Here is a 72,089-nt window from a genome sequence, read left to right as displayed (position 1 = left end):
AGCTCAACCTGGACTGCATGGAACAAGCCACAGCTGATCATATCATGGATACAAAAATCAATAACACTCTCCAATAGAGAATACAACTATATCGAGTTGGCAAAGCAGGCAAACTCCTTCACCAGGGCAAGTGGTTCACTAGGGACCATGTTCAACAGAAACCTCACCTCATGGAGGCTCTACACGCAGTGGGGACCATTGCTTCCTAAGGGGGGGGGAATGATCTAGGTGGATATTGGTGGCCACTTGCCTATTCCATCTAGACCCTCCAGTCAATTTCATATGTTTCCTTGTTTATTTCGGAATTTACTATTTTTAGCATATTTTTGGGTCTTGAACTTCCGGAGCAATTTTGACCCCCTAAAAAACACTTTTGTATATTTGCTACAGGCCCATGGTCATAAGTAGGGGCCTTTGTTGAAACCTGTAGTCTCAGAGAGACCTTTCCAACAAGGTATCGTACGTGCCAAACGGTTACGACCCTGGGAAGTTGGCTGCCCAACTAACCCCAACAGGGCCTACAAACTCTTGGTGTTACATCTCCTGGGGTTAGGGTTTTGGTTGTTTAGGGTTTTCTCATGTTTTTCAATAATAAATAGGACCTTGAGCCTCATTGTAACACAGTTCAAAGGCATGTAGCCGCCACATCTCTTCTTAGAGATAAGCTACCAACGCCTGAGCTATCTTATTTCCATTCTATTTGTAAGCATAGTTTAGTATTTTTCTATTAATGAAATGAAGTGTTTTTCTGTTGCATCTCTGTATTTATGATTATAGCTATAATTTGTTGCGTTCCTATTTAAGTTCGGATCAAAAGATTTAAAAACTTGACAACTCGCCTCTTTAGATTTGGCATCTAACAATCTGAGGAACAGTTCGAAGTTTAAGAAGTTGAATTTTCTTAATGTAATTACTTAATGATGTTTTGGGGTGTGCTAAAGTAATATCACATATCATTAGAAGAAATTATCAGTTGAAAAAAAATAATGCTTGTCTAATTAGAACTACAAAATCAATAATGCAACACGTATGAAGAGTCTACTCTCTAATTTGATCTATTGAAATTCAACATAAGAGCAAAGTATAATCTATTAAAAAAAATACAATTTAACTAATTGAACACAGTCATGGTTCTCTACATTTTCAAACCCTCATAACCATGTAAATATTTGTCATAAACTAATTACAAATTTTAATGTTATGCAATCAAGGATGTATAAATCTCTATTAAATCAGACGGCTCATGTGAATATCCCACATTATGTTGACAATCAAACTATAACCAAACCAATTTGTAAGCAAATTGTGAGCAAACCATCATGAAAGCAAATTGTAAGCAAACTATTCTGAAAGCAAATTGAAGCACTGCAAAATAAGTAAAGAACAACTAACTAATTGTACAACCAAATTAACTATAACAAAATTAAATTAAAGAAAGAGCAATGTTCTTCCCTCAGGAAAGGGATTTCTTGTCTTGGTTGCACATTGTAGTCTTATATGATGCAAATTGCTACAACTCTATCTCATTCAAGAACCATAATCATGCACCACAAAGGGAGGTTGAGCTAACAACTGGACATAATTATATTAAGTATGAAAGTATTTTCCAATACAAGACTTCTATGTCCCTTTCCATCGTTGGAGATATAGATATTTATACAACCTTAAGACAAAGTTTGTTGAGAGTTTTAATGCGCGCTTTTAGAACAACTTAGCCATATCAAACTTTGTGGGTCTTTTGATATGGAGTTTCCAAATATGTGTGAGAAATTCATGGTTGTATGCATGAATTTCTCAAATAAAATCTTACATGGATTCAATCCATGGATGGAACTAATATTTCCATTCTAATTCGCATCCTTTGTCACTGCTTGATTATTTTGCACTATTTGAACGTAGCATTGACCTTGCTCCTGTGTTGACGTGGTAGGTATTGGGTTAACTTCAACAAGTGGAAGAGCTTAAGTTTTTTTCTTTGCATGTCCTAAAACCTACACTTTTGTTGAACCATGTATACAACCATGTGAACCTATGATTTGGCTATAGAACTAAGGACCAACTACATAATGTGTTAGTATCTGTATCTACAACAATTTAAATTGTTTTACAAAGAAAAATATAAAACTATAGAAAATGGACATGTTTTCCTTGGATTTATCCAATTTGTAATATTTGTAGCTCAAACTTAATTATATACCAAAATGATAGCACTATAATATGGAAAGATGGCTACAATAGGCTTCTAGGAACAAAACAGGGTTTTTATAACATAGTGATAAAAAGAGTACATTTTTAGGCCTTGACAAGGTATCATAATATAACTCATGACCTTTGCTTATTACCTTATGCATTATGTTATAAAAACAATAATATTTGCATAATGTTACAACATGATTTTTAACTAATGTGACTCTTTGCATTATGATAAATGCAAATGAAGGTTAAGAACCTATGCCATGACTCTTGGTATGAAATCAATATATAAACATTTTTTGCCATGTGAGCATTTCCATGATTGATCACTTAATATATGTGTATCACAATGTTAGTTGCTTTTAATCATCAATTAAAGCAATGTACATTTCATAAAGGAGTTTTCATGAGCCTCTGATCCAATATCAATATGTGTCTCATGTATACATAGTCAATATGTTGTGTGACTACTTATTTCATTTTTCAAATGCACTAATCATAATGCAAATGTGAAACAAATTCATCTCATGAGTGACATCATGTGCATCAAAAAAAGTAATAAATTTCCCATGAAGCTTTGAATAGATGAAGATTGGGTTAATATTAACGCACTCTTTGCAGTTAAGGTCACCGATTTAGAACTCATGGGTAGTCCCACCCACCTAACCAAACCAAGAAAGAAAAAAAAAGAGGCAATAAATAATCAAGATGTTCATGTGTAATAATAGAATATGCCACATACAAATACTTGTCATACTTTTACTAGGAGACAACACCTACTTTAATTCAATTCAAATACAAGGATATAAGCTTTACAAGTTTTATACATAGGTACGTGATATGCAAGTCAAGAAATGGTTGTGAAGGAAACTAAAGGAGGGGTCATTTGGACTGCTTAAAAATAATTAGTCGCATGTAAATGATGATGGTAGCCATGTAGGTGTGGAAATTAGCCATGCTACAAAAATAGGTAAATAGAAGGAATCAGATAAAGAATTCCTTCAAGATGAATTATAATTTTGATGATTTGTTTTATGAATTGCACGGATACCTCATTTGAGGTATGGTTAAGGCAAGAAGATGCTAGCACTCCCAATTTAGTAAAATACTATTAATGTGTGCTTGTGATAAACTATCATGATGGACAATGGTTAAAAGAGTGAGTGATGCACTAAAAAAAATTATTTTTGATAATTCATTTGTTAATGCATTGAGCCCCAAGGGTTAGTTCAATTGGTTGAGTCCCCGACATTAAAACACCTTTGCTATTGAGAGGTCACGAGTTCAATTCTCTCGACATTCTCAGGGTTAGGCTCTGTGGTTGAGCCAATAGGAAGTGATCCCTTTGGGTGGATCTTCCTGGTACAAATATTTCGTGGACATACTGGTCACCGATCTTTGGGGTCTATGAACCACATAGAAAAAAAAACATATGGGAATGCATTGATTTGTGAATGTGAGTTTTACAATAATGCTCAATGGAGTATGATAAAGGAAATAACCTATTGGTATAAATATTAATTTTGAAAATTTAGCAATGCATATGCTTGATGTATTAGTAAATGCATGCTTGTGTGGGACAAACAATAGTATGATTGGATCTCATAAATAGAATAGTTATTAAAGCTGTAGAAAATAATGTGTAGGTTCAATACAACTCCTGAAATTTGCTAAATCGCAAGACTTGAAGCTACTCTACTGATTTGCAGAAGTTAATTCACCATCTAAAACAAGAATCATAGACATGTAAAGGAAATATCACATATGCACAAAGATTTATCTAGGGGAAAGCAACTACTCAAAACCCCTTAATATCCCCAAGGTTTTCCTTAATCTCAAAACTATCTTCTTCCACCTAGGGTTTTAGAGCTCGAAGGTATCACTTGATCCAGACTTATGTAGGAATGAAACAAAATACAAATCTAAACATAAACACGGATATGCAATAGAAATAAAGCTTCATTTCATTAATATCAAATAATTGAAATATGCTTACATACAGAATGGAAATAAACTAGCTCGGGCAATGGTAGCTTATCTCTGACAAGAGATGTGGAGGCTACATGCATATGAACTATGTTACAATGAGGCTCGAAGGCCTATTTATTATTTCAAAACAATGGAAAACCTTAAACCTCCAAAAACCTAGCCTGAGGATATGAAGTTCCAAAACCATGGGCCCTGTCAGGGTAAATTGGTACATCAACTTCCCAGGGTCGTAACTTTGGCATATGATCTTCGTTTGACACGCATGATACCTCATTAGAAATATATATTCGAGGAATATAAATTTTGACTGAAAATGTCAATTAAAGAGTCACATTTACCTATTTTCCAAAAAAAAACATCGTTTAGAGCTTCAAAATGGCTCTGAAAGTTCAAGACTCGAAAAACTGCCAAAAATAGTAAATTGTGCTACAATTAAGGAAATTGCAAGAAACAATGGTGGGGGTCCAAGTGAAATAGGCGGGTGGCCACCAATATCCACTTGGATCAGTCCTCCCCCCTTGGGAAGCAATGGTCCCCATTGTGTTGAGTGCCTCCATAAGATGGGGAAACTTATGTTGAACTTGGTCCCTAGTGAGCCACTTGCCTTGGTACAGGAGTTGCCCAGCTTTGAAAACCCGATACAGTTGGATATTCTGCTAGCAAGTATTCTTGATTTTTGTGTCCTTGATCCAATTAGTTGTGGCCTGTTCCATGCAGTCCGGGTTTAATTTTTTTGGTGTGAGTTGTTCTGCAATGTCTGATGTGTCCAATAATAGTGGAAAGTATGGTCGAAGGTGGTCCACATTGAACACTGGCTGTAGGACAAGGAATGGGGGAATGTTGAGCTCAAAATCATTGTCTTCCACAGCTTTGGTAATGGTGTAAGGCCCATATCAGAGTGGTATGAGCTTCTGATGGGCTCTAGTAAGGCATTCTTTCTACAAATGCATCCAAATTTTGTCGCCTACCTGAAACTTGTGTGGCACCTTATGTCGATCATGTCATTGTTTGTACTTGGAATTGAACTTCTCCAAGATGTCATGAATTTGCTGGTGGATGTGTGGGATGCATTCAATAAATCTAGTTTCTTTATTAGACTCAGACAATACATGTGTGGATTATGTTTGTGTAGTTGCATAAGGCATGGCAACATTAATTAGACACAATGGTTGAAATCTTAGACCCACTTGAAAGGGACTGCATCCAATTAAGCTATGGAGAGCTCTGTTATAATTGTGTTGCACATAGGGAAGTCTCTCATCCCAGGTTCGTGGATGCTTGGAGTTGTACATGCGAAGTATGTACATTATCACCCTGTTGACAACCTCTATCTGGACATCAGTCTGGTGATGCAATGCAGTCAACTTGGTGAGCTTGGTGTCCAATAGTGTCCAGGGGCTTGAGCAAATTTTGTGCTCAGGAACCTGCTATCCCGGTCTGATATAATGTTTTTCGAGATCCCAAAATGTACCCACACTCATTCAAAGAAGAGTTTGGCAGTGTCCTCTGTTGTGATATTCTTCTTGTAGGCCGCCAATATAGCCATCTCATAAAATATGTACACAACCACAAATACACAATCATTATCATGCTTGGTAGAAGGGAGGCTACACAAATAATCCATGGAAACAGATTACCAAGGCTGGTTAGGAGTAGGCAAAGGAGTGTACAAGCCTTGCTTCTTGATGGTTGGTTTGGCGATGGTGTAGACAATGAAGGATCTAATATATTTCCTAACCTCATGTTGGAGTTTTGGCTAATAAAATTACTTTTATAGTACGACCATAATTTTCTCCACACTAGAGTGTCCTACGACCCAACTGTAGTGCGCCTCCCAAATTAGATTGGCACGCTCGCTTGAAGGAACACAAAGGTGGCCCAAGTAGCATAATAATGCATCCTGGAGGTGGAACTCGCTTGCCATCTACTAGCATCTGGTATTTGGTGGCAAACTCTACATCATTTTTGCATAGTTTCGTCCATCCATAGGTCCCGTGGCCACAAGAGTTTAGAATAGTATTTAGTGTTGCAACTAGGGGCCAGCTAAGGCAATCCGCAACAAGATTTGTGCTACCCTTTTTGTATTTAATGTTCAAGTGGAATTCTTATAGATATGTAGACCATTTATGATGGATATCATTCGACAACTTCCCTTGTGTATGTATAAACTGAAGAGGTCGGTGATCGATTTGGATGACTATCTCCTTCCCCAAAATGTAATGCTTCCATTGCCAGCAAGCCTGCACGGTGGAATACATCTCTTTATCATAGGTGGCGTACTTCTAAATTGTATCAGAAAGTGTCTCATTATGATAGGCCACTAGATGCCCCTGTTGGGTGAGCACTACACCAATAACATAGTCGGAGGCATTTGTCTCAATCTCAAATGGTTGTTGTAGGTCTGGAAATGGGAGCACCGATGCAAAGTAGAAGTGACACTTCAACTCAATGAATGCCTTCTATTGGGATTCAGACCAGGAAAACTTTTCTTTCGCTTTGCCCTTGGTAATCTGACTCAAAGGCAAAGTGATATGAGAGAATCCCAACACGATCCTCCAATAAAAATTTGCAAGGCCCAAAACGCTATGAACCTCTCTAAGAGTGGTCAAGGCTGGCCAATCCAAAATTACTTGGATCTTAGTTGGATCCACATGCATGCCTCGCTCATCTATGATGTAACCCATATATTGGACTTGGCTAATGCCAAAGGTGCATTGCTCCAAGTTGGCACACAATTTGTGTTGTCGTAGGGTTTGAAGGACTCGCCAAATGTGTTGTAAAGTGTTCTTCCCAACTCTTGTTGAAGATGAGGATGTCGTCCAGATAAACAACCATGAATGAGTTGGTGAAGGGTTGCAAGATGTCATCCATTAGCCTCATAAAAGTGGCAAGGGAATTTGTCAACCCGAATGGCATAACCAATCATTTAAAAATCCGTTCCCTAGATTTGAAAGCAGCCTTCCATACATCTGTGGGCTCTATTGGAACCTGGTGATAGCTAGACTTCAAATCGATCTTGTTAAAATACATGGCCCCCTTGAGTTGGTTTAGAAGGTCATTAATCCATGGGAATGGATACTTGTTCCTAATAGTGATTTTGTTTAGTTCTTGATAATCAATGCAGAGTCTCCAGGTCCCATCTGTTTTGGGAAGTTTTAGTGTCTATGAATAAACTCTTTAACCCCTAGACTAGTAGCTAAGTCTAGAACAACAGTGCAAAGCATTCTCTACTTTTTCTATAACCAATAGATTAAATAAGACAATGAAGAAGCCTACCTGAAGCTTTCACTTACTCCTTATCTCCCTTGACCAATTTTGTCGCTCCTTTCTGTACTTAATCCACTTGAAAAGTACTTGCATACAGACAGAAGACAAAAACCAATCAAAGCATATGATAATGATCTATTGATTAAACATAGAATGGAATCAGGTATATAATACACATATGAAAACATCAATAAGTAATACAAAAATATGGAAAAAGATTTGAACACTTTATTAGTAAAAGGAAGAGTTACAACCCAATTTGCTTGATTCAGTGTCACTCCTCCAGTTCAATCCCATCCTCTCCTCATAAAAATCAAGACATTTTGACATCATTACAATACTTGAAACCAACTCAAGTCTCATACTAACAGCACCTCCCTATAATTCAATTATTTCCAGCCCCTGATCACTTAGATGAGTGGTCTTTTTATAGGTGAATGAAGTTATGCCATAAATGGTGATAATGAATGCCCTCCCAAACTTAGGATTTAGTTCCATGGAGGAAGGGATAAAGGGATTGATGTTCCTTAACTCCCTCCCTCATCCAATTTTGAGCCCAAAGGAGTGGATAGCCTTAGGAAACTTCTATAGGCATCCTATGGATAATAATATTCCAAACCCCAATGCAGATTTTGCTCAAATTCGCCCAGCACATGCCAAAGAGGGCTCAAGTGCGCTGCAATGCACCTTGGCAGTGTACTGGTCTGCACTGCTGTGCACCCTGATAAAGGCCTGCCTGCACTGATCTTCTTAGAGGCAGTTTTAGGATGATTTCAGTCATGGAATCTCTTGGGAAGGAGGCATTCTAATGGTTGACTTCATTTAGGGCATGTAACAATTGAATTAGGGTTTGATGGGCCCTAATAGTAGTGATCTGTAAGTTGGGGGTGATGTGCCCAAATGGATCTGTAACAGTTTCCCCCTAAAGCATGAAGTTGTAAATATGTATGTCGAGTGAAATGCTTTACTATGTGGAGAGGAGGTTTCGAAGTAGAAGGTGACTTGCATCAATTACAATACATATATCATGATAATTTGATTTTTTCTCATGAACTCATTGAGGGAAGGCATACCCATGCTCAGCTTATAAACTTTCATTACATGTACAAATATAGTCATCTACAGATATAGACCCATGAATGGATGACCATGAATGTAAGGCCATTGTACATTTGATTTAGTACTCCTGAAAATATCGCAACCTGGATGGATGAAACTAGATCCAGGGTCTTCATTCTCGTTCAATCTTTCGCTCAAGTACAAGTCTAACCATGTGAATAGATGATCTGAAGTCGAACATGGGAATACATCGCCTAATTACCAGCCAATGATGTAAGTCATTAACAGACACGAGAGGAATCACCGATAATGATGATGACCCTCAAGGTACTATAGTACATTTCGCATGGTGTGAATAAATGATTTGATGTCGAACACCATACAAAATATTTCGGTCGAAGGCCAGTGATGTCAACCTATCACCGGAAGCGAGAAACCTGCCATTGATGTATGCAAGCCTCAAGGTACCGAAGGGGTGTTTCTAAGTGAACTTCTTGGATAATGTGTTGATGTCAATAAGAAGTGACTCGTCACAGGAGGGCCTTGATGTATCCCACATCAACGACACGAAACTAGGTAAATGATTTTGGATATGAAAAATCGACTGATGATAAAAGGTTCAGGAATGGCAATCATGAAAATGAAGGTTTACGGTATCGCAAAGGATGAAGTTTGAACTGAATGACTTCTCTTGAACATGTCGGCGACACTAAAATGAATTGGTAGCATTGACCCAAAACAAAGTAATGGATGGTATGATAAACCAACAATGTGATAACCATCAAGTTGAATGACCCAACCCACATAGTCACGGTGATGAGGTGAAAGTGTCATGTTCAAGAGCGACTTGCTACCATAAAGTGTTCTCCCCTTTTTCCCATTTTCCCCAGTCAGTGCTGACCAGTACCTTTTTATTTTTATCAAGTTTGAGGAGGATAACATATGCTTGTTGTATAATTTCACCCTTCGGGTGAATCCATCGCTATTTGATGCTTTAACGAATCTAGCAAAGGTGAAACTCGGTCTTGTCTAGATGGACAAGTTTATCGTTATTTGATGTTTTTAATGAGTTTAACGACAAAGATAACTCGCTCCTTTTCATGTTTAGAGAGTTTGAAAAGGGACGAAAAGGAAACTCCAAAAGTTATTTTTCGTAAAGTAATCTCTCATGTCCAAAAAAGCGTAAAATAATACAAGAGAGCTATCATTTCCAATCTGTTAACGAGCTGGAAAGGACAAGCGCTCGGCAATCTTTTCATGTTTATAGAGCCTGAAAAGAGCTTAAAGAGGACTCCATTTTGAGGAATGAGTGGTGTCTAGGATAGCAACTGGTCCCAGTGATTTTGTTACTTTTCAAAACATGTTGATTTATGTGAAGAGGCTAGCTAATAAGACCACTCATTGCAACTGTTCCTCCAAAAAGGGTAAGACAACCAAGTGAAAGCATATGATCAGCCAAAGAGATGGTGGTGATGGAATGAAACAACCAAGGCTCATCTGATAGAAAAGGCTGATAGAATGGAAATCACAAGGGTTAAAAATGGAAATGGGTTCATTTTTACACAAGCTTGAACCATAGGGAGCTATGCTTGGATTCAGTTTCATGTTTACTCAAGCTTGAAACGAAAAACTATGCTTGGATTCAGTTTCATGTTTACACAAGGTTGAAACGAAAAACTATGCTTGGATTCAGTTCTCATGCCCCCAGCATGATGAAAGGGAGAGTCTCCTGTAACTAGATGGAAGTCACTGCGGTGAAGCAGGATAGTTATCCAACACCTTTTTGGCTTCATCCAGATAGGGACAAAGGTGAATGGGGTGATTCCCTTCGCATAACCTACAGGGAAACTTAACTTTACCACTAGGTGCATGTCACCCAAGCTTCATTACATTCACCTAAGTAGACTACTCGTGGCTATCAGGTGGATGGAATGAAGGTTCATATACAAGATCAAGTGAAAGACTCGACTGGGACTTTACGAGATCAAATCAAAGACTCGACTTGGAACTTGGGACCTTGTTTCATTTTTTAATGAGCTTGACACAAGACAAGGAACTCTGCTCATAATCCTTGTTTCATTTTTTAAAGAGCTTGACACAAGACAAGGAACTCTACTCTGATTCCTTGTTTCATTTTTTAATGAGGTTGACACAAGACCAGGAACTATCCTCCTACTCCTTTGTTTCATTTTTTAATGAGGTTGACACAAGACAAGGAACTATCCTCATGGGCATGTTTCATTTTTTAACGAGGTTGACACAGTAAAAGAACCATCCTCATATTCCTTGGTTTCATTTTTTAACGAGGTTGACACAAGACCAGGAACTATCCTCGTAGGTCCTTGTTTCACGACTCATAAGATGTCATGAAGGAGAGATCTGGTTCCAATGCCCCCAGTACATGTTTTACAACATCACTGAATTGATCATCAGCTGATGTAGGTATGAAATAGGTTGCCACATAATTAACCTATGGCGGGGATGATACCATTGGTACAAAAGGACCATTTAGGGAAGATGGTTGACTGGAAGCCATATTTGGACCGGGAAATGAAAGCTGGTCAACGGTGAGAATTCTGCCTTCATGCAGAAACAAATCACTCGAAAGAGTGTTGAAACAATAGCTCCCATGTCATAAACATAGTCGCGCCCAAGAATTAATTTATAATCTAAAGGGCCTGGGACTACCATCGGGTTTAGATAAACGATTTTTCCTCCCAAAGTAATAGGTAACTGAGGGAGGATCCCTAATGGTTGACTGGTTCTTCTATTAAAAGCCAACAGATTCTGGGTAACTGGCACAAGCGGCGGCGAACCGAGCGCTTGCCAAGCAGTTGAGGAAAGGATGCTCACTGATGCACCTTCATCTATAATAGTGCTAGATACAATCATATTACAAACCTGTACTATGATCTCGAAAGGCACATAAAAAGGAAGACAGAACCCTGCCAGTCGATTCCAATCAAAGGAAGTGACCAGACTACCTGGAGGGGGTCCCGTAGAAATGGGAGAATTAACCCCTTGAGTTACAAGAACTAGAGGATTTTCCTCTTGTCTTGATGGAACGGGAGGACTGCCCCCAAGCTCATTAGAATCTGAAGAAACAAAAAGACCCTGAGTGGTATTGTTAGCCTCCTATTGCAATAGGTTTCATATTTCATGATTGATTGTTTTACATGCCAAATATGTCATCTTTTCATGCTGCAAGGTTCCATATTTCCAAGAAGTTCCATTTTGAAGAATCATACCATTTTTGAAGAGTTTTACAGTTAAGGGAAAGCCAAACAGCTTAATCTTGGCTTCCCTAGGTTTAAATTGCTTGTTTTAGAAGATAGAGAATGAATATCTGTCCAAACAGCTTAAGCTTGGCAGATGAGTAGCTAGGTAGAGAAATGAAGGAGCCCAACTGCTTAATCTGGGCCCTTGGAAGATATAAGGGTACATTTAGATAGGAGGGCAGTCAAAAGAAAAGAAGATAATCAGGGTCTGCAAGTCCAAGTGCACCCATGCAAAAAGAAGAAAAAATGCTAGGTAAATAGGTTGGGTAAGTAGTTTTGTGGTTGCAGAATCAAGCTATGTGATCCATTTCATGTTTTCAAGTGTCATATCTATTCAGATCACTATTAGGAGGCAGTTTTTCATTTGGAGGAGCTCAAGCGAGGCATGTCTAACTCCCCCTTCTTCTTATTCCCCAAATCATTCACTAACCTCCCCAAAGAGGTCAAGATCTGCTTGATATCCCTTAAGTTTCATCATTTGTCATATCATTGGCCTAAGTAAAGGTTTGTTTTGCTTAGGAGTACTCTTATTAACTCTATAAGTCATTTTTCCCTTTTAATTAGCCTAAGATCTCTAAACTTAGCACTTTCTTGTCATTTTCATATTAACTTCTAATATTATTATGTAAATCCCTATCTATTTCCCCTTTCCCCTTACTAAAAAGCACTAAATAGCTCCCCTATGTACATACCCCCATCCCCTGGCACTATAGCCCTATAACATCAGTTTGGGGAAATGCTGAGTTCATTTGGGGCTTAGCATTAGCCTTCCGCATCCTAACCCTGGGATTAACTTAACATTTGGTTAAGTTAATAACCTCTTTCCTCACCCCTTTACCCATAACATTTCATCATTTTTACCCTCTCGTGCTCATCGTTTAAAGTTTAGTGTTAAAATGTTTGAATAAACATTAAACACCACCAGCGCATAACCCACAAACCCAAAGTTTTGACCCCCCCGTCGCATAAATAAATCAATATAATATAGCGGGCCCCCGTACATTAACCTACCACCAGCTCCGCGCTCCGTCAGCCCTCCGATCCGCCCTCCCAGATCCAACGGCCCAAGTGCATTTCAGAGCTGCCCCGACGTCCGATGCTTAGCCTCCGATAGGCTAGCGGTTTCCCCACCGTACAAAAGACGCGTGTCTCCATGCGATTGTATCGGAGCCCCTCTGACACATACTGCCCTCGTACAGAAGGCGGTCTGATGAAACCACAAACCGCCTTCTGTCTCTCTGCCCCTGACGTCAGCGCCAAGTCAGTCGCTCATGTCACCTCTGCGTCAACCCCCCACTGCTACGTGTCGCTTCCACTGCATCTGCCTCCGTCCCTACCCCGCCACCGTGTCCTGTGCCACGTCGTCAAACCAATCAGCTGCTACGTCACCCTGCCGTACTGCCACGTCACCCTGCCGTACCGGGACCCACCACTGACGTCATGCTGACGTCATCACCGAAAAAGGCGCGAAGGGCGAAAATCGTAACAAAGGATGCCCGGAATGAGAAACTGAGGCAGTTTTTGATGCGCGATTAGCGGCATCGCTAAGAAAAATTGATCAAAATGGAGGGCTTCTCATCGCTCGGCTACCTGCAAAACCCAAAAATTCGCGGGAGTCAACAGGATTTCTTCATGTATGTTCATATTCAATCAGCCAGCGCCGATAGCATTCTAGAGGCCACGAAAAGCATTTGCAGCAGCTATTTTTGCCTTGAAAGGGCAAAAAAGGGGCGATTTGACAGTTTCAAGCACATCAAGGGAGAGAAAGTGGCCCGATTCAACTGTAAAAGAGTATCAGAGGAAAGATAAAGCCCAGATTAAATTAAAGAGTATCAGTGAAGCAGCAAAGAGTATCAGATCGGCAATATCAAAGCAGGTGAACATTAAAGGCCTCCATCCAAGTCAAAGAAGCAGTAAAGGCCATTCAAAGCTTATCAGATCAAGATTAGTGCACATTAAAGCCACCTAAAAGCAGCAGAACCGCCTAAGAGGTACAGATAAAAGACAAGGCACAGTTATTGCAGAAACACTGCACCGAGCCACCAAGGACACCATATTAACTCATTTTGATGCAGCTGCCTCCAGCTCAGCTCAAATAAATATCTTCTTGCATTAACTTCAGGACAAGATTAGGTTAAAGAACTCATTTCCCTTAGATCTGTTTAAGATCTGTTGTAATAGATATTTTTGGATATTTTCTCTATATAAACCACCCTAATTCATTGTTTAAAGGGTTGGTTGGTTGATAATCCTCATTCTAGACTTGCACTGTATATTTTGAGAGCTCTGTAATCAAAGACTGCTGGAATGCTTTGGATGAAGAACTGACTATTGCGTTATTTAATGGACAAAGTGTGACTGTGGAATTCTTGTGCTACTACATGGCTCAATAAGTGTTTTCCTACCTCTGTTTACAGTTTATATATGTTTACACCACCATTGTATTACCATCTAAATAGCAAGAAAGAAGAATAGTTTAGGTTTTGCTTGACTGCACCCTATGCTCAGTTCTTGTTATTTCTATATGTTTTCTTCAGAAATGGTTATGAATATGCATACTTAAATGATCATGTTTACCCTGTTTCTTTCACATATGACTGTTATTTAGGAATTCTTGACTGCTCCTAGACAAACTCTCATTCACCTTCCCTCTCTGTTAGCTAATGAAAGATTCTTAGTTTCCTTTCATCTATGACCTTCATTCCATCTTTATTCCAGCCTGATATTGTTCTATGTGTAGCTATCCTGCTCCGTATTCCTCTTGTGACCAAGAAAACGCAACAGCAAGCCCTAATCCATGACTCCATGCCCAATGGTTTGAACTTCTCACTCTATGCATCCCAACTCTGCTTGAAAACATCATCCTTCCCACCAAAATCAAAACAAAACCCAAGTACACCATAACTAGCCTAAAATCAACCCAAAACAAAGTTAAAATTTAAAGAGAGAGCCCTTTCCGACTGCAGGTAGGCTAGGACCTGCAGCCCAAAGATTGGTTTGTGGTTACCTCGGCCGTATCCCTTAAGGAGCCAAGGGACAACCTGAGTGATAACAAGTATCATATTCACTCTCTTCGGGAAAGGTACGGTTTACTGAAGGTGAAATTGGGTCAACTGTTACCTCGACCTATTGATTTGGGTCGGGAATAGACTCATAGGATTCACTTTCAGAGAGAGTGGGTTTGACCGACGATTGATTTTGGTTAGTCAATTCATCAACTAGTGAAGGATTTAGGGATAGTTTCCTGTAACCAGATGGAAGTCGTTGCGGTGAAGCAGGACAGTTATCCAACACTTTTTTGGCTTCATCCAGATAGGGACAAAGGTGAATGGGGTGATTCCCTTCACATAACCTACAGGGAAACTTAACTTTACCCTTCTTTCCATGAACTTTACTACCACTAGTTGATGGTGTGTCACCAACATGATCTCCAGAAGTTGATGACACAAGATGATGTGAACGGGAAGACCATTCTTCTAAGATCTGAGGAATATCAAGATAATTTCAAAGAAGATGGTCTCCCACACAAAGTTTGCATGGATATCAAACTTTGTGAGGCTTAATGGATGGTTTCTCATCAGATGTTGCATTCAAAGCAATGGTTGCTTGGTTGCCCCTCTGCTGAATTTGCTTCTTCTTCTTCTTCTTCCCTTTCTTCTTCTTCTTAGCCACCTGGTTACTAGTACCAATACTTTCACCAAGCGAAGAGGAAGAAGGGGAGGAAGAAACAATCGAGGAAGAAGGCAAAGGGTCAACTTTAGGATCAACTGGAGGTTGATTTTGTCCATTTGGAGGTGTACTTGATTGCAGAGAAATCACGACATTTTGAACCAAGGAGGTTGAAAACAACCATACTGGAAACCCAATGGTAAATCCCGAAAGGGACAATGTAGCCATATATGAAGCACCAATATTTACAAAAGAAGGAAAAGGACTAGGATTCCCATCAAAAGGAATTCCTTGATCGGTGGACTCTGGATTTGTTGCCATATGTTTCAACCTAAGATCAACTAAGTAGTGAGAGTAGAGGATGTTATCTGTGGTCAATTAATTTTATTTTAATCAAAGTAACATAACAAAACAAAAGAGTGATAATCTAGGCAAAAGGTTTACCAAGCAATTGTGAACTGCAGAATACCTCCTAGCGAACCAAGAAGTACGGGCAGGAAATCTCCCCGAATGTTGTGTTTTGTGTATCACAGTTTACAAGGTGGCTGACTCAATTACTTAAGGATGGATAGCAACCTAGAGTTGTCCTCCCATATATACCCGAAGGTACATGGAGGCCCAGTCCGTATAAGCGTTGTCTAATGCAAAACCGCACAGTGAGAGCATTCCCATATGCTTTACGTACTGTAACACTGCCCTATATACCCAAAGGTACGTGGACGAGCTATGATATACTCACGTACGTGGAAAGAGGTATCACACTCGCGATGTATTGTAGACAAGTTAGCGACGGTTGCTTTGTTTTACGATGCTGGAACACGTCTCTAGCCTAGACCTCTAAATGTTTTCCATTAGGTGACAATGGTCCATTAGGTAAATTCAAATAAATTTTAAGTTGATCTTCTTTAGAATTTGCCCTTTAGGTTCACCACGTGATGTATATTTGCAATTCCTAAAATGCAACTAATATGATAAGCATTCGTTCCATTCAATTTAACAATGAAAATCCTTAGCTAGTAGGGATAGAGCAATCAGATTCCTTCTGATCAAAGAGCAAAACTAATGCAGTTTCCCTAGCTATTCCTTTCAAGTATTCACAAACTTTTTCAATGAAACATGCATTTATTTCTTTTCGATTTCCCTTAATGTGAATTAACAAAAAGGAAAACTAATGCACAATCGATCAATCAACTTTTTCATAAAAAATGACCATTTTGCGACAATTTCTTTTCAAGGAAAGGAAGACTTTATGACACTTTCGTTTTCAAAGAAATGAGGAATTACTACACTTTCAATGAAAAGACTAATCATATGCACACATCAATCAATTGATCTTTCATGAATGAATACTTTACGACAATTCAATTTTTGAAGGAAAAGACGATTTTACGACACTTTCTTTCAACAAAGATCAATCGACCAAAAAACTAACTTTTGACTATAGATTTAAAATGAAAAATAAATACATAAGAAACATTTATCAATCCTAGTCTAAGTAGGGTGAGCTAAGGAGATGAAAAACTATTTTCAGAGACAAGACATCATTGACATTCAGCAAACATTCAAACAGGAGAAAATTGGCAAAAACTTCAGCTCCTAGATGGGAAACTGACTCTCAAGGGATCAGCGTGGGCTGCAGTGAGAGACAGTGCACTTCAGTGCACTAGCTCTATGCGGGAAGTACATTGCAGCACACTGTGTCCTTCATTGCGCTGCGCTGGTGACAGTAAGCCATTTTCTAAGGCAATTTGACACAGTTTTGACTCAATTTTCAATGAAATAAGACTGAAATTCAATCAACTACCACAAGTACAGTATGTAGAAATGTCTTAAGAGGCTGATAAGCTACTAAGATGGATAATTGATCCCCAGTGGAGTCACCAATTTGTTTTGGGAAGTTTTAGTGTCTATGGATAAACGCTTAAACCCCTAGACTAGTAGCTAAGTCTAGAACAACAATGCAAAGCATTCTCTACTTTTGCTATAACCAATATATTAAATAAGATAGTAAAGAAGCCTACCCGAAGCTTTCGCTTACTCCTTATCTCCCTTGACCAATTCTGTCGCTCCTTTCCATACTTAATCCGCTTGAAAAGTACCTGCACACAGACAGAAGACAAAAACCAATCAAATAATATGATAATGATCTATTGATTAAACATATAATGGAATCAGGTACATAATACACATGTGAAAGCATCAATAAGCAATACAAAAATATGGAAAAAGATTTGAACACTTTATTAGTAAAAGGAAGAGTTACAACCCAATTTTCTTGATTCAGTGTCACTCCTCCTGTTCAATCCCATCCTCTCCTCATAAAAAGCAAGACATTTTGACATCATTACAATACTTGAAACCAACTCAAGTCTCATACTAATAGCATCTCCCTATAATTCAATGATTTCCAGCCCTGATCACTTAGATGAGTGTTCTTTTTATAGGTGAATGAAGGAAGTTATGCCATAAATGGTGATAATGAATGCCCTCCCAAACTTAGGATTTAGTTCCATGGAGGAAGGGATAAAGGGATTGATGTTCCTTAACTCCCTCCCTCATCCAATTTCGAGCCCAAAGGAGTGGATAGCCTTAGGAAACTTCTAGAGGCATCCTATGGATAAGAATATTCCAAACCCCAATGCAGATTTCGCTCAAATTCGCCCAGCACAGGCCAAAGAGGGCTCAAGTGCACTGCAATGCACCCTGGCAGTGTACTGGGCTACACTACAATGCACCCTGATAAAGGCCTGCCTGCGCTGATCTTCTTAGAGGTAGTTTTTGGATGATTTCAGTCATGGAATCTCTTGGGAAGGAGCATTATGATGGTTGACTTCATTTAGGGCATGTAACAACTGAATTAGTGTTTGATGGGCCCTAATAGTATTGATCTGTAAGTTGGGGTTGATGTGCCCAAATGGATCTATAACACCATCCTTGTTCTGTACAAGTACAATCGGGCTCCCACAAGACGAGGAACATGGTCGGATGTGCCCTTTTTGCAGAAACTCTTGGATTTTCCGCTTGATCTCTTCATTTTCTAGAACGGAGCGATGATATATCGGCTCATTGGTTAGATGTGCCCCAAGGGTCAAATTAATCGAATGCTTGACCTGACAATGCAAGGGTACCCCTGTGGGTGAGGAGAACATCTCCCTGTATTCTTCCACGACCTTATCCACCTGCTTCTACTACGTGGAGGAACCCTTCCCAAGGGCCATGGATGTGGCCACAATCTTCCCATTACTTTGAGAGCGAATCAGAAATAAAACAAATTTCCTAGCTTGGGAGATGTTCTTATTGCATTTCTTAGCAGAGATCAAAGGGATGGTAGTAGGCAGGGCTACCTCCAATATCATGTATAACTTATTACCCAAATAAATAATAATAGTGCGAGGCCTCGTCTCATATGCAACATGACGCTTCCACAAGTATGGTTGGCCTAATAATACATCACAAACTTCAAGAGGATAAAAATCACACAATAACTCATCCATGAAGGGCTCGATGTTGTAGGGAAGGTGGCACTACTAGCTGACGCGAAGATCTCATCCTTGGTGAAGCCACCTGATGATGTACGGTTGTTGGTTTGGTGTGGTCGGTAGGCCCAACTACTTCACAACCTTTACTGAAATGAGGTTTTTTTTGCTCCCACTATTGACAATGAATTACAGCAGAAAACCCTTCATCCACATCTGTGAGTGGAAGAGAATCTCCCCCTCCTCTGGATCTTCGAGCTCAACCTTTTGGATCTTGGTGGTGGCAACAATGGTGCTAGGATCTGCATCAATAATATGCTTCCTTTTATCATTCCCCTTTTCGGGTTTTGACTCAAAGTCAGAACATGCATCTGATTCTGAATCCTTCAACTCAACCACCAGTGACTGCTTGGCTCGACACTCACTTGTGTTGTGAGTGGGGCTCTTATGGAACTCACACCACTTTCATGTGTCCTTGTTTGTCTTTGTGGTATTATTCTTTGCTTGCACCTTCGAAAGGTTGTCTTGGGTCACCCCGCCTTGGATTTGTCCTTTGTTCTGTGGTTTAGGGGCGCCTTTCCCTTGCTTCAAATTTGCAGATCCAAAGTTTCGCTTCTTCTGTTTAAACTTTTGCTTGATCTTGACAGTGTATCGATAGGTAGCGCCAAGTGACAAGATGTCCAGGAACTCCATCTCGTCCTGGATGTATTTGTGCAAACAACCCCTGTAATTGAGTACCAACTGCCACTCAGAATACATGATACCCAAATTCTTGCGAAAGGTATGAAAAATATTTGAGAACTCTAGCACGTCTTGGTCCCTTCCCTATCATAGTGTGGTCCACTTTATGTACTTATCTTCATATCTCCCGACAGGGTAATACTGCTCCTTGATGGCATCTCAAAAAGAGTTCCAAGTGGGTTCGACTAAAAATAGTGAGGGTTCCCTCTTGTCCTTCTGATCACAGTAGGTTTCCCACTAGTCCTTGACGTGGGGGGCAACTTTGAGGAGTGAAAAAGTAATCTTTTCCCTATTGGGAAAATCATGAACTGAAAAATACCCTTCCAACAGAATTAACCATCTATCTATGATGTTTGCATCTATATGGACTTCAAATATGTGAATATCAAATTTGAATTGTACCTTGAAGGGAATGGTGCCTCAAGAGTGGTTGTCAGATGAAGATGTGTCACTTGTGGGCATCTGTCGAAGGATATGGGAAAAGTTGTCCATCATTGCGTTCCTTTGTCGCTTGAGGGATTCTTCAATCAATATTTTGAAGGGATCTCCTGCTCCCTCATCTTTCTTTTCTTTTTCCATGGGAATTCATCGAGGTTTGTGATGTTGGTCTTGCAAAGGTTCAATCAATTCCAGCCCTAACTCCTTATACACTGACCTCGTTGGGGACATGCAAAGAAAAACAAAGAAAGAGAAAACCCTCTGATACCATTGATCTATAATTATGCAAGAATGCAACATAATACAAATATAAACATAAACACAGATATGTAGCAAAAATAAAACTTCATTTCATTAATATCAAAGAACTGAAATATGCTTACATACAGAATGGAAATAAACTAGCTCGGGCGATCGTAGCTTATCTCTGAGAAGAGATGTGGTGGCTACATACCTCTGAACTGTGTTACAACGAGGCTCAAAGGCCTATTTATTATTGAGAAGCAATGGAAAACCCTAAACATCCAAAAACCTAACCCCAGGAGATGAAGCGCCAAAACTATGGGCCCCGTTGGGGTAAATTGGTACATCAAATTCCCGTGGTCGTAACTTTGGCATATTATCTTCATTTGATGTGCACGATACCTCGTTAGAAAGGTATATTCGAGGACTATAAATTTGAATTGAAAATGTTGGTCAACCAACCAAATTTTCCCATTTTCCAAAAAAAACATCGTTTAGGGCCTCAAAATGGCTTTGGAAGTTCAAGACCTAAAACACTGCCATAAATAGTAAATTGTGCTACAATTAAGGAAACTGAAAAACTAAAAGAAACAATGGTGGGGGTCCAATTGGAATAGTCAGGTGGCCACCAATATCCACCTGGATCATCACTGCAACAAACCAAAACTTATTCAAAAAATGCCACCCTATACACATGGGAATATGCTATAACAGATAATACACTGCCTTGGAATCTCCATCTCAACTGAGTAACTTGAATTCTCTACATGAAAAAATTATTTTGGGTTGATTTAACAGTTAATTGGTTGATCACTGAGTGTGGTTAAAGTTCCACTTCCACAACTTAACCTCTACTAGTACTTCTGACAGTTAGAACTAGTTAAACTGACAATAACTCAAATTAACTTAAATACATTGCTACAAATTAGTAATCAATCATATAGAACTGAACTAAAGCTTCTCCAAATATAATTTACTGAGTTAACTTAGATAAAAGATCCATGTCAACTCATTTAACTACCTCCAAGTATTCTGTTGAAATAGAAATTCGAATTTTAATCTAGTTTGACCAAGGCAAAGTCAAAACTAGATTTTCTTGTTGCATTTTCAACACTCCCTCTCAGCAAGAAAGGGATTATCAACCACCCCTATCCTGCACATATGGAACTTGAATTTGCCTCTTAACAAAGCCTTTACTAAAATATATCCATCTTGTTCCTTTTTCGAAATGTACTGCAACAACATAATCCACCTCTGCACACAATCTCATAGATTGTGATACCGAATATCAATATGCTTGGATCGATCATGAAATACAAGATTCTCAAAGAGTTTTATACAACTTTGATTATCACAGTAAATCACAATAGGATCCATCATCTAACCAAATAAACAAACAAGAATATTTCTCATCCAGATTGCCTCACATGTTGCTAGACTTGCAGCCATGTACTCTGCTTCTGCTGAGTTGAGTGCCACAAATCTCTGCTTCATGTTGTACCAAGAAACCACTGCTGACCCGACACTAAAAATTTCTCCTGATGTGCTATTCTTGTCTAATGGACTCCTTGCCTAATATGCATCTCTGATGCCTTGCAACTTCACTTCCTTGTGTCCATCTATACCAAACACCAAACTGGGTAGTGCCTCTGAGGTACCATAAAACATGTTTAGCTTCCCTCCAAAACAGTTTCATTGGCCTAACCATAGCTTGACTAAGTTTGTTAACTACATAACACATGTCTAGTCATCATGGGTGAACCCACCAATTGTCGGTAAACGGTCGCATCCACTTCCTCACTTGAAGTGGCACCCTCTTTCCTCCAGTTGGTTGCTAGAGGAGTCTCCATGGGTTTGCACCTATCCATGTGAAACATCTAAAGTATATCATTGGCATACCTTCTTTAAGATACAAACAGTTCCTCATCACCTTACCATACTTCCAATCTAAAGAAGTAGTGCATGAGTCCCGTGTCCTTCATCTCAAACTCTCTTGAAAGTTCCTCCTTGCAAGATCTTATCAGTTTCTCATCACCAACAAGGATCAAGTCATCAACATATAAAACAATAATCAATAATTGATCTTCTACCAAAATATGATAGAGGCTTGCATCTGCTTCACTTTTGGTGAATCCTAAACTAGTGACATAGTTATCGATCTTGGTGTACCAAGCACGGGGTGCTTGCTTGAGTCCATACAAAGCTCACTTGAGTCTGCACACATGCGACTCCCTGTCAAAGGTCTCAAACCCCTCCGACTACTCAATATATACCTCCTCCTCAATAACTCCATTGAGGAATGTTGTCTTCACATCCATCTGGTGGATCTTCCACCCCATCTACGCAAATAGTGCTAGAATTGACCTAATGGATGAGTACCTTGCTACTGGAGCAAAGGTCTCCTCATAGTCAATTCCCTCATCTAGCCTTGTGTTTCTCTATGCTTCTACCTGTTGCATGCTTTACCTTATAAATCCATCTCAAACCAACCATTGATTTGTCTATTGGTCTTGGGACCACTTCCCAAACACCGTTTCTAACAATGGAATCATATTCCTATACCATAGAATCAACCCATACAGATTTCTCTGCAACTTCCTCGAATGGGGATGACTCGGTCTCTACAAGCTCACTCATCAGAGTCATGTAGCTAGTGTACCGCTCTGGTGACCTCCTTTGTCTACGCTGTGATGTGGGTGCTCCCACATTCTCTCTAGCATCCTGTAATAATATGTCAGTTTCCATGTTTCACTTCCTTCCTTCTTTGGATGTCTCCACTCTCTGCTCCTCTGCTTGTGGTTGCTCCACAACTTCCTGAGGTTCTTCCTTTCGAGCCAAAATCTCCTAATCAGGCTGCACTGAAGCTCCCTCTCATGAGAACACCTCATTTCCTTCTCCTCATCAAATTTCACATCCCTTCTAACCATTTTCATCCTGAGGGATGGAAATTACACACGATATTTGTGAGGTGTTTTTGTGTACCCCACAAATATGCCCAACTTTGCTGTCAGCTCTAGATTTTTCCTTTATTCCTTGGAAACATGACAATAAACTGATGATCCAAAGATCCTGAAGTGTGACACATCTGGTTTCTTCCCTGAAAAAGCTTCCTCTGGTGTACTCATGCCAAGAATTATGTGAGAACTCTTGTTCTGCAAATAGATCGTTTTTTTGCATGCTTCAACCCACAAGTGTAGTAGTAGGCCTTGGTCATGCAACATGTCCCTTACTTCTCCCACAATACCTTTTTTTCCCTATCAGCCACCCCATATATTGTGGGTTATGGGGTGTTGTCAACTCCCGTCAAATGCATTCCTTTGCACATAAATTTTTAAACTCATTCGACATGTACTCACCTTCGTTATAACTCCTGAGAGCCCTCACTTTCTTGTTAGTTTCTTTCTCAACAAGTGCTTTAAATTCAACAAATTTAGACTATATCTAGTCTTTCTTCTACATGAAGTAGATCCAGCACTTCTGTGAGAAATCATCTACAAATATAACATAATACATGTGCTTGAAGGTGGATTTTGTGTACTTTCCCAACATACACCCTTTGCATGTATCCCGCTGCTCTAGTGCTCCTTTGGGGAGGCCTGCAGAAATATGTTGCATGATCTTCAAAGCGCCATGATGCAAATGGCCAAGTGTTTTGTGCCATAATTAGTTGACTTCTCAGTTTTGCACCTTCTTTGCTTTTGTGCTTAACGCTACACAATATTCTACATCTAATTTGTAGAGGTTATTCACTTAAACCTCGATCTGCTTCATTTGTGATATGGCGACATGTCTCAGGAAAACCTTCCCTTTTCTGAATATCACATCAAAACCATGGTATTCCAACACAACTACGGAAACTAGATTCTTCTCCAGACCCAGTATAAACATCACATCCTTGAGCCTAAGAACATAGCTAGACTCCCTCTGAAAAGTAACTGCACCAATATCGGTCATGCTTTACCTTCCATCATCTCCCATCTTGATGTGCATCAGGAGATCCTTCTCCTCCAAGTCACTGGAAATTTCTTTGTTCCCCGTCATGTGGAACAAGGCACCACTATCCTGATACCACACACTACCCATCATTGTGATTTCCATGCATGCAATGAGAGTAAAATCAAGCTTGAATTGTGAAGACAAGGCTTCACCTTCTGCTCCTCCTTTGATCTTCTTGTTTGCCTTCTTGTGTGGACACTTCGTTGCATAATGCTTGAATTCATGACAGTGAAAGAACTTGATTTTGTACAAGTATTTCTTCTTGCCCCCTTGACTCGAATCTACTTTAGATTAGTATTTCTTCCCTTTCCCTTTCTTTTCCTTTCCAACCAAGGCACAATTCTCCTTATCCTCGCCTTTGGATGAAGTCTCGTCTCTAGTATTTCGTCTTATCTCCTCCTATACCAAATCAGACCACAAGCGTTCCCAATTTGGTAGCTCTCCCTCCTGTTCATCGAATCTTGTTAGTTTTGCTAGCTCTTGGGAAGGCCTATAAGGGCTAGGCTCACCAAATCATGCTCTGCTACAGTAACACCAAATTGACCAAGTTCATCATGACTCTGTGTGAACCTGCTCAAGTACTTTGGAATGGTCTCGTTCCTCTACATCTTGATATTTCGAAGCTTGTCCTTAAGTGCCAATTTTATGTGGTCACTACTATTCTGGAATAAATTTGTTAGCACTTACCACATTGTATATGGAGTCTCTTTCCCATGGATATTAGAGACAGTATGGTCTCGTACTCCCTCCAATACGATCCTCCCCGCCTTGGAAAAACACTTCTTCCAATCTGTTAGATTCTTTGCATCAGATCTTGTTGGTTTCATAATATCATTATCAATGAATTCCTTCAACCCATTATCCTCTAGTACTACCTCCATGAAGTCCTTCCATGCAACATAATTCGAGCTTCCCTCAAGGGTATACTCGATCCTTAGTCCATTGAAAGCCATCTTCTCAGTCCTGAATAAAACTTGCAACTTGATCTGCAACCTCAAACCTCCTGCAATGACAACTTCGAAATCTATGTTCTACGGTGGTTCCATCTCTGATACCATGTAGAAAATAATGTGTAGATTCAACACTTCTCATGAAAATTTCTAAATCACAAGACTTGAAGCTACTCTACTAATCTGCAGAAGCTAATTCACCATCTAAAACAAGAATCATAGACATGCAAAAGGAAACATCACACATGCACAAATATTTATCTAGGGGAAAGCAACTGCCCAAAACCCCTTACTATCCCCATGGTTTTCCTTAATCTCAAAATTATCTTCTTCCACATAGGGTTTTAGAGCTCTAGGGTATCACTGTAGCAAACCAAAACTTATTCAAAAAATACCACCTTGTACACATGGGAATATGCTACAACTGATAGTACACTGCCTTGGAATCTCCATCTCAACTCGGTAACTCAAATTCTCTGCATGGGACAATTATTTTGGTCTGATTGATCGGTTAACTGGTTGATCACTGGGTGAGGTTGAAGTTCCACTTCTACAACTTGACCTCCACTATTTCTTTTAACAAATAGAACTAATTAAACTGACAATAACTCAAATTAAGTGAAATAGATTGCTACAAATTAGAAATCAATCATATAGAATTGAATTCAAGCTTCTCCAACTCGAATTTACTAAGTTAACTGAGTGACAAGAGCCATGTCACCTCAGTTAACTACCTCCAAGTATTCTATTGAAATAAAAATTTGAATTTTAATCTAGTTTGACCAAGGCAAAGTCAAAACTAGTTTTTCTTGTTGCATTTTCAACAAAAGATTTAAGGAATTGATGATTAATGAAGTTGAAGGTGTGAATACTTCAACCCCACAAAGGTACAATCGGAAAATTAATGGCATAGGAATTCTCAGATTGGTATCTCAATGAAGAGAGTAAACATGTAAATCTCAGCTTGAGATAATTTGTTTTGTTGACATGAAAAGTCTAATTGCGAAATGAATTCTTTGGAATGATTGTGATGACATGGTATGAGTAAGTAAAACAATGATGGTTTCCTTTAAATTGAAATGGTATACAATTGGAATGATAGAATGATTGAGTGGTTGAATATGAGATGACTTTAAAACCAAATTAGTGGTTGTTGTGATTTTATATTGAAAGGAATTTATACATGAGAAACAAACAATTATTTGGCAAAGTGGGAAATGCATATTGCATATATAATGTCATTGATATGGCATGAAAAGTAAGCCTATAATGAAGACTATGAATTACCACCTGCAAAGCACTAAACATTATGACAAGGGTCTCATATTTGATACATTTGGCTTCTATATGAAATAAGCATGAAAAATAAAATCTATATTGGGTATGTGTTATGTTCTTTGCATGACTATCCCCACACATTGTAAAAATATGTGATGCACAATAGGGGTGGAAACCCCCTTGCAAGGAGGTTTGGTCGTTGTGCCATTGAAAAAAAATTTGGGAATTTTTTTGCGTTTGTTTTTGGCAGCGTTCGACACGTGGTTTTTCTAAAACTAGTTTTGTGTCACATGGTGGTTGTACCCATGGTTTTGTAGTTTTGGTTAAGGAAATATGGTTGTATTCTAATCTAGGGTAAACGGATTGGTAGTTCATGGATGTTTTAGGATATATATGTTGTATTGCAACAATGTACTTAAGAACATATTGAAAGAAAAATTGTTAGTTTTCTTGGTTTTGGATTCCCAAGATAAAATATTTTTGTTAATGGTTGTGTTTGTCATTGCATTTTTTTATCTTAATTAAGATTTTTTTTGCAACAATTAATTGTATAGTGTTAAACCTACATTTGGTATCAAATAAATTTTAGCATCAAGGGGATGAATTTGTGGCTAAGGGACTTGGCTTGGGCTTATGGTAGACCCTATTACAATAGGAGATCTACATAAGTGATTCATGTGGTGAAAAAGAAATGGAAAGTAATTCAAAGATAGAGAACCATAATTTCAATGGAAGAGTTTTAAGCATTGGAAGCTCAAAATGGAAGACTTGTTGGTGGACAAATATTGGTGGATCATTTTGAATCTGGGTACCGTACCAACAAGGATGTCAACAAAACACTAGACAAAGTCGGATCAAAACACAAATAACACAATACAATTGTGTCTCTCAAATATTGATTTATCTATGATATTCTAAACAAATAATTACTTTCAATGATTTTTCATTCAATTTTATTTCATGCCATGTGTATCATTAAGCAATTATACATAAAAAATAATAATAATAATAATAATAATAAATAAATAAATAAAATAAAATAATAAAATAATAAATAATAAATAAATAAAAATAATAATAAATAAAAATAAAAATATCAACAGTAATGCAATAATAATAGTAGGATCATAAAGAGACAAGCAAGCAACAAGGAGACAACAAATTTACTTTAGGAAAACCCACTTTAGATAAAAAAAAACCCAGGAAAATTTTCTTCTAGGATAATTTATTCTTCAATAATAATTATAATTCCAAAAGTAGTCTTGACATATGTATCAAAAAATTAGGTCAAATATATTAGTCAAATATTTTCCATTAACTTACGGGGAATATTTGTTCATGGTGGGCACTTTTCTTCAAATGATCATCAAAACATCATATTAGCATCCTTGAAGCTGACTTGTTGGTCTTCCTGCAACCCTAAGGCACTTAGGTCTCTTCTATCCTTTTTCGAAATTAATTGTTCACCTCTTGAGGCCTCTCGACCCTTTTGTAATTCCCTTGAGGCCTTTATTCCCTCTTTGTGACAAACTGAGGCCTTTCAGCCTATTACTAGGGCTTTGGCCCTTTTCTTGAGCTAAGAAAAAACTTGATATTCTGTCAAACAATAGATAGAACATTCCACAGTCATCTCTTTTCCTTCCTTGTTTGGCATAAAGAATACTCGAAACTCCCATAGAGATCTACCAATCCTTCTTAGATAGATACATCCATCTTCTCTTGGATATCTGCAACTCTTATTGACTTGCTTGACTTCTCGAGAATGATGAATTGAATTAGTTAAATGAGAAGGTTGATTTGTGTGTGTGTGTGTGTATATATATATGTTGGTCACATGGGGATGACTTTTGACCAAAATTCACACCCCTTCATATGTCAAGTCGACTTGACACTTGGGGCCTACATAAAGCCCAAGATTAATAATTTAGATTTTTTATTTTGTATTGGTCAACTTAGGAGGCCTCTTTGGCATGCGGGAACACCTCCCAATGCTACACAACAATCAACATCAGATTCAATATTACTAAATGTTTTAGGGAAATATATAACAAAGGCTTTACGTGACAAGTTAGCGGATTTGTATTAGTCTAAGTCCTTAGTGAACAAATTGTTCCTATGGAATAGGTTGTATAACACGGGGATGAATGATGGGGATTTAGTGACAAAGCATGTGAATGCCTTAAATACTATGGTGAGTCATCTTTTATGTATTGATATTAGGATTTCAGATGAAGATAAGTGCAATAGTTTGTTACGTTCTCTAACAGACTCATGGGATAGTTTGGTTGTTGCCATAGGTTGTAAGCCAAACACTTTAAAGTTCAATGAAATAGTCTCATATTTGTTATGGGAGGAGATTAAATGGAAAAACATGGAAAGATAGGAAAAGATGCCTTGTCTGTAAGAGGACAGTCCCATAATAGATATAAAAACAAGTCCTCGAGTGGGAGATATAAATCTAGAGGAACATATAAATATCTAGGAAAGTTTGTAAAGGTATGTTGGATATGTGGAGAATAAGGGAATTATAAGAAATATTGTAGATCAAAAAATCTTTAAAAAGAGAAGGGATATAAAGATGCTCCTTCTGCAAAAGCAAAAACCTCCTGAGATGATGGAATGGATGTGTACTTGGCTTCCTCAAGTACACTTGTAGATCATGAGGCATGGACGGTTTTCTTAGGTGCATCCTTACATATGACTTCTCAAACGGAGTGGTTTTTGCAAGTATGAAAGATTTGATTGGTGATGTTTTCTTAGGAGATGACCCAATAGCTAGAATCATAGGATGAGGAAAATTCAAGTTGAAACTCATGGGTGAAGGGAATAGAACCCTCCCTGTTGTTCTAGACATCCTAGAACTAGCCAGAAATTTGATTTTTGTAAGCAAGATGGGTCATGTAGGTGTAAAAAAAAGTGTTTTAAAAGGATATTAATCCATATTTTATGAAGGAACGAAATGAAATATAGATATAAACAAAAACACATGTATACAATGAAAACAAAACTTCAATTCATTAATAACAAATGACTGAAAACTATTTATATGCAAAATGGAAATACACTAGCTCAGGCGATGGTTGGTTATCTATAAGAAGAGATGTGGTGGCTACATGCCTTCTAAACTGTGTTACAATGAGGCTCGAAGGCCTATTCATTATTGAGAATCAATGGAAAGCCATAAATATCCAAAAACAAAACCCTAGGAGATGAAATGCCAAAAGTTTGTGGGCCCTGTTGGCTTCCCGAGGTTGTAACTTTGGCATACAATCTTCATTTGACACGTACAATACTCTGTTAGAAAGATCTATCCGAGCACTAAAATTTTCGAATACAAACACTTTCCATAGCCATCAATTTTACCGATTTTTCCAACAACAACAAAAACATCGTTTACGTCCTGAAAACAGCTCTAGCAGTTCAGGACCCAAAAAACTACCAAAAATAGTAAAATGTGCTACAATTAAGGAAACTAGAATAAATAATGGTGGGGGTCCAAGTGGAATAAGAAAGTGGTCACCAATATCCACCTAGATCAATCCTCCCCACTTAGGAAGCAATGGTCCCCATTGCATTGAGTGCTTGCATGAGACGGGGAAACATTTATTGCACTTGGTCCCTAGTGAGCCACTTGCCTTGGTGTAGGAGTTGGCCAGCTTTGACAACCCGATACAGTGGGATCTTCTGTCGAACAGTGTTCTTTATCTGCATGTCAATAAACCGACCAGTTGTGGCCTATTCCATGCAGTCTGAGTTTAGCTCTGTTGGTGTTAGTTGTTCTGCAATGTCTTATGTGTCCAATAATGGTGGAAAGTATGGTCGAAGGCGGTCCACATTGAACATTGGGTGCAGACCTAGGAATGGGGGAACGTCGAGCTCAAAACCATTGTCTCCAATTCCTTGGTGATGTTGTAAGGCCCATATCGAAGAGGTATAAGCTTCCGATGGGCTTCGATAAGGCATTTTTTTTGCAAATGTAACAAAACTTTGTCGCCCACCTAAAACTTGTGTGGCACCCAATGTTGATCATGTTGTTGCTTGTACTTGGCATTGGACTTATCCAAGATATCATGCACCTATTGGCAGATGTATTGGATGTGTTCAATAAACTAGGTATCTTTATCAACCTTGGACTATACATGTATGGATTTTGTATGTGTAATCGTATGAGGCATGGCCACGTTAATCAAACACAATGGTTGAAAACCCAAGTCCAATTGAAAAGGATTGTGGCTAGTCGAGCTATGTAGAGGTCTGTTATAATTGTGTTGCACATAAGGAAGGCTCTCATCCCAGGTTTGTGGATGCTTGGATTTGTACATGTGTAGTATGTGCACTATTAACTTGTTGATGACCTATGTATGGCCATCCATCTGGGGATGGAATTTGGTCGACTTAGTGAGCTTAGTGTCCAATAATGTCCAAAGGCTCGACCAAAATGTGCTTAGGAACCTGCTATCCTGATCTGATATAATGGTCTACAGAATTCCAAAATGTACCCATTCTCATTCAAAGAAGAGTTTGGAAGTGTCCTCTATTGTGATACTCTTCTTATATGTTGCCAATATAACCATCTTAGAAAATTTGTCCACGACCACAAATACACAGTCATTACCATTCTTGGTAGAAGGGAGGCCCAATAGATAGTCCATGGATATGGATTCCTAGGATTGGATTGGAGTAGGTAGAGGAGTGTACATGCCTTACTTCTCTGATGGTCGGCTTGTGATGGCATAGGCAGTGTAGGATCTGATATATTTTCCAACGTCCTATCAGAGTTTTGGACAATAAAAATACTTCTGTAGTACGTCCATAGTTTTCTCCACAACAAAGTGTCCCGCGACCCCATTGTAGTATGCCTCCCAAATCAGTTTGGCATGCTCACTTGAAGGAACACAAAGGTGGCCCAGGTAGCATAATAATGCATCTTAGAGGTGGAAATCTAGAACTTGCTTGCCATCCAATAGCATCTAGTATGCTGTGGTGAACTCTGGATTATTTGTGTACAATTGCAATCATCCGAAGGTCTCGTGGAAACAAGAGTTGAGAACAATAGTCATTAATGCAATTGGGGGTTGACTAAGGCAATCAACAACATGATTGGTGTTTCCCTTCTTGTATTTAATGTTTAAGTGGAATTTTTGCAGATATGAAAAGCACTTCTGATGTTGATCGTTCTACAACTTCCCTTGTGTCTGGATAAACTGAAGAGGTCAGTGATCTATGCAGATGACCATCTCCTTCCCCAGAATGTAATGTTTCCATTGTCAGCATGCCTACATGATGGAATACATCTCCTTATCATAGGGGGGGTATTTTGAATTGTATCGAAAAGTGTCTCACTATGATAGGCCACTGAATGCCCCTGTTAGGTGAGAATTGCACCAATACCTTAGTTAGAGGCATCCATCTCAATTTCAAATGGTTGTTGCAGGTATGGAAATCTGATTACACGTGCAGAGCAAAGGCAGTGCTTCAACTCAACACACGCTTTCTGTTGGGACTCAGACCAGAAAAAAAATTGCTTTCGCTCCGCCCTTGCTAACATGACTCAGAGGCCAAGTGATATGAGAGAATTCCAACACGAATCTTCGATAAAAAATGGCAAGGCCAAAAAAACTACAAAGCTCTATTAGAGTGGTCAGGGATAGAAAATCCTGAATGACTTGGATCTTAGCTAGATCCGCATGCACAAATTTCTTATCAATGATGTAGCCCATATATTGGACCTGACCCATAGCAAATGTGCATTTCTCCAAGTTGGCACATAGTTTGTGCTTCCGCAGGGTTTGAAGGACCTTTCGAATGTGTTGTAGGTGTTCTTCCCAACTCATGTTGAAGATGAGGATGTTGTCCAGATATACAACCATGAGCAAGTTGGTGAAGGGCCACAAGATGTCATCCATTAGCCTCATGAAAGTTGTAGGGGCATTTATCAACCCGAAAGGCATGACCAACCACTCGAAAAGACCCTCCTTGGATTTGAAGGAAATCTTCCATACATTTGTGGTTTCTATTAGCACCTCGTGATATCCAAACTTCAAGTTGATCTTGATGAAATACTTTTCCCCCTTGAGCTAGTCAAGAAGATCATCAATTTGTGGGATTGGATACATGTTCCTAACAATGATTTTGTTTAGTGCTCGGTAATCAATGCAGAGCCTCCAAGTTCCATCTTACTTCTGTAGAAGTACAATCGGGTTCCCACAAGGTGAGGAACTTGGTCAGATGTGCCATTTTACAACAATTCTTGGATCTGCCACTTGATTTCTTCATTTTCCATAATGGAGTGGTGGTATATCAACCATTTGGGTAAAGGTGCTCTGGGATTCAGATAGATCGAATCTTGACCTAACAGTGAAAAGGTAACCCTGTGGGTGAGGAGAATATGTCCTTGTATTATTCTACGACCTTATCCACTTGCTTCTGTTGCATGGGGGAACCCTTCCTAGGGGTCATGGATGTGGCCAATATCTTCCCCTTGCTTTGAGAGCAAATAAAAAATAAAACAAATTTCTCGATCTGGGAGATGACCTTACTGCATTTCTTAGCAGAGATCAAAGAGATGTTGGTAAACAGGGCTACCTCTAGTATCCTATATAACTTATTTCCCAAAGTAATAATAACAGTGCGAGGCCTAGACTCATACACAACATGACGCTTTCACAAGTATTGTTGACCTAATAACACATAACAAACTTCAATGGGAGAAACATCACATAGTGCCTCATCCATGAAGGGAATGATGTTGTAGGGAAGGCAACATTGTTGGCTAACGCGGAGATCTCGTCCTTGGGGAAGCCACCCGTTGGTGTACGACTATAGGTGTGGTGTTGTCGGTAGACCCAACCACTTCATGCCCTCTGTTGAAATAAGGTTCTTTTGGCTCCCAATGTCAACAATGAATTGCAGCAGAGAACCCTTCACCCACATCTGTGATTGGAAGAGACGCTCCACCTCCTCTAGATATTTAAGCTCAATATTCTGGACCTTGGTGGTGGCAACAGTGGCACTAAGTTTTGCGTCAATAATCTGCTTCCCCTTGTTGTTCCCCTTGTTGGGTTTTGGCTCAGAACCAAAACATGCATCAGACTCTGAATCTTTCAGCTCAAACACCAATGACTGCTTGGCGCGACACTCATTTACGTTGTGAGTGGGGCTCTTGTGGAGTTCACACCAGTTTCTTGTGTCCTTCTTTATCTTCATGGTGTCATTATTTTCTTGCGGCTTTGATGGGTTGTCTTGGGTTGCTCCACCTTGGCTTTGTCCTTTGTTCTACGGTTTGGGGGCGCTCTTGACCAGCTTCAAATTTGTAGATCCAAAGTCGTGCTTTTTTTCTTTAAATTTTTGTTCAATCTTGGCATTATATCGGTATGATGCAACAAGTGAGGAGATGTCCAGGAACTCCATTTCTTCCTAAATGTATTTGTGCAGACAATTGTGGTACTTGAGCACCAGATGTTTCTCAGAGTCTTTGATACCCAACTTTGTGCGTAGAGTACGAAAAATATTTGTGAACCCATGCACATCTTGGTCCCTTTGTTTTCATAGTGTGTTCCATTGTATGTACTTGTCCTCATAGCTCCCCACGTGGTAATACTTTTCCTTGAGAGTGTCTATAAAAGAGTTCCAAGAGGGGGCGATTGTAAATAGAAAGGGTTCCTTGACCCTTTTCTGTCAGTGAGTTTCCCACTAGTCCTTGACATGGGGGCAACCTTAAGAAGTGAAAAATTAATCTTATCCCTATCGAAGAAACTTAGAATGAAAAATAACCTTCCAATAGATTCAACCATTTATCTACAACATTTACATCTATTTAACCTTTGAATATAGGGATATCGAAGTTCAATTGTACCTTGAAGGGTGCGACGCCTCCGAAGTGATTGTTGGATGAAGATACGTCGCTGGTGGGCATCCATCGAAGGATCTGGGAAAACTCATCCATCATCCCATTCTTTTTCCACTTGAGGGCTTATTCGAGCAACAGTTTGACAGGATCTCCTGCTCCCTCGTCTTTCTTTTCTTCTAGCATGGGAGTTCATCAGTGTCAGCATGGACAGTCTTGCAAAGGCTCAACTAGTTCAAGTCCCAACTCCTTATATCCCAACCTCATTGGGGACATGCACATAAAAACAAAGAAGGAGCATATCGCTCCAATACCACTGATCAATATTTTATGAAGGAAAAAAATGAAATACAAATATAAATAGAAACACAAAGATACAATGAAAACAAAACTTCAATTTATTAATAACAAAGTACTGAAAATTGTTTATATGTAGAATGAAAATAAATTAGCTCAGGCAATGGTAGCTTATCTCTGAGAAGAGATGTGGCAGCTACATGCATTCTGAAATGTGTTACAATGAGGCTCGAAGTCCTATTTATTATTTAGAAACAATAGAAAACCCTAAACATCCAAAAACATAACCCTAGGAGATGAAGCGCCAAAAGTATGTGGGCGTCGTTGGGGTAAATTTATACATCAACTTCTCGGGGTCATAACTTTGGCATACGATATTCGTTTGATGTGTACGATACCTTGTTAGAAATATCTATCTGAGCCCTACAACTTTTGATTGCAAACATTCTCCATATATTGTGGGTTTTCCCATTTTCCAAAAAAATGTCATCTACAACCTCAAAATGTCTGAAAGTTCAAGACCCAAAAAGCTTCCAAAAATAGTAAATTGTGCTACAATTAAGGAAATTGAAAGAAACAATGGTGGGGGTCCAAGTGGAATAGGCGGGTGCCCATCAATACCCACCTGGATCAGATATATGTAGAATGGTTCAAGGAGCAATGGTATTGTTTAGGGGAGTTCAAATTTGAACTTTGTAAAAGTTGTTAGTAAGCAACATTAGTGATGGGTGTAATAGTTATGTTGTTCCTGAGATTGGAGCAGACGAAGGAAAAAATATTGCAACTTCTGGAGAAAATTCTACATTCTAGCATCAAATATTAGGAAATATTACAGAGAAATGCCTTCGAGTACTACACATAAATGGGATTGTTGAAGTTATGTCTAATTTCTCTCTAGATTTTGATTTCAATGAACATTATTTATATGGGAAGAAAAATCGAGTAAGTTTGTCGTCTAGTTCTACAAGGTTAAAGGGAATATTACAATTAGCACACAATGATGTGTTTAAACTTGTGTTCATTCCGTCACTAGGTAAATTTGTTTACTATTTTTCATTTATAGATGACTTCTCAAGGAATACATGGGTTTATTTCCTTAGGAGCAAATTTGAAGTCTTTGACAAGTTCAAAAAGTTTAAGGCTCTTGTGGAAAATCAAACAGAAAAGAAAATTAAGGTGTTGATGACATATAATGGTGGAGAAATTCATGGGAATGATTTCAAAGACTTTTGTAAAGTGTGTGGTATATCAAGGTAGAAGACTACTCCATAAACACCTTAAGATAATGGAGTTGCAGAAAGTTGATAGAGAGAGTAAGGGGCATGTTCAGTGGTGTCGAGTTAGGATAGGAATTCTAGGTAGAGGCAATGGACACTGTGTGTTATCTAGTAAATAGATCACCCTCTTCAATGTTGGATAATAAGACTCCATAAGAGGTTTGGATTGGTAAGAAACCTTCTCTTAAACATCTCAGGGTATTTGGCTGTGATACTTATGTACATGTTCCAAAGGAGAATAAGAGTAAGCTAAATAAGAAAGTTGAAAAGTGCATCTTTATTGGATATAAAGATGGCATGAAAGGTTATAAGCTTTGGAACCCAAAAACTAAAAAGGTTGTGTATAGTCGAGATGTGGTATTTAGAGAAGTCAAAGATGTTGGTAAATAGGAAGTCCTACCTAGGGAGAAATAATTGGAAAAGAAAGAGTTTGAATTGAAGGGTGGTGAATCACTATACAGAAGAATAAGAATCAGAAAAAGAAGAACCATATAATTTGGCACTAAGGATATCAGTTCAGGAGAAAAGGCAACTAGAAAGGTATACTCTACCTAAATGATGTTGAAATTTTACTTTGTTTTTTACTTATTATGATCCTAGAACTATTATGGAGGCAGTGGATTTAGAGGATGAAAAACTTTGGAAAAAAAATATGGTTGAAGAAATGGTAACCTTGGACATGAATGAAACCTGAAATATAGTGGAGTTTCCAGCTACACAAAATCTCATTGGGAGCAAATGGGTGTTTAAGAAAAAGTTGAATGTAGAAGGCAGAGTGAATAAATACAAAGCTTGGTTAGTCGCAAAGGGTTATTCCCTGGTAGAGAAAATTGACTTTGGTGATATTTCTTCACCTTTTTCCAAGCTAACTTCAATTATATTTCTTTTATCTATTGTGTTGCTTTTGATATTGAAGTAGAACAAATGGATGTGAAGATAACATTCCTACATGGGGACCTGGAAGAATAAATTTACATGAAGTAGCCAAAAGAATTTGTTGTGAAAGGAAAGAAAGAATTGGTATGCAAACTAAAAAAGTCCTTGTATGGGTTAAAGCAATCACCAAGGATGTGGTATCAAAATTTTGATACTTACATACTCAGACTTGGCTTCCCAAGGAGAAAAGAAGGTCACTATGTATATTTCAAATTAGTTGGTGATCATGTTAATTTTCTGGTGTTTTATGTAGATGATATATTGTTGATTGGAAATGGCAAGGAAATAATCAAGGAATTGAAAACTCATATTGGGCATGGAAATTAGAAGATATCAATAAAATAAGAAACTATGGTTAAGTCAGAGGAAGTAAGTTGATACAATGTTATAGAGGTTTATTATGTAGGAATGTAAAGTGGAAAATGTGTCTATTCTCGTAGGTGTAAAGTGATCTATAGATCAGTGTCCCAAGGCATAGGAAGAGGAAGAGGGTACGTCCTGTGTTCCATATGCCAGTGCAGTTGGAAGCTTGATGCATGCAATGGTTTGTACCAGATTTGACATTGCACATGCAATGGGAGTATTAAGTAGGTACATGTCGAAACTGAAGAAGGAGCATTGGAAAACAATAAAGAGGGTTTTCAGTTATTTGTGTGATACTATTGGATATGGATTGTGCTACCAAGCAAGATCAAGATTAGACATAGTGATGGACATACATCAATTTGTTGATGCAAATTGGGCTGAAGATTTGGATCACAGGAGATCTACAAGTGGGTATGTGTTTAACCTATTTGGAGGAGAAATTAGTTGGATGAGCAAAAGCCAATCTGTAGTGGCACTCTCAACTACAAAAACAAAATACATGGTAGCGATGCATGCAAGAAAGGAAGCAACATGGTTAAAAATATTGTGTTCAAGTATTGGGTTAGTAGTACAAGTTGTAAGGATAGATTGTGATGGTTAGAGTCCAATCTTCGTGGCAAAGAACCCAACTTATCATTCAAAGACAAAGCATATTGATGTTCAATATCACTTCGTGACAGATATGATTGAAGAGAAAAATGTGCCACTAGAAAAAGTGGGCACTTCAAAGAATGTTGTAGATTCATTAACAAAATTTGTGAGCACTAAGAAGTTCTCTTGGTGTAGAGAAATAACGGGCATTATTGCACTAGATTATTGATCATGTACTCCCGCAATCCCTTGTGTCAAAAGAAAACAACAAGTGGGAGAATGTTGGGTATGTGTTATATTCTTTTTAAGACTATCCCCACATGCTACAAAAATGTGCAATGCATAGAAGGGGGCAGTGCCCTCAATTTTTTTTTTGGGTGGTTTCTTGCGTCTGTTTTTGGCAGCTTTCAACACATGATTTTTTAAAAAGTGATTTTATGGCACATGATGGTTTTTCAGTTTTGGTTAAGGAACTATGGTTGTATTCTAATCTAGGGTAAATGGATTAGTGGTTCATGGATGCCACGAGATATACATGTTGAATTATAATATTGTACATAAAAATATATATTGAAAAAATCTTGTTGGTTTTCCTGATTTTGAGTTCTTAGGACAAAATGTCTATATTAATGTGTGTGTTTTCTATTGCATCTTTTCTATTTGAATTAACAAATTGTTTGCATCAATTAATTGTACATGGTTAAAACCTACAATAACTAATTGAAATTTTTATGATAAATCTCACCAAAATTTTATGCATGTGATACAGGTGAGATGATGAATTTCTCTATCAAAGGATAGATGATGACTATTGAAGATGAAAATCATGGAGAGAATGGCAGCATAGCGACCATAAAATATTATAATATTCCTTGATCATCATTGAGACATGCTATTCTATGCTAGAGAAATCTAGATGAAAACCATGGGTATAAGACTTTATCAGTCTTTGTAGCCTTCCTATGTGAGGAAGCCTTGGCAAATGATGGATCACCTAATGTAGTATATTTTAAAGAAGGGGATGCTTGAGCTTGGAGGGTGAGTGACTGCAAGGAAGGGGAGACTTAAAATGAATTTGTTGTGGGATATTCATGATAAGTGTTAGCTGGAATCACATGTATATTGGGTGTGTTTGAGAAATAATGAGTTGAGTTCTATCCATGGCAGTCATATGGAGAAAATACACATTCATACAAATAAGTATTGATATGAATTGTAAACTTTATCTTGTGTTGTGAATATATATGTTTTAGATATAAACTTAAAATTAACATATTGGAATACATATTAGTGAAATATTTAATGATTATAAATGGCTAAACCATACATGCTTATTTGATTTTCTAATGTAGGTATATGATGGAATGCCATAAGTTTGAAGGCAATCAGACTGTGATAATGAAAGTTATTGTTCAAGTAATGGAAGAAAAGACATGAAAGAGTGTTGTTGTTGAAAGGACAATTGGGATGGTGGTTGTTGTTGAAAATGACACTTGGAATGGTGTGAATACTGAGGATGGGGTTCCCTTAAGACAGAGGGGATTATAACACCCCTATTTTAATGCCCCACTAATGATATAATTAATTATGTTAATGATGCCCATGTGGGACTGTAAATGTGAATGGGCTAAAACTTGGAACAATTTTATTGTATTTAATTAAAATGCTAAACAACTAACGAAAGGGGTGGTGCATTGGTTCATATTGTGAACCATGAAAGGAGTTGGCAAGGGGGATGTAGTGGAAAACTTGGCCTATTGAATTAACCCATTCTGATAAATTATTTCGTTGATCCAAATATTCAAAAGACTAATGTAGAAATATTGTTTCCCCAAGAAAAAAGTTAATGGGGGAGGAGTGGGTAGTCGAACTACAACTCCCATAATCATGAAGGTGGTTGGGATTTGTACCCATTTGTCTCATCCAAGGGATGGGAAAGTACCAACAAAAGTTTTGGATATGGAGAATAAGCTTCAAAATGACCATGGATTCATGTGCATGGGAAGGGAGAGATCCATGAAAGGGGAATAGAGGAGGCATTCGAGATATGGCAACACGGCGAGGGATATAATACATCTAATTATGGCTTGAGAATTTTGGGTGTAAGTGTCCCAAAACTAAATTACTATGTAGAGCTGCATTATCGGTGCTTGCTAGGAATGGAAATGAGCACTAAGAGAGGAGGGTATAGAGGGATTGATGAAGTAGTGAAGGGGTTCCTTTGTATTGTGCAAGGTATCTAAGAAACCACCCATAATATATGTTAGCTCAAAGGGTTTTGAAGGTGTTTTGACCATCAGCAACCCCCTTTTATTAGAGTTAGTAATAACATTAATAAATGGGGACCCTTCAAAAAAAATCAAATCTTAGCATTTAATGTTGCCTTTTTGTTTTTTAGAATAAAAGAAGATGTCAAAGTGGAACTCGCTAAAATATGGAAATTTACCGTTTCATACTCCAAGCGCACAAAACTTCACAGACTACAAGTTTCCTTATGAAAAGTGCTACATGACAATAAGACCTAAGGAAAAACTTTATAACGTAAAATCTTGAATATATTAGCAAACCTTAAAGAACCCGCTTTAGGAAATATTATTCTCGCATCACAAAAGGTTACAGCGGACATCCCTTATAAAAGTAACTCCTCAAAAATGCGATCCGCGAGAATGCGAGATCATGATGCTTACAACCACGTCGCATAGAAAATTCCAAATACCGTGGCGCTACTTTATGTAACATAACCAAATATCACGAAATGCGATAGCGTCTCACAAATCGCATATCACAGCGGCTCAACGTAACGATGGTTTTTAACGAAAGCAGGTTTTGCGATATAGCGATCTGCGATATTGTGAAGCAAATTGCAAAATCACTTTTATCGCAATTCAAAGGGCTCAGAGTTCTAGGACAGTACTTTCTGGCGTTCAATGCAAAGTTATGAACATTAAAGTTTAGCATAATGGTCCATTAGTGGTCATTTATTAAAAACGATTTGGATCAGTGTAAAGGACCATTTGACGCAAGTTGATATCTTTTGATATGATTTAGAATTAAAGATCTCACATCACCTTATGTTCCTCTTTCTATTGATTATTCTTGTATTCACTATCATCTTATCATATTTTTGCTCTCTGCTTGCAAATGCGCAGGAAGAACACACAGAGTGTAATACACGAAGAAATGGGGAAGAAAGGCAAGGTTCCTACGTCTGAGAAGACAGAAATGGCCCCATTATTCACAGACACTACCTATAGTCGGGACGCAAGGATATCTACGTGGGAAGCTATGTATCAGTTTCTGGAGGATGAAAAGCCAAGAATTATGGAGGTTACAGTTACAGCGGATGGACGCGGCTCCTCTAAAGCATTTCTAACTGAACTTGCATGCTTGTTTCTACATCGCATCGTTGCCAGGTCGAAGATACTCCCATACACTGACATGGTGAAATCGATTATAGATGACACAAACATATCCGACAGGGAGTTCAAGACAGCCAGCCAGCAAGTCATGGGGTAATTTACTCCAAGAAATTTGAGGTGTATGTACCACTTACCAGAACCCCAGGCCAGCTACAACAAGCAATTCGTCGAGAAGATCACCAAGGAGAATGAAGACTTGGCAGAATGCACAAAGCATTGGTCAAACAATGAGGAAAGACTTAAAAAGGATAAAAATGGTATGTATGCCACTGGCTCTCTTTGTTCTCCTTACTATTTTGCCACTGCAATGTTATGTAGACTATTTGGGAAACTAGACATCAACAAGTTTTCATTAGAATGGTTACCTTTAGTGGATGTGGCTAAAAATGCCACAATAATGAATTGGGCCCAAATCCTGTCGGACAATTTGGCCACTGCAATTTTAGCATACAGAACTAAAAGAAGCTTTACCACGAGGGCTTACCCTCCATTCTTTTTGAGCACCTATATTATGGGCGTTGCATGTTTTTTTTCCAATTTTCCTATTATGGGTTGGAGGTGGACGGTACAAAATCCACTTCCCATTCAGGTTTATCACAAAGTATTGTGGGAATCCAATTTCATCCCACATTTCTTCAAAATTTGTCACGGAGTTATGCTCCCAATTTTTAAAATGCTCTACAACCAAGATGCCCCAAGGTTTTCCCAAGAAGCTGAAGTGGATATTCTCTCAGTGGCAAGGTGGTTTGGGGAAGAATTGTTCACGTATATCAGAGTGTTTGGCAGCATTGCTTCACCCCATGTGCTACCTTTTTACGTCCCCGACAAACTGATGGCTAGGGAGATAGCCTATCAGACCTGCAGCGTGGGGGGAATGAGAAAGGTTCTGAAAGATAACAAAAAGGCCATTTGGCCCCAATTTCCTGTAATGTGTGGAGCATTTGCATTACATGACTTAGGTCATGCTTTCAAAGAGGTGGATAATGTATTATGTTTACAACTACCAAAGTTCCCGGGGAGGCAATATGATCCCTTTGGGGTTGTAAGTAATTTTACTACAATGGTTAAAATAAAAGTGTTTTCTCATGAAGAAGATCCCTTTGACGATGTTTTTCTGCATAAAAACACCTTCAGAGAAGTTCAGCATATAGCACGAATTCAGTTTGACCAAGAAAATCTCCAAAAGTTTGACAATTACAGAAAGCAGAGGTTGTCAAAGGTCCCATTGGACCAATTTCTCATCGAACCAATAAGGGAGCCTACTCCCAGTGTTAGCATAAGTGAGGGTTCAAAAGAGAAGTCTAAAACAAGTTCCTAAAAGAATCAGCTGAAAAGTTCGGTGATCAGTCCAAGAGTGAACACAACAGAAGCGAGGGGTCAATTAAAGACACAGCTCAATCTACAGAAAAGCCTGATCAGCAGGCTTTGTCCCCAAAACAAGCTGAAGTTCCCACTCCTCTTGCAAAGCCAACAAAGCCACTTGTAATTGATCTAAAAGGGGAATGGGAAAATTTTAATAAGATTCTGAGCACAAAGGAACAAACTCTAGAGCCTCCAACAAATCCAAAAGAAACGACTATGGAGATGGTAATAGTAAGAGCTATAAATACTCAGGAAACGGAGCACATTCTTGTTGCCTCCTCATCTGAGATTGTACTAAGGATAGAGGAGATTCCTCCTCTGGATGTGTTTTATAGCCCTCAACATAAAGCTATCGTCAGAAGGCAAAGAAAGAAACAAAAATTAGACACTGTGCTCGCTCCCGAGGATGAACCTATGGATGTTCTTTGGAAAGACCCCACTACAGACCCATCAGAAAATCTAACTAAGCTCTCACAGATCGCAGGAGCATACGCTTCAGCAACTACTAATAAAGCAGCAGAAGTTCAATTGTTACTTAAAGAGAAAGAGGATAGGATTTTGTTTTTGGAACATCAGTTACAGTAAGTCAACATCAATCTAGAAGCATAAACACAGCTAGCAAAACTCCAGGAAGACTTCTAGCAAATGCAATTGGCACATCAAAGCAGTTTGGTCACTAAAGAGAAGAAATTACAGGATATGATAGAACTGCATAAAAACGATCCGAAAATTGGGGAGTTCATCACAGAAGCACTTGCTCTCAATTCTCAGCTTTTGCAACAAGAATAATTACTATGCAAGAAGATTTCGCGATGGAATTCCCATTGCGAAACGAGCGATAATATTACTAATCAAGTTGTAGAATTGCGACTTGAATACGATTCAATTTTTAAGAAGGTCTCAGACTTCTTGAACTGGCAAAGATCCGAAGAAGGGAAAAGAGCAGACATGCCTAGAATTGACGAATCGCACAAAGAGATTTTATTCGCGAAATGGGATTCTCGGTTAAAAGAAGCGGAACAGGCAATGGAAGAGGCAGCGGCAACAACGAACAGTGTCATTGAATGCATAAATGAAAATCTGCACAAGGCCAATTTGGTAGCAGAGACCACTCCGAGCTTCCTTCCAAAGGCACAACAACTTCAAACAGTGTGGAAACAAACAGCAGAGGAAAGGGCAAAGGCGATTAAACAGGTAAACAAGTTAAATTGGGAGACATACTGGCAGTACCTGGTAAAACCACATAGCCAATGGATGACCCTGAAGTGCCTCATAACTTCTGCCGAGAAGATAGTGCCAGCTCTTGCCAACATAGTATTTGCAGGGCAGTTAAAAGTTGAAGTCAGCCAACTGAGGCTCTTGAAACCAATGCTGGAGATTTGAGATCTAAAAGATCAGATGCAGGATTTATCATCGATACAATTTATTTTTCTTTTAGTTTATTTTTGCTTAAAATGAGGCAGGTCGTTTAAACCTCCTAATCTATTTTTATAATATTTATTTTTAGATTTCATAGCATAGTATTTAAACCCCTCTCATGCATTTAGAGAGGGGTCCAGAGTTTTATCAAAAACAATTCTTCAGAACGTGCATTTTGCCCCCCACTGAGGAGGTTTTGATAAAATGAATGGAACGAGATTTATTTTCTATATGAGTTTGATATCTGCTACTAAAATGCACTTTTGTACTCTTAGTGGATGTTAAGTGATTTGAAGATAGATCTATATTGCTGCAGCTCATGAGTAGAACATATTACAAATGGTATTTTTATCTCCTAATACTTTTTACTTATGTGTCAAGCGATAAATCATTTTCAGTTATTTATATATGAAAGTTTGAAATGTTTTGTTATCATTATTGCACTTCTGTATGATGATGACTTACTCTTTATGCTGAATATGTGAATGACTCTTATGCGATATATTTCTCATAATTGTTTTGGCTAACTTTTTATACGAAACAATCATTTTTAAAAGGATTCTATTCTCATTGTGATTGAATGATTTTCATTATCAATTGCTTTTAGAAATTATTTTAGATCGCATAAGTAAACGTTACTCCCAGGATAGTTTAGAGTTAAATGTTTTCTTTGATTACAATAGATTACATATGATAGTTAAAAGATAGATTAGATTTAGAACAAGCATTCACCCCATAAAACCCCAAAAAAGAAAAACATCATCCCGTTAGCACACACATCATAAACAAATTGGGAAACTGGTCCCATCATCCCCAGTCAGAGCCACTATTCCAAACAGAAAGAAGCTACATTAAGGTCTGAACCGGGTGGTTATCCCCCTTGATGGAGACCTGATTTTTCAAGCCTTGAACATATTTGGCACTAGAAGGAGGGCTGACTGTGAATGGAAAGTAAATCTACATCTTCACGCCATTCTGAGAGTAAAACTCCCTCACCATCACCCTCAACTTCTCGTTCCAATTCCAAATCTTCCATCACTGAACTAGAAGTTGAAAAGAAAAATACATAACACATTACTGAAATCCCAAACAAGCCAGATCATTCTTCTTCAGATCCCCCTGAGTTACAAGCTTTAATTCATAAGTTACAGGGAATTTCTTTATCTCAAGAAGAATCTGAGTTTTCCTAAGGTAGTGTCACTTCTCATCTGACCCCATCTCAACGACTGACTAGAGCACAAAGCGAAAATTTAGGAATCCCACCAGTTGAGTTTCCTTTACCGAGTCGTAAGAAAGCTAGGAAAACACTAGCAGAATCTTAAAGTGAGGTTCTATCATCATCTTCGTCTACCATCCCATCTATATCATCACAAGGTCATTCATCCATCCCTCAACTTCAGATCGTGGTTCACACAGGTACAAGAGCAACATCCTCCTCTACCCAACCACCTTCAACTATTACCACTCCTCCTCCTACTCATACTCCAACAATGCCAGGAAATCCACCACCAAGGCCATTGGCCAATCCAGGAGCTGTAAGAATGCCTGCACCTTTATCGTAATTACCAGCTCATCGTGAGAAATGGCTCCCCAAGTTCAATCTTGACAATGGCCTATCAGCCGAAGAGCACATAAATAATTTCATGTTATCTATTAATTTAAATGGAGTAACAGAAGAGGACGCAGTTGTACGATTATTCCCCTATACTTTACAAGGAGCAGCAGGATCATGGTATTTTTCATTACCATCAGGCTCCATTAATAACTGGGATACATTTCAAGATCAGTTTTTAACAAAATTTGGAGATGATCGATCTACAGCAACCTTAATAAATAACCTCTCCAATTTAAAAGTTGAACCAAGAGAACCAATTAAGGATTTCAATTCTCACTTCAATAAATTATTAAACAAAATACGAGCATCATCGAAGCCTAGCAATGAAGTCCAAAATGAATGGTATATTTCCTCTTTGCCTTCAAATTCAGCCATCTTTGTAGATAGAGCTGCCAAGCCAATGTTAGCTGAAAACATGAAAGGTGCAATAGCTGTAGAGAAACGTATCCTAGCTATAGAAAAGAAAAATGTTGTAGATGAAAGAAAGTCTAAAAAAGTGTCTTTTATAGATGATCCTAAGAAAAAACAATTAAAGGACCCATTCGACCTAGAAGGGTTACAGAAAGTTTTGAAAACCATGTCCAACGAAATGGTTGATATTAAGAAACAAGTAGCAGAAACCTCTTCCAAGAAACCTTTTAAACCCTTTAGGAGAAATTCTTCAACTGATTCTAAACCACCAAATGCTATAACAAATGCAGAATCGGAAGGGGAAGAAGAAGAAGTTTCGAATGAGGAATAAACTGATGATGATGAAGTCGTGGAGCTACAAGGAATGTGGGACTTAATTCTTCCAGATGAAGAAGATCAAGATGTATTACCTATTGCTACAAGAAGTAGAAATCAACTTGATCCTCCACAATCCAGTTCTAAATAGAAAAACCCAAGCCCGACTCCTAAGGATAAAATCGCAGGTAAGAAATCCTCACCAAAGGCTACTCAGACAAACCTAGTCCAATCTTATTCAACAACTTCACCTAAAACGCTTATCATCTTTGACGAAACGGAGTATAACATTGTTGAAGACATGAAGAAAACTAGGGCTAATATTACTTTTCATGAGCTTAGCAAATTAAAGCATCAACAAAAATTGCTCTTGAAAGAGCTGAATGCAGTACCTATTACGCCTCTACCTGCCACTGTAATTTCACAAGCTACTCATGAAATGGGAAGACCTCCGACTGGCATTTCAAATAAAGTCGATCCAAATGACATTGCTTTAATTGGAGGAAGGTCAAAATCCCATACTCCGCCATTTCTTCTTACCTTTGAAGTTTTCAATAAAAATTTGCATAACTGTCTAGTAGATTTCGGTGCTTCATCTAATATTTTGCCTAAGATAGTTTGCGCAAAGTTAAATGTCCAACCTTAGAAATCTACATTACGAATAGTACAGCTGGATCAGACTCAAGTAGAGGTTATCAGCAAACTTAATCAAGTGACCATAAGGCTTTCATCAAACCCAAAGGTATGTCAAGTTATTGATATACTTGTCGCAAATATTCCTAAATTTTATGGACTAATCCTTAGCAGGGATTGGTCAAAGAAGCTTCACGGTTACTTTGCGACCCACTGGTCTCATATGTGGCTCCCTTACAACGGTAAACCAAATCAGATCAAGGTTGAACGAGAAAGACACCAAAAGTATATAGTGACAGAGTTAGAAGGAGAAAACGAGCCTATAGCGTACAACAACAATATAATTGGAAACTATTTTGTTGATTTGTTCTTAGGGAATTTCAACGCTCATACTTCACCTTTTTTAGAAAATTTCGTTTTATCTCAGATAGAAAATTTCTCTCAAACAGACACTTCTAGATGCATTGATTTTGTAGATAGACCTGTAAATAAAACTTCGTTTTGGAAATTATTTTTTGATGGTTCTAAGTCTAATGGTGGAGCAAGAGTAGGTTGTATATTATTCAGTCCAAAAGGAGAGAAAACCATGCTAACATGTAGACTCGAGTTCGATTGCACGAACAATACTGCTGAATATGAAGCATTAGTTCAAGGGTTATACAAGGCAATCGGGCTTAATATCAAATACCTGCAAGTATTTGGAGACTCTGAGATTGTTATCAAATAGGTAAGAAATACTATACATTATCTGTCAGGACACTTGAAGCACTATCAATCGTTAGTACAAGACCTGACTTCACACTTTATAGCATTTAATATTTCATCCATTCCAAGACTCCAAAACACTAGTGCTGATCTCCTTGCTAATGTAGCTTCCAAGCTTATTCCATCAGAGGACTATAGCCCAGACAGATTCTCGATTGAATTAATCTTTAGACCCTCCATTCCTGATAACATTACCAATTGGAGAGTTTTCAACAATGACCCTGATATTGTGAGTTTTCTAACTTCAGAAGGCTCTTACAATAATCAGATAATTGATGAAGACCAACACGACAAGCAACTGCAACAAGGAAACAGCAATAATGCTATACCAAAATCCGTAGTCAAGTTAGAGGACCTATATGACCTAAAGGACAGATTCAAACAGTTCACCAATTCAAAGCTTCAGAGTTCAACTCTGAGATATGAATTAGTGAATCTGGGGACTGACATAAAACCACAGAACATCAACCTAGGTCTTGGTCTAACACCCGAGGAAAGATCAACTTTCATTCGGTTGTTGAAACAATACAAGAGTTTCTTTGCCTGGAATTACGATGATCTTAAAACTTACGACACTTCAATTATACAACATACAATCCCGATGATCTCTAATGAAAAGCCTATCCAGCAGAAATTGAGGAAAATCCATCCTAATTTGGAAAACCAGATTAAGTCTGAGTTGAACAAATTACTGAAAGCCGAGATCATTTTTCCTGTTAGGAATTCCAGATGGGTCTCCAACATGGTCCCAGTTAGAAAGAAAAATGGAGATATCCGGATTTGTATTGACTTTCGGAATCTTAATAAAGCTTGCCAAAAGGATAATTTTCCACTTCCCCCTATGGAACAGATATTACAATCAGTTGCAGGGTCTGAACTGATGTCCTTTTTGGATGGCTTCTCGGGGTATAATCAAATCTTGGTCCACCTGGATGATCAATTGAAAACTACATTTAAAACGAAATGGGGCACTTACGCGTATCAAAAGATTCCATTTGGGTTGATTAATGCCGGTGCCACGTTTCAAATGGCCATGGACATTGCGTTTAAATGATTAGTGAACAGTTCAGTGATGATTTACTTAGATGACATAATAGTGTATTCTAAAAAACGCAGTAATCACATGAGAAACTTAAAACAGATCTTCCAACGATGTCAAAAATATGGAATCTCACTTAATCCAGAAAATTCTTTTTTTGCATTAAGTGAAGGATAGATTCTTGGATTCATAGTGTTTAAATTTGGAATCCATATTGAACCAAATAGGATTAAGGAAATTTCTGAGATATCTTTACCCCATAACAAAAAAGCAATGCAGTCTTTCCTTGGTCAGATCAATTTTGTTAAAAGATTTGTCCCTGACTTCTCAAGAATCGTGTCACCTCTCCAAGCCATGATAAAGAAAAACTCTCTCTTCAAATGGGGCCATGCAGAACATGAAAAGTTTGGCTTGATAAAACAAGCGATTATAAATGCCCCATCTCTAGTGACTCCAAACTTTTCTGATCCTTTCACTTTATATACATTCACCTCTGAGAAATCGTATGCTGCCATACTTACATAAGCGAATCAAGATAAAGCCGAAGCCCCAATTGCCTTTTTCAGTTCAAACTTGCAAGGAGCTGAATTAAATTACTCCGATGTTGAGAAATAAGCTTATGTTGTTTTCAAAGCAATCAAACACTTCAGACCCTTCCTTCTTAAGACTCATACCAGAATAATAGTACCATTTCCAGCAGTAAGAAACCTATTGGTACAAAAGGACATAGGCGAAAAGAGGGCAAATTGGGTCACAGCCCTGCAAGAATATGATGTTGAAATTAAACCAACAAATATTGTAAAAGGTCAAGGTTTTTGCAGGATGTTGGCTGGAGCATCGCACATATCAAAAATGCAGTCTCCAGGCAATGAAGTACAAGTGTATCAGGTAAGCCTAAACGACTCTGAATCAAGGTATGCTGATATCATGTTCTACTTAAAAAACGGATATGCTCCTCCACATTTGAATCCTACAAAGCAAAGAGCCCTAAGGCTAAAAGCTAAGCAATATCAAATTGTAAATGATGTACTCTTTAGGATGAATTATGATTTTGTTCTCCTTAGATGCCTTGAGAAATCTAAAGCAGAAAAAGTTTTGCAGGAACTTCATGACAGACCAGCAGGCGGACACTACGCAGGAGATGCGACAGCACATAAAATCCTGCGTGCAAGCTACTACTGGACAACTTTATTTAAGGATGCACATAGCTATGTAAGAAGATGTCAGATTTGTCAAACTACTACTGGAAGACAGAGGAAGCCATCGTTGCCATTACAGCCGGTCAACATCGATCAACCATTTGAACAATGGGGATTAGATATAATAGGTGAGATCATTCCTCACTCTTGTAAACAGCGTAAATACATCCTTACAACTACCGATTACTTTACCAAATGGGTAGAAGCAATTCCACTCAAGACAGCCAACTTTGAGAGTATCATCGAATTTATAGATCAATTCATAATAACCAGGTTGGCTTACCTTCTGCTTTAATGTTTGATAATGCATCATATTTTTCAGGTAATGCTATAACTGAATTTGTGCTCAAAAGAGGTTTTAAAATTAAATATTCTGCTAATTATTATCCGCAAGGAAATGGGTTGGCTAAATCAACAAACAAAAACCTTATTAGAATCACTAAATGGACTATTAATCAAAATCATAGAAACTGGCATAAGTCTTTAATGTATGCTCTTTGGGCAGATCGAATAACTCAAAAAAATTCTCTTGGCACTTCTCCTTTTAATTTAGTTTATGGGAAAGAAGTGGTCCTACCAACAAATCTAGCTATTCCTTCTTTAGCCTTAGTTCAATTCATTGAAGAAACCCCTTCCTCATCCTTGCAATTAAGACAATCGCAAATTCTTAAGCTTGAAGAGGAACGAGAAAAGGCTAGAATTACCCACGCGCATCATCAACAATTAGTAAAAGCTTCTTTTGATTCAAACTTGGTATATAGAAAAGCTTTTCAGCTTGGAGACTTAGTATTAAAATGGGATAAAGCCCATGAAGAGAAAGGAAAGCATACTAAATTCCAACGGATGTGGCTTGGACCATTCCAGATTGTCGAACTCATTGGTCCATCAACTTTCATGTTACAAGATTTAGCAGGGAAAAGAGAATCTTTACCTGTTAATGGAAAGATCCTGAAAAAATATTTCCCATAGAAGATGATCTCTTCTATTTTCTATAGATTATAGTCTAGTTTAGCTTTTTTTTGGTAATAAAACAGGTTGAGAATCCTCACTTTTGGTTTCCATGAAAATAATAGTGTCTCATATCAATTTTGTTTTTTGTGGAAGTGGGAGTGATTAGGAAAATTAATCTCCATTTTTGAAACATAGGGTCAAGTGCTATCATTCTGAAAATTTTGCCTGTTCTTTTGTTTCAAATATACAAATTTTGGTTAGAATCCACCTTAGGAAGAAATTTTCCTTATATCAATCGTAAAAGATATCAATAACAAAACAAATATTCTCTGCGGAAAAGCTATCTTTAAACTCTACAATTGTCGTCTAGAAGAATTCTTAAGGAACCAATGACTTCCCCCCACTTTAGGAAATTGTGAGATTCAAAGGGTAATCCAACTATGCACTTTAAACTTAAAGAATAAGAGGTCTCATCAAGAGCCGACTTATCATGATCATAAAGATTATAACTAACTGACATTGCCATACTGCATATCAAAACAAGGTAATGGCTCGAGATTGTTTCAATCGAAAGACAAGGGGTCTCATCACGAGCCAGCTTGTTCAGTTAAGTTATAAATCAAGTGAATGGCACTGTCAATTTTGGCCACCAAACCAAGACATTGTTCTTTAAGAATTAAAAGAGAAATAAGAAAAGAAAAAGCAATAAGTGTATATGAGGATTTATCTTTGAAAATTGCATGCTTCTCGAGTGGGACACTGGATCATTGCTGGGTAACAGGTAACCCTGTCGAGGCTATGAACGCCTGCTGGCAGCAGAGGCTCTACCTACGAAAAATGAGTACACCTAAACTGATCTAAAGAGATGTCTTTATTTTTATTTTTACAACCAAGTAATGACTGATGTGAGTAAAATGACTAACTCTGGGAAGAAGATAATCAGAATAAAGATAGTTAGAACAAGATGTTGTTATTAATAAATAGCACTATTTACCTTATATTTCTACAATGAAGTTTCATTTTCAAAACCATTTCTATTTTGGAAGTTTTAGAAAATTCAAAAAACCATCAGAGATAACTGGTTCTTTCAAGTGAATCGCCAATTGTTGTGACCATCAACAACCCCCCTTTTATTAGAATTAGTAATAACATTAATAAATGGGGACCCTTCCAAAAAAAGTAAATCTTAGCATTTAATGTTGCCTTTTTGTTTTTTAGAATAAAACAAGATGTCAAAGTGGAACTTGCTAAAATATGGAAATTTACCTTCTCATACTCCAAGCGCACAAAACTTCACAAACTACAAGTTTCCTTATGAAAAGTGCTACATGACCATAAGACCTAAGGAAAAACTGTATAACAGAAAGTCTTGAATATATTAGCAAACCTTAAAGAACCCGCTTTAAGAAAGATTATTCTTGCATCGCAAAAGGCTACAGCGGACATCTTTTATAAAAGTAACTCCCTGAAAATGTGATCCGCGAGAATGCGAGATCATGAAGCTTACAACCATGTCACATCACAAATTCCAAATACTGCAGCGCTACTTTATGTAATATAACCAAATATCGCGAAATGTGATAACGTCTTGCAAATCGCATATCGCAGCGGCTCAACGTAACGATGGTTTTTAACGAAAGCAGGTTTTGCGATATACCGACCTGCGATATTGCGAAGAAAATCGCTTTTATCGCAATCCGAAGGGCTCAGAGTTCTAGGACAGTACTTTCCAGCGTTCGATGCAAAGTTATGAACATTAAAGTTTAGCATAACGGTCCATTAGTGGTCATTTACTAAAAACGATTCGGATTAGTGTAAAGGACCATTTGACGCAAGTTGATATCTTTTGATATGATTTACAATTAAAGATCTCTCGTCACCTTATGTTCCTCTTTCTATTGATTATTCCTGTATTCACTATCATCTTATCATATTTTTGCTCTCTGCTTGCAAATGTGCAAGAAGAACACATAGAGCATAAGACACGAAGAAATGGGGACGAAAGGCAAGGCTCCTGCATCTGAGAAGATAGAAATGGCCCCATTATTCACAAACACTACCTATAGTCAGGACGTAGGGATATCTATGTGGGAAGCTATGTATCAGTTGCTAGAGGACGAAAAGCCAAGAATTATGGAGGTTACAGTTACAGCGGATGGACGCGGCTCCTCTAAAGCATCTCCAACTGAACTTGCATGCCCATTTCTACATCGCATCGCTGCAAGGCCGAAGATACTCCCATACACTAACATGGTGAAATGGATTATAGATGACGCAGACATATCCGTCAGGGAATTCAAGACGGCCAGCCAGCAAGTCATGGGGTCATTTACTCCAAGAAATTTCAGGCGTATGTACCACTTACCAAAACCCAGGCCAGCTACAACAAGCAATTCGTCGAGAAGTTCACCAAGGAGAATGAAGACTTAGCAGAATGCACAAAGCACTGGTCAAACAATGAGGAAAGACTTAAAAAGGATAAAAACAGTATGTACGCCACTGACTCTCTTTGTTCTCCTTACTGTTTTGCCGCTGCAATGTTATGTAGACTGTTTGGGTAGACATCAACAAGTTTTCATCAGAATGGTTACCTTTAGTGGATGCAGCTACAAATACCACAATAATGAATTGGGTCCAAATCCTGTTGGACAATTTGGCCACTGCAATTTTAGCATACAAAACTAAAAGAAGCTTTACCACGAGGGTTTACCCTCCATTCTTTTTAAGCGCCTATATTATGGACGCTGTATGTTTTGTTTCCGATTTTCCTATTATGGGTTGCAGGTGGACGGTACAAAATCCACTTCCCATTCAAATTTATCACAAAGTATTGTGGGAATCCAATTTCATCCCACATTTCTTCAAAATTTGTTACCGAGTTATGCTCCTGATTTTTAAAATTCTCTACAACCGAGATGCCCCAACGTTTCCCCCAGAAGCTGAAGTGGATATTCTCTCAGTGGCAAGGTGGTTTGGGGAAGAATTGTTCATGTATATCAGAGTGTTTGGCAGCATCACTCCACCCCATGTGCTACCGTTTTACGTCCCCGACAAACTGATGGCTAGGGAGATAGCCTATCAGACCTGCGGCGTGGGGGGAATGAGCAAGGTTCTGAAAGATAACAAGAAGGCCATTTGGCCCCAATTTCCTGTAGTATGCGGAGCATTTGCATTGCATGACTTAGGTCATGCTTTCAAAGAGGTGGATAATGTATTATGTTTACAACTACCAAAGTTCCTGGGGAGGCAATATGATCCCTTTGGGGTTGTAAGTAATTTTACTACAATGGTTAAAATAAAAGTGTTTTCTCATGAAGAAGATCCCTTTGACGATGTTTTTCTGCAGAAAAACACCTTCAAAGAAGTTCAACATATAGCACGAATTCAGTTTGACCAAGAAAATCTCCAAAATTTTGACAATTACAAAAAGCAGAGGTTGTCAAAGGTCCCATTGGACCAATTGCTCATCGAACCAATAAGGGAGCCTACTCCCAGTGTTAGCATAAGTGAGGGTTCAAAAGAGAAGTCTAAAACAAGTTCTGAAAAAGAATCAGCTGAAAAGTCCGGTGATCAGTCCAAGAGTGAACACAGCAGAAGTGAGGGGTCAATTAAAGACACAACTCAATCTACAGAAAAGTCTGATCAGCAGGCTTTGTCCCCAAAACAAGCTAAAGTTCCCACTCCTCTTACAAAGCCAACAAAGCCACTTGTAATTGATCTAGAAGGGGAATGGGAAAATTTTAATAAGATTCTGAGCACAGAGGAACAAACTCCAGAGCCTCCAACAAATCCAAAAGAGACGACTACAGAGATGGTAATAGAAAGGGTTGTAAATACTCAGGAAACGGAGCACATTCCTGTTGCCCCCTCATCCAAGATTGTACTAAGGATAGAGGAGATTCCTCCTCTAGATGTGTTTTATAGCCCTCAACATAAAGCTGTCGTCAGAAGGCAAAGAAAGAAATGAAAATTGGATGCTCTGCTCGCTCCCGAGGATGAACCTCTAGATGTTCTTTGGAAAGACCCCACTACAGACCCATCGGAAAATCTAACTAAGCTCTCACAGATCACAGGAGCATATGCTTTAGCAACTATTGATAAAGCAGTAGAAGTTCAATTGTTACTTAAAGAGAAATAGGATAGGATTTTGTTTTTGGAACATCAGTTACAGCAAGTCAGCATCAATCAAGAAGCAGAAACACAGCTAGAAAAACTCTAGGAAGACTTCCAGCAAATGCAATTGGCACATCAAAGCAGTTTGGTCAGTAAAGAGAAGCAATTACAGGATATGATAGAACAGCATAAAAACGATCCCAAAATTGGGGAGTTCATCACAGAAGCACTTGCTCTCAATTCTCAGCTTTTGCAACAAGAAGAATTACTATGCCAGAAGATTTCGCGATGGAATTCCCATTGCGAAATGAGCGATAATATTACTAATCAAGTCGTAGAATTGCGACTTGAATACGATTCAATTTTTAAGGTCTCAGACTTCTTGAACTGGCAGAGATCCGAAGAAGGGAAAAGAGCAGACATGCCCAGAATTGACGATCCGCACAAAGAGATTTTATTCGCGAAATGAGATTCTCGGTTAAAAGAAGTGGATCAGGCAATGGAAGAGGCAGCGGCAGCAACGAACAGTGTCATTGAATGCATAAATGAAAATCTGCACAAGGCCACTTTGGCAGCAGAGACCACTTCGGGTTTCCTTCCAAAGGCACAACAACTTCAAACAGTGTGGAAACAAATAGCAGAGGAAAGGGCAAAGGCGATTAAACAGGTAAACAAGTTAAACTGGGAGACATACTGGCAGTACCTGGTAAAACCACATAGCCAATGCATGACCCTGAAGTGCCTCATAACTTCTGCTGAGAAGTTAGTGCCAGTTCTTGCCAACACCGTATTTGTAGAGCAGTTAAAAGCTGAAGTCGGCCAACCAATGCTCTTGAAACCAATGTTGGAGATTTGCTATCTAAAAGATCAGATGCAGGATTTATCATAGATACAATTTATTTTTCTTTTAGTTTATTTTTGCTTAAAATGAGGCAGGTCGTTTAAACCTCCTCATCTATTTTTGTAATATTTATTTTTAGATTTCATAGCATAGTATTTAAACCCCTCTCATGCATTTAGAGAGGGGTCCAGAGTTTTATCAAAAACAATTCTTCAGAACGTGCATTTTGGCCCCCACTGAGGAGGTTTTGATCAAATGAATGGAACGAGATTTATTTTCTATATGAGTTTGATATTTGCTACTGAAATGACTTTTGTACTCTTAGTGGATGTTAAGTGATTTGAAGATAGATCTATATTGTTGTAGCTCATGAGTAGAACATATTACAAATGGTATTTTTATCTCCTAATACTTTGTACTTATGTGTCCGGCGATAAATCATTTTCAGTTATTTATATATGAAAGTTTGAAATGTTTTGTTATCATTATTACACTTCTGTATGATAATGACTTACTCTTTATGTTGAATATGTGAATGACTCTTATGTGATATATTTCTCATAATTGTTTCGGCTAACTTTTTATACGAAACAATCATTTTTAAAAGGATTCTATTCTCATTGCGATTGAATGATTTTCATTCTCAATTGCTTTTAGAAATTATTTTAGATCGCATGAGTAAACGTTACTCCCGGGATAGTTTAGAGTTAAATGTTTTCTTTGATTACAATAAATTGCATATGATAGTTAAAAGATAGATTAGATTTAGAACAAGCATTCACCCCATAAAACCCCAAAAAAGAAAAACATAATCCCGTTAGCACACACATCATAAACAAATTGGGAAACTGGTCCCATCATCCCCAGTCGAAGCCACTATTCCAAACGGAAAAGGAGTTGCATTAAGGTCCGGACCAGGTGGTTATCCCCCTTGTTGGAGACCCGATTTTTTGAGACTTCAACATATTTGGCGCTAGAAGGAGGGCTGACTATGAATGGCAAGTAAATCTACATCTTCACGCCATTCTAAGAGTAAAACTCCCTCACCATCACCCTCAACTTCTCGTTCGCATTCCAAATCTTCCATCACTGAACCAGAAGTTGAAAAGAAAAATACATAACACATTACTGAAATCCCAAACAAACCAGATCATTCTTATTCAAATCCCCCTGAGTTAAAAGCTTTAATTCATAAGTTACAAGGAATTTCTTTATCTCAAGAAGAATCTGAGTTTTCCCAAGGTAGTGTCACTTCTCATCTGACCCCATCTCAATGACTGACTAGAGCACAAAGCGAAAAGTTAGGAATCCCACCAGTTGAGTTTCCTTAACCCAGTCGTAAGAAAGTTAGGAAAACACCAACAGAATCTCAGAGTGAGGTTCTATCATCATCTTCGTCTACCATCCCATCTATATCATCACAAGGTCATTCATCCATCCCTCAACACTAGATCGTGGTTCACACAGGTACAGGAGCAACATCCTCCTCTACCCAACCACCTTCAACTACTGTCACTCCTCCTCGTACTCATACTCCAACAGTGGCAGGAAATCCACCACCAAGGCCATGGGCCAATCCAGGAGCTGTAAGAATTCCTGCACCTTTATCGCAATTACTAGTTCATCCTAAGAAATGGCTCCCCAAGTTCAATACTGACAATGGCCTATCAGCCGAAGAGCACATAAATAATTTCATGTTGTCTATTAATTTAAAAGGAGTAATAGAAGAGGACGCAGTTGTACGATTATTCCCCTATACTTTACAAGGAGCAGCAAGATCATAGTATTTTTCATTACCATCAGGCTCCATTAATAATTGGGATACATTTCAATATCAGTTTTTAACAAAATTTGGAGATGATCGATCTGCAGCAACCTTAATAAATGACCTCTCCAATTTAAAAGTTGAACCAAGAGAACCAATTAAGGATTTCGATTCTCCCTTCAATAAATTATTAAACAAAATACCAGTAGCATCGAAGCCTAGCAACGAAGTCCAAAATGAATGGTATATTTCCGCTTTGCCTTCAAATTCAGCCATCTTTGTAGATAGAGTTGTCAAGCCAACGTTAGTTGAAAACATGAAAGATGCGATGGTTGTAGAGAAACGTATCCTAGCCGTAGAAAATAAAAACGTTATAGATGAAAGAAAGTCTAAAAAAGTGTCTTTTAGAGATGATCCTAAGGAAAAACAATTAAAGGACCCATTCGACCTAGAAGGGTTACAGAAAGTTTTGAAAACCATGTCCAACGAAATGGTTGATATTAAGAAACAAGTAGCAGAAACCTCTTCCAAGAAACCTTTTAAACCCTTTAGGAGAAATTCTTCAACTGATCCTAAACCACCAAATGCTATAACAAACGCAGAATCAGAAGGGGAAGAAGAAGAAGTTTCGAATGAGGAACAAACTGATGATGTTGAAGTCGTGGAGCTACAAGGAATGTGGGACTTCATTCTTCCAGATGAAGAAGATCAAGATGTATTACCTGTTGCTACAAGAAGTAGAAATCGACTTGATCCTCCACAATCTAGTTCTAAACAGAAAAACCCAAGCCCGACTCCTAAGGATAAAATCGCAGGTAAGAAATCCTCACCAAAGGCTACTCAGACAAACCCAATCCAATCTGATTCAACAACTCCATCTAAAATGCTTATCATCTCTGATGAAATGGAGTATAACATTGTTGAAGACATGAAGAAAACTAGGGCTAATATTACTTTTCATGAGCTCAGCAAATTAAAGCATCAACAGAAATTGCTCTTGAAAGAGCTGAATGCAGTACCTATTACACCTCTACCTGTCGTTGTAATTTCACAAGCTACTCATGAAATGGGAAGACCTTCGATTGGCATTTCAAATAAAGTCAATCCAAATGACATTGCTTTGATTGGAGGAAGGTCAAAATCCCATACTCCGCCATTTCTCCTTACCTTTGAAGTTTTCAATAAAAATTTGCATAACTGTCTGGTAGATTCCAGTGCCTCATCTAATATTTTGCCTAAGACAGTTTGCGCAAAGTTAAATGTCCAACCTCAGAAATTTGCAGTACGAATAGTACAGCTGGATCGGTCTCAAGTAGAGGTTATCGGCGAACTTAATCAAGTGACCATAAGGCTTTCATCAAAACCAAAGGTATGTTAAGTTATTGATATACTTGTCGCAAATATTCCTTAATTTTATGGACTAATCCTTAGTAGGGATTGGTCAGAGAAGCTTCACGGTTACTTTGCGACCCACTGGTCTCATATGTGGCTCCCTTACAACGGTAAACCAAATCAGATCAAGGTTGAACGAGAAAGACACCAAAAGTATATAGCGACGGAGTTAGAAGGAGAAAACAAGCCTATAGCATACAACAACAATATAATTGGAAATTATTTTGTTGATTCGTTCTTAGGGGATTTCAATGCTCATACTTCACCTTTTTTAGAAAATTTTGTTTTATCTCAGATAGAAAATTTCTCTCAAACAGACACTTCTAGATGCATTTATTTTGTAGATAGACCGGTAAATAAAACTTTGTTTTGGAAATTATTTTTTGATGGTTCTAAGTCTAATGATGGAGCTGGAGCAGGTTGTATATTAGTCAATCTAAAATGAGAGAAAACCATGCTAACATGTAGACTTGAGTTCGATTGCACGAACAATACTGTTGAATATGGAGCGTGTTGAGTCCCCAAACTTGCATCTTCCCTATATACCTTTTCAGCCTTCTTTTCCATTTACTTGACCCACCAAGCTGTCAAATCATTGCATATTAGTTTCAAAAGAGCTTATAAAATGGTTTCCTAACTATGTTTGTGACTGCCGTTTGATTTAGATTTTTGTTCAATCAGCTGCGGAAACTTGTCACTTTCCGCAGCCAGCTCAAGTTTCCGCAGCCATTTTGTTGAAGACTATGTTACAGGTGTCCAATGGAGAATCCGACCACATGGGCAAGTTGCAAATGACATGTACATGGAGCGTGTCCCCTTGGTTCAGCCAAATCACTCACAAACAGCCATGGTCAAAGACGGTCAAAGGAGTGGTCAAACCAAGAATTTTGCGGTGGCACGGCTCTATTTTGCCCACATGAAGTTTTGCGTGGCAAGTTCCTCAATCTCCGGAGGTGTGCTAACACCTGTGGATCAATCCGTGAACCAAATCGAACAGCCACCACTCCATAGATTTATTTTTCATGATTACCATACTGCTAGATCTCAGGACGTGGAGATTTACGTGTCTGTTTGGCAGTGTAGAATTTAGGAATCAGTTATAGCATCTTCAATTATAAATAATGCGTTATCATACGCTTGATAGTTAGCTTTTACATGTAATCTTGATTGTGTTTACGAGCCCACTGTGCCGTGCTCTATTTCTATGTTTTGACTACACTTTAATATATGAGAAGACAGCATTCTTAAGTCCAATTTGTGACTGAGTATTGATTGGCCGAGGTTGCAGAGGGCCCCTGTACACCAAGGCTCTGTATCTACTATATAGTTTCTTACTTGCTTTCATTATGTTACTGCTTTTATAATCATTTGCTTGTATATATTACGTTGTCCTGATATTCATACTAACTGTTGTTCATATTTTCTTTTATGCTTTCTCATGCTTGCTAGCTGATCAGTATTTTTCTTTCAGGTTCTTGTAGGCAGCCCGGGCAAATTACATAGTTTTAATGACTAATGACATGAGATCATCTTGTCCTTTCTGCTGATTCATTTACTGAGTTTTAATTCCAGCATTGTCATTTGTTTCAGTTTTGCTTTGCTTATTTACTTTTCTGCAACTTAGATATCATATTACTCATTTGTTTATGATTTCCTTCCTATAGCCAAGCGACTCAAATAGTGAGGAATCGGAATATTACTTGATGTAGTATGATTTAGTTTACTTTCCTGCAAGTTAGTGATTAAATTACTTATGTCATTTTCAGGAATTGAAATATGAATGAGTAGTTAAATCTTAGTTTCATTTTATGCAATTTCATTTCCTGCAATTTAGATATCATATTACTCAATTTGTTTATGATTACTTCCTATAGCCAGAGCGAGTCGAAAGGTGAAGGGTCAGAATATGGGTTGAAGTAATGTGATTTAGTTTGCTTTGCTTTCAATCTTTGAATTTCTTTGAGTTCAGTTTTTATTTTCTTTTATACAGAAGTAAGGATACTGGGCTTCATTGTCACTAGTTCACTGTTTTGGTACATTTTTATTTTCTTTTGAGAATTGATTTCATCACAGCCAGTTTGAAACCTTCTTTTTGAGAACTTTAAAGTTTGGAAAATCATTGTAGAAATCACCATTGCCATCCATACTTGACTTTCAATTCTTCCATCTCACATTAGGGAATCCACAGAAGATAAACCCAAAAACAAACCAAAAACTCAAAAACGACAAAGAACTAAGAAATCGGTTATCTTGCATATACAATGCACTTCACTTCAGCAGTTTACGACTCTCGGATTGACATTTTAAATAGCAATTTAGGACATACTAAATTGACCAAACATTTTGGCGCCGTTGCCGGGGAAGTGAAATTAGGTAGCCAATTTCTTAAAAAAAAAAAAAAAAACAAGAAAACTTCAAGGAAGGAAAAATTGATAACTTCTCAAAGTATGCTCTCCTCTTGCACCTAGTGTGATCTGGAGGATCAGAAAAGAGAGAGTTATTGGTTTAATAATTTCTTGAGTATGCTCTCTTCTTGCACCTGGAGTGACCTAGAAGATCAGAAAGAGAATTATTAGCCCGACTTGAAGAAAAATTTAAAAAATGGCATGCATAGAGCAAGAGATTCTAGGGGAAGGTTTTTAGCTAGGGCCAAGAGTTCGATTTTTACAACTCCATCTACTTCAAAGAATAGACAAGAGACACCTCCATCATCTCTAACTCACACTCCTAGCCTTAGGATTCATGGAATTCAAGAGCAGTAGTTGAATTAGGAGACTCTCCCACACCATCCACCGAATCTGAATTAGGAAAAGACCCTTTCTTTACTTCTACAGGAAAACACATTGTAATTGAAGAAGTAGAATCACCTGAAGAAGAAGAGGGAGAAATTCCTCCTCGTTCGCCATTAGTAGAGGAACCAGAGGACTCTGAAGTCTTTGAGGAAACTATCATGACGGAGGAAGTAGTAAACGGATTTGGTAGAGGTAGAGGTAGAGGAGGAGGAGGAAACAATGGAGGAGGTAGAGGTAACAATGGGGGAAATAGGGATGGAGATAACTCATTCGGATTTCCTATAGTTGATGAGGATTCTCGAGCAACAATGAAAAACATCTCACCATCTGTCCTCCCAAACTTTCATGGGTTAAGAAATGAGGATCCTGAAACATTTCTATTTGAGTTTGAAGTCATGTGTCGAACTTATGATTATCTGGAAGACTCTCAAAAACTCAAATTGTTTCCTTCAACATTGAAAGGAGCTGCTTTGAAATGGTTCATGGGATTAGTCACTCAATCCATTAGGACTTGGAATGATATGAAACAAACATTTTTGGATAGATACCTGGACTATTGTATGCCCACCAATCACAAGGATGAGGTATTCAAATTGGTGCAAAGAGAAGATGAAAAATTGGAGGATTTACTTGAAAGATTTCAATACAACCTGAAAAGAGCAAAAATGAATAACTTAGATGAGGAAACCTTGAAATCCCTTCTATTAAAAGCCATTAGAGATGAATGGATATATATTTTGAACATGATGGGAAAAGGAGATATATCTCAACTTCCACTTCATGATATAGCAGAGCTATGTGTCCATCTCTCAAGGGGAAAATCTAAAACTGGAAAAGGGCCTAGAGATCCTTCTCTCATTAGAGCAAACAAATCTGCAACAGGATCAGTAAGTAGGGTTGAGATTGGCAACATGCTTGATGAATTCAAAACTGATATCTTAGGGAGTCTTAGTGAGCAACTAGACACCCTTAAAATACAAAACAAGTAGAAAGCAGAAGCTGAAGCTTTGGCCATCTTTTGCCCGAAATGTAGAAAGAAACATGCTCTAAGGGAATGTCCCTTAGATGCAAAATTTGTAGAAACATGTGTGATTTGTTCAGAAAACCATGAGACCAAGGATTGTCCTTCAATTCCTGGGCTCAAAGCTATCTTTCAAGAAGATCCAAATTCAATTGAGTCTCTCTGTTTTGTTGCAAGGAGACCTTGGCAGGGGCAACAAAATCAAGGGTTTAACAACTCTATGAACTTTCAACCCCCTTGGAATCCTTGGCAACAAACTTGGTCCCAACCTCAAAATCCTTTTCAATCATGGGTACAAGGTATGCAAAATCCTTATGGGAGATTTTCTCAATTTTATCAATAGCCTCCATCTTTTCAAAATCAACAAGCTCCACAACTTCCAAATCAAAATCCACGACTATCATTGCCATTTCCACAACAACAACAACCTTCTCAACAAAATCCAAATTCTCAACTCTTGCTTCCATTCCAACAGAAGACAAATCAACTACCTTCCCAGCCATTGCCGAACCCCAACAATAAAAACCCTCAAAATGCTTACATGGTAGAAGGACAACAATTTCCTACCTATATGATTGTTCCTCTCAATGATGTACAACTCAGATCTGGTAGAGTTTTAGATAAGCCTTCTATAGATGCTCAAAAGCAAAGCATTTCTGAGGAAGATTCTCTTGAAGCCAATAAAGGTTCTGAAGCATCTCTTCAAAACCCAAGCACTCAAAAAGAAAAAGAAAAAGAGTCAACCCCCACAACTCCTATAGTTGAGCAACCTGCATCTTCATCCACACCTCCTTTTCCTGAAAGATTACAAATTGACAAAGGGGTGGAAAAACAAATCTTGTTGCCTGACTATGATTTTCTAGATGAATTAAAGAATGTCTGTATCAAGATTCCCTTGTTACAAGCCATTAGAGAGATTCATATTCTAGCAAAAACAATAAAGGAGTTGAGTCTTAAAAGACCAGGAAGGAAACCGAGAGATACAAGAAGAATCCACCTGGTAGGAAAAATTGCAGATATCATGATGGGAAAAATTACTATGCAGAAGTATGTAGATCCCGGTAGTCCAATTGTCAAAACACATATCAATGGGGTAGAAATTCCAAATACTTTGATTGATTTAGGGGCTGCTATCAACATTATGAGTAGACAGACTATGGAACAGCTAAAACTTCCTAATCTTCTTTTTACACCTACTTTACTGCAACTTGCAGATCGATCAATTATCAAACCAGATGGTGTATTAGAAGACATTTCGGTCTCCTTAGATTCTTGGGAATATCCAGTAGATTTCATGATTTTAACTCCCAAGAGTAATTTAGGAGGACACCCTCTCATCTTAGGAAGACCTTGGCTAGCCACAGCTGATGCTTTTATTAGTTGTAGATCTGGGGATATGTATATTTCTGATGGTAATTCGACAAAGAAATTCAATCTGTATCCTCCAGCAAAAGCAATTACAGAAATAGGAGATAATGAGTGGGTTGATGATGAGGATACTATACAACTTGTCTTTACCATTTCTGAAATCAGTGAAGATAGTCAAATTCTGAACACATTAGAAAACTTTGAAACATCTTCAAAATATGACCACACACAATTTCAGTTAGATTCTGACATTGAGTATCTATCATCTAGACAAATGTCTCTTTTCTCTATGGAAGAGTTTGGTAGTTCCGCCATTGAGATATTTCCAGGTAAAACATTGAATATCAACAAAAACTTGGAAAAATCACAACAGGGAGAGCTAACCAAAATATTTCAAAAACATTCTACTGCATTTGCATGGGAGTATACCGATATGAAAGGTATTGACACTAAGACTTGCATTCATCACATCTATATCGAGGAAAACAGTAGACCAATCAGACAACCTCAGAGAAGGATGAATCCAAACCTTAGGGAGATAGTGAAAGAAGAGCTCCAAAAACTACTCAATGTCAACTTCATTTATCCAATTTCAGATATCCGATGGGTTTCTCCTTCGGTTATAGTACCTAAAAAGAATGGTAAATGGAGGGTATGCATTGATTACAGGGAATTGAACAAAGCAACTTTGAAGGATCACTTTCCTTTACCCTTTATCGATCAGGTATTAGATACTTTAGTAGGCGAAAAGTACTTTTCATTTTTGGATGGTTTTAGTGGCTATAATCAAATTCAGGTAGCACCTGAAAATCAAGATAAGACCACATTTACTTGTCCATGGGGAACTTTTGCTTATCGAGTACTTCCTTTTGGATTATGTAATGCACCCGCAACATTTCAAAGGGCAGTACTAGGAATCTTTTCTAATCTAATCCATGATTGTGTAGAGGTTTATATGGATGATTTTACAGTTTATGGTAATTCATTTGAAGAGGCATTAGAGAATTTGGAAAAAGTCCTTATAAGGTGTAAAGAAACAAACCTTTCATTGAGTCATGAAAAATGCTTTATGATGTTTACTGAAGGTATTGTTTTGGGACATCATATTTCAGGGGATGGAATTAAAGTTGATAGATCAAAAGTTGAAGTCATCTCCAAGTTGCCTATTCCAAATTGTCAAAAAGATGTTAGAAGTTTTCTTGGATTTATTGGATACTATAGAAGATTTATCGAAAACTTCACCAAAATAGCATCTCCACTCTTCAAATTACTTACAAAAGACTGTGAATTCAAATGGGATCCTGATTGTCAATCTGCATTTGAAACTTTGAAAACAAGAATATCTGAAGCACCCATTTTGAGAGGGCCAAATTGGAAACTTCCTTTCCATATTTCTACAGATGCTTCAGATACAGCTCTAGGAGCTGTGTTGGGTCAAAAGGATTTAGTTCCTTATGCCATTTACTACACCAGTAAAAATTTGACTCCCACTGAGTTGAATTATACTGTGACTGAAAAAGAGTTCTTAGCTGTTGTTCATGCAATCAATAAATTTAGACATTATATAACAGGCTATGAAACTTTTGTCCATATTGATCATTCTGCAATTAGATATCTAATGAACAAACCTGTTACTAATGGCAGAGTTACAAGATGGTTCTTACTTTTACAAGAATTCAATATTACTGTGTTGGATAGACCAGGGAAACAAAATACAGTAGCTGATTTCTTGTCTAGGATCCAAAATACTAACGAAGATTCTCCTGTAGAGGATAAGTTTCCATATGAATATTTATTTGCAATAACTACTAAGACTCCTTGGTATGTAGATATTGCTAACTATTTGGTTACAGGGAAGCTACCTCCACATTTATTTCCTAGTGAAAAAAGAAAAATTATTCAGGAAAGTTCGAATTATTCATGGATTTCTAATGAATTGTTTAAAACGGGGCTAGATTGTGTGATCAGAAGATGTGTTAGGGAAGATGAAATGCCTGACATCCTCAAGGCATGTCATGATGAACCATGCGGTGGACACTTTGCTGACAAAAGGACGGCCTATAAAATCCTTTCTTTAGGATATTATTGGCCTTCCCTCTTCAAAGATACAAAACAATATGTCAGAAGGTGTGACAGCTGCCAAAGAGTTGGGAGACCGACTCTTTCAAATGAAATGCCATTACAACCACAGGTACTCATTGAACCCTTTGAAAAATGGGCTTTAGATTTCATTGGACCCATTAATCCACCATCTAAACAAAAGAAGTATATATTGGTATGCACTGATTATGTCACTAAATGGGTAGAAGCCAAAGCATTACCTTCTGCCACTGAAAATTCAGTTGTTAATTTTCTTTATGAGGATATTTTTACTCGTTTTGGTGTCTCAAGAGAAATTGTGACAGATCAGGGAAGTCAATTTACATCTAACTTGATGGAGAAGCTGAAGGAAGAATACAAAATCAAGCACAGAAAATCTACTCCTTACCATCCGCAAGAAAATGGCCAAGTGGAGTCTACAAACAAAGTTCTTGAGAACATCATCACCAAAACTGTTCATCTACACAGAAGAGATTGGGCAGAAAGGCTTCCTGAAGCCTTGTGGGCCTACAGAACTACATGGAGGAATACAACAGGACATTCTCCCTATGAACTTGTTTATGGGAAAGAAGTCCTGCTCCCCATTGAGTTTCAAGTCAAGACTTTCAAGATGGCAGTTCAGTTGGGGATGAATCTATCAGAAGCCCAAAAGCACAGAATGGAGCAGCTGAATGAGCTAGATGAGATCAGACAAGAAGCAATTTTAAGAACTGATCTAGTTCAACATCAAAGAGCTAAGTGGCATGACAGATACATCAAAGAGAAAAAGTTTCAAGAGGGAGATTGGGCACTACTGTTTGATTCCAAGTTTAAAGACTTCAAAGGTAAATTTCAGACCCATTGGCTTGGACCATATGAGATCGACAAAGTCTTTAGCAATGGAGCGGTAAGAATCAAGACCATTGATGAATTTCAAACTCCTCTCATTGTGAATGGCCACCGATTGAAAATTTATCATAAGCCACTCTCAAAAGAGGAATTTGTCAAAATGTTTCAAGAGAATTCTGCAATAAGGCTGGTGAAGAAGAATCCTTCTTCCCCACCAGCCTAGCCTTTGTTTCTTTCAGTCTTAAAAAAAAAAAAAAAAATTAATTAATTAATTAAAAAAAAAATTAATAATAATAAAAATAAAAATAAATAAAAAATTGTATAAGACTGAAAACCAATCACAGATTGGCGGTCTTATACAGAAAATGTAGAGTGAAAATCAAGGACACCTGACACTCTATATTTTCCAAAAAAAAAATTCTTCTCTCCTTCTTTTTCCATCTTCACTCCACGTCATTTGCCATTCCACTCCATCTCCATCTCATTTTCATTTCATTTCACTTCACTCTGCTTCATCTCACTCCATTTCATTCATTTCATTCCATTTCATAAATAAATGTCCCTTTCAGGACCATTTTCACTCAGTTAGTTATTATCTAACTATCTTTGTTCAGCTAAGTGGGTGCTGTGTCAGTTTCCGCAGCTGGTAGCAGTTTCCGCAGCCACCACTCTATTTTTCAAATCCACAGTCAAAATGTTAGTGCAATAATCATGAAAATGCAGGTGTGATTGAGCATATGCTATGAAGACATGGAGCATCTCCAGGCATCAATGAAGAGTAGTTGGTTAAAAAGCTAATGAGCAACAAATGACAAGGTTTCCAAAGGTATGAGCAAAAATTTCTTTCAAATAGCAATTAAAGTCATGATTATGCATAGTTGTCAAACCATAAAAGCTCTACTATGTGCAATGATCGTCACAATAGCTCCATTACCCACTACCATCCCACGATATTATTCCGCACACCATGCATTCATTTCTTAACGGTCTCATGATTGATTTTTGGGTTTAAACTCATAGTCGACTGCACTTTCATACACCACCTGTAATCATGAGATGTGACCTATCTCATTACGGCTCCTCTCCACCGCATTTTCCGCAACCATTCATTAAAACGTGTAACATTTCGTACGCAGCCGTTTAATTCAAAATCCCGACTTCACTCCATTTCCTTACCATTATATTAAGACCATCTTCTTCACATCCATCTTCACTTCATCTTGTGAACTCACTACGGCTGCTCATCCTCTATTCCGCCTGTAATTCCGAAAGCACTCCCGTTATCTGCTATCTATCTACCGATAGCAGCCACCATATTTTGCCATAAACCCTGCAACCTAGCCACCTTCCCTCTACTAAACCCTCACACGCAATTAAATTTTCAGTTGAATTTCAAAACAGAGGAAGGAATGGGACGATTACTAAGGGCAGAACCAGAAGGACCTAAATATTTAGAAGGTTACCCTCAAGCAAAAGATTTGCTGAAGAAAGCCAAATGGTTACGCTTCATCCAAAAATTTAAGGGCCATAATAAAGAGGTAACCAAAGCCTTTGCACGGTCTTTCGATGGCCAGATGGTGGAAATTGGAGACTTAAAGCTCACGGTCACTGAAACAACAGTAGCAGCTGCCACAGGCTTACCCCAGGAAGGTGAGCGATGGTTTAAAAACAAAAGCGTGGACGAACAGGCATGGAGAATTATGCTACGAAACCCAGGTATGGACACCACTGTGTTTACAAAAGGAATTCATGTTCATGCATTGAAAGAAGAATGGACCAGCCTGCTGTTAGTTATCCAAAAGTTTATCACTTGCGAAGGACGCTTTGGTTCAATGTACATGTACCATGCTAGATTGTTGATGAACTTCTTAGAGAGTCAAACTCTTAATTTGCCTTATTTCTTACTGCTGAGTTTGAAAAAGATGAGTATCACAGTCCAAAAGCACATAGGAAATATAGAACCTCATCTATATCATCATGGACTTGTAAAGATTCTCATTGAAGACCAACTGAAGAAAAACAAAGATACCTGGGAACAATTCTTAATAAGAAATTACTTTCAAGAGCCATCTGAGGCATCTGAAAGTAGTACACCAAAGACACCGAGAAGGAGTAGGAGAAAAGAAAAGAGTGCCATAGTCCAAGACTCTCCTACTACCGAAACTCAAGAAGTTGGTCAAAAAGAAAAAGAGAACAGAACTAAGGACAAGAAACAGAGAAAATTGAAAGGCAAAAGAAACATAGAAGAAGTCTATCAATCACCTAAGCCATCTATAGAAGAGGACTATCAAACATTGTCTGAGAGATTAGTGCATCTTCAAGAACAGGCTGCTATAGCAAAGAAGAAGGAAAAAGGGAAACAGAGCATAGAAGCAGGGAGTACTAGTCCACCGTATTTGAGAAAAAGCAATAGGCTTAGAGGAAGGGGGAGTAAAACACAAGTAAAATGGCCCCACTTCATTGACTTGGGTGGGGAAACACCCGAGAAACCTCCAGCTGGTCGTAGTCCATCTCGTCCTCAGCCAAGTATTGAAACTAGTCCTCCACATGTTGATGAAAGCCCTTCTCGGCCAGAGCTAGAAAGCAGTCCTCCTCCTCCACAAGACTTTGAAGTCAGTCCAAGAAAAACACCCGAAATAGATCCCAGTCAACAGGAGGTGTATGACTACCTTGAATCTTTAGAAAAGACAGCTGCAGGCCCGAGTACCACTCTGCCCCACATGACACCAGATGCACAAGTTCAATCCTTAAAGCAAGAAGTGTTTGAATTAGAGGTTCTAAACAGGCATATCAAGCAAGAAAATGAAGCACTTAAGGAGCAGAGCAAAGTAGATAAAATTATTCATGATAATACTATGCTTCATTTGGGACTATGGCAAAAGAAGAACAAGAAACTAAAGAAAAAGTGCAGAAAGTTGAGCAGAGAATTGATCAATCTCAAATTCAGATGTCTAATAAGGAAACCCAGGATGGTGGTAGCACCAAGAAAGAAGAAAAGAGGACTAGATGTCCTAGCAGAGGCTTCAGAACATATGGATTAAAGGGGAATGACTAAAATTTTGGTTGCATGAGGACATGCAACACCTTCACAGTGGGGGTATGTTGAGTCCCAAACTTGCATCTTCCCTATATACCTTTTCAGCCTTCTTTTCCATTTACTTGACCCACCAAGCTGTCAAATCATTGCATATTAGTTTAAAAAGAGCTTATAAAATGGTTTCCTAACTATGTTTGTGACTGCTGTTTGATTTAGATTTTTGTTCAATCAGCTGCGGAAACTTGTCACTTTCTGCAGCCAGCTCAAGTTTCCGCAGCCATTTTGTTGAAGACTATGTTACAGGTGTCCAATGGAGAATTCGGCCACATGGGCAAGCTGCAAATGACATGTACATGGAGCGTGTCCCCTTGGTTCAGCTGAATCATCAGCTGAATCACTCACAAACAGCCATGGTCAAAGACGGTCAAAGGAGTGGTCAAACCAAGAATTTTGCAGTGGCATGGCTCTGTTTTTCCCACGTGAAGTTTTGCGTGGCAAGTTCCTCAATCTCCGGAGGTGTGCTAACACCTGTGGATCAATCCGTGAACCAAATCAAACAGCCACCACTCCATAGATTTATTTGTCATGATTACCATACTGCTAGATCTCAGGACGTGGATATTTACGTGTCTGTTTGGCAACATAGAATTTAGGAATCAGTTATAGCATCTTCAGTTATAAATAACGCGTTATCATACGCTTGATAGTTAGCTTTTACATGTAATCTTGACTGTGTTTACGAGCCCACTGTGCCGTGCTCTATTTCTATGTTTTGACTGCACTTTAATATATGAGAAGACAGCATTCTTAAGTCCAATTTGTGGCTGAGTATTGATTGGCCGAGGTTGCAGAGGGCCCCTGTACACCAAGGCTCTGTATCTACTGTATAGTTTCTTACTTGCTTTCATTATGTTACTGCTTTTATAATCATTTGCTTGTATATATTACGATGTCCTGATATTCATACTAACTGTTGTTCATCTTTTCTTTTATGCTTTCTCATGCTTGCTAGCTGATCAGTATTTTTCTTTCAGGTTCTTGTAGGCAACCCGGGCAAATTACATAGTTTTAATGACTAATGACATGAGATCATCTTGTCCTTTCTGCTGATTCATTTATTGAGTTTTAATTCCAGCATTGTCATTTCTTTCAGTTTTGCTTTGCTTATTTACTTTTTTGCAACTTAGATATCATATTACTCATTTGTTTATGATTTCCTTCCTATAGCCAAGCGACTCAAATAGTGAGGAATCAGAATATTACTTGATGTAGTATGATTTAGTTTACTTTCCTGCAAGTTAGTGATTAAATTACTTATGTCATTTTCAGGAATTGAAATATGAATGAGTAGTTAAATCTTAGTTTCATTTTATGCAATTTCATTTCCTGCAATTTAGATATCATATTACTCAATTTGTTTATGATTACTTCCTATAGCCAGAGCGAGTCGAAAGGTGAAGGGTCAGAATATGGGTTGAAGTAGTGTGATTTAGTTTGCTTTGCTTTCAGTCTTTGAATTGCTTTGAGTTCAGTTTTTATTTTCTTTTATACAGCAGTAAGGATACTGGGCTTCATTGTCACTAGTTCACTGTTTTGGTACATTTTTATTTTCTTTTGAGAATTGATTTCATCACAGCCAGTTTGAAACCTTCTTTTTGAGAACTTTAAAGTTTGGAAAATCATTGTAGAAATCACCATTGCCATCCATACTTGAATTTCAATTCTACCATCTCACATTAGGGAATCCACAGAAGATAAACCCAAAAACAAACCAAAAACTCAAAAACGACAAAGAACTAAGAAATCGGTTATCT

Source organism: Pinus tabuliformis, chromosome 4_2 (assembly GCF_031772625.1).
Source record: "Pinus tabuliformis cultivar Carrire ecotype Pingquan chromosome 4_2, CPIR1, whole genome shotgun sequence".
NCBI classification, from domain to species: domain Eukaryota; kingdom Viridiplantae; phylum Streptophyta; class Pinopsida; order Pinales; family Pinaceae; genus Pinus; species Pinus tabuliformis.
This window is presented reverse-complemented; position numbering follows the sequence as displayed.